Consider the following 72,089-nt stretch of genomic DNA (forward strand, 5'->3'; position numbering starts at 1 on the left):
GAATACCATCAACAATGGCATAAGGGATTGACTACAATCTGAATTGTCTTCTTTTAGCCTTATCTAGTCCCTAAGGATATCCATTGCCTAACAAGAAGGATATCATGTCATTCATCTAACTCCTTGGATTTTCATTTCCTTCTTCTTGTTGTTCAGTCAATACCAAGGCAACTTCTTCCTTAGACTTTTGAGATGAGACCATCTACTTGCATAATCCTTTCCCTCTTACCAACTTGGTAATCTGGATGTCCACATTATATTCCATCACCTTGGTGATCCAACCTACTCTCTTCTCACTAATATCTTTACTCAAAAGGAAGTCTTTAATACTTGCATGAGACACTAGAAAATGGATCTTCTTATGAGACAAAAGATGTTTGAATTTCTTCAAAGATCTTATGAGTGCAAGGTCTTGCTTCTCCACATAACTATACTTGTCTTCATACTCTTTAAGCCCTTCACCGAATAAGGAAATGGATTGCTCTTCATTGTTGTCATTTGATTGAGTCAAGATAGCAGAAATGCTTGACTTGCCTCCTAAAGTATAATGAAATCCTTCTCAAAATTTGGATTGATAAGAGTAGAAAATGAGGCTATGGTCGCTTTGATCTCTTCAAAATTTGTGTTCCCTTCCTTGGTCCATGAAAAGAGCATATTCTTTTTTAGCATAGTTGTAAGAGGTTTCACCATGGTAGCTAAATTAGGAATGAATCTACTTAAAAAATTTATTCTACCAAGAAAACTTTGTAGCCCTTTCTTGTGATTAGGAAGAGAGAGAGAAAGTACTACTTTTATTTTTTCTAGATCAATGGTTAGACCACCCTTTGATACCATGTGTCCTAACAATTATCCTTGATTAGTAGAAAATACAAACTTGGATTTAGAGACACTTCATACTCTCTACATATTATAAACACCTTTATGAGATGGCCAAAATGATCTACTACAATTTTTTTAATACATTGTGATATCATCAAGGTAGACCAGCACAAACCTTTCAATCATGTTCTTGAAGGCCATCTCCATTGCCTTTTGAAATGTGACGCCTTCATTTGTTAGCCCAAAATACATCTTACTATAGGTATAGATGCCCCACTTTGTTGTGAATGTTGTCTTGTATCTGTTAGCCTCTTTGACCAACACTTGGTTATAACCTAAGAATCCATCCAAGAAAGGGAATCTCTCTAAACCACTAACCTTAGACAGTATTTCTTCCATGGAAGGGAGGGGGCGGTGATCCTTAAGGAAATCTTGGTTGAGGTTCCTAAAGTCTACACACAATCTGATTTCTCCACTCTTCTTCCTAATAGGGACAGGGTTAGCTACCCACAATGGGTGTTTGATATGAAAAATGATATTAGCCTCTATTAACTTGGCTAACTCCTTTCTCATTCATGGCTCAATCCTAGGATTAGTTGGCTTCTACTTTTGCCTAACTAGTTTGATATTATCAACTAAATCTATGGTATGTTGAAACAAACTTGGGTCAAAACCCTTTAAATCATCATATGTTCAAGAAAAAATATCATTAAATTCTTGACATAGATGGACAAAATTTTCTTGCTCAGTTTCAGAACATACCTTCCCCATGTTTAGAGTCTTTCCATCAACAACCACAACTGGTATATGATCATCTTTGCTTGCAACAAGATTCATGCATCTATCTCTTGCTTGGTCATCTGGATTGAAGACACTCTCTAAGATAATGATACCCTTAGAAACTCTTTGGAACTAAGATTAATGATTTGATCCCCATACTGGTCATGCAACCTTGACTGATTTCTATCTAAGAATTCTACTTCATTCTGCATGAAGCCCACAATCTATGCATCCAACTCAAAAAATTTCCAATTGATATTATTATCAAGAATAGCAGGCCTAACCACCACTCTAATCCTCTACTTCTTCTCATCTTCAAGGCTCCTTGGAACATCATAAGATGCACCCACTACTGCAAGTCTATCAGCATGTCTATTCTCTTTCCTAGGGATGCTTTGAATATTAAATTCATCGAAACTTCCAAGAAAATCCCATACTTTATGTTATAAGACTTAAGAAAACCATTCTTAGTGACATTCTAATTCCTCACCTAATCAAAAATCAACTTACTATCTCCATATGTACTCAAGGCTTGAATTCCTCTTTTTTGAGCAAGTAGGAGACCTTGAATTGATGCCTCATATTCTACTATGTTACTAGTACAATTGAATTGAAGCCTAAATGAGAAGTAGTACTTTTCTAATGCAGGAGAAACCAACATCACACTAGCCCTTGATCCATTCTTGTTTCTTGATCCATCAAAAAACATACTCCATACCCCAACTTCTATCCTCTTTGGTGTTCATAAGGTTGGAGACAAGAGTATCCTTTTATGATATACAATAAGTACCAAGGCCTATCTCCAAGGTTTCTAATATAGAATCAAATTGGTATGCATTAGGCCACTCATCCAAAAGAAAATTAGGAACCTCTACCAATGAAGTAGTAGGATCCCTTGCTACGTCTTTATCCTCTATTTCATGGATGGTTCAATTCATATTTATGGGACTTGGTGTGTAGGGCTCAATATGGTGGAGGGCTAGAGGCTCTACTATGATTGAATATTTAGTTCCATATCTTGTCCTAAACAATATATATGACCAATCAGAGGATATGTAACCACCTATTTGTGTAGTGAAATCTCTTGAGAGACAGATGGAAGAGTGTGGCTTGACCTCAGGAACTGATATGTCTTCAGTTACAATACAACCTAGGCATGCATGTAGGGCTATTTAAACATTCTTAAGGATTCCTATAGTCTTGAAAATACTACCATCCAACTACAATACATCCCTAATAATGGGCTCATATTTTATTTCTAAGACATTAGCTACACAGTTGGGCATCACTAAACTACTAGCCCCTAAATCAATCATGCAGTTGTGGACTAGCTTATCCCCTATGATTAGAGAAACATAAAATGGAGGAGGTATAACCATTTTACTTATTTCTACCTCCCTTGATGGTTGCGCTAGACTTGTGGAACTCTCCATGCTTGAAGGTTGATTCTTTAATTTAATGCCCTCAAATTCTTGCTATGACAACTTTTTCTACATGGGTATAGTAGCAACAACATCCCACATAGAAATATTCACATTTATCTTCTTCATCTACTCTACCACACTAAATGAGGAATTAGGTGTTTTTGTAGAGACCTTGGGAGCTGCATGTGTAGGAGGTTGAGATGGAATAACTCTAGGATCATTCACATCCCTTCTACAGCTATTTTTCCTTTGCTACTAGGGAGAATTGGATTGATCATTTTCTACTTGTACATGGTGTTCCATTTGATGGTGAAGCTTGATTAGGAGGAGGAGGAGTGGCATCTTCAATAGCTCTTCTTTTTCTCCTAGTGTTGTGAGCAATGGAATCCTGGTTTATATTACAATGTTAGTCCACTTGGTGATTCATGAGGAGCAATCACCTTGTCATTGAAAATGTGAGGCATCTTTAGAATGGATCTCCTTGTAAGATTTCCCTAATGTAGGCTCTTGAGTGGTCAAAGAAAAATATGATTCAGCCTTTTGACACATACAATATGCATAAGAGTAATTGCAGGAGGGACAAAAATCTTGATCTTGAGCCATATTATTTTGAGATACCAAGGCCCTAGTTTGATTTTCATTTGAGGTAGAAGTATGAGTACCCTGCCTATTCTAATTAAAAGGAACATGCCCTTGATTATGATGTGTAGGCCTACCATTGTTTGGAGTTTGATATTTCAGTTGAGGAACCTTATTACTCTGATTTTGCTACCTCTCCAAAGTCACCACTTTGTTTCTCACTTTCTGCATTACAGAGAAGCTATCTTCCAACTTCTTCTCTTGACCCTACAATCTCTTAACTATGTTCAACATCATAGATTAAATCTTCTCCTTAATTTCATCCTTTCCATTTGAAGATGTGGAAGCTTGAGGGACTATAGCAAGGGGTTGTGATGTAGAAGGTGTGGGAATAGGGGCTATTGTTGGTTGATGATTTGGGATGTCAAGGATGAAAGGCATAGGAGGCCTTGAACCTAACCTACCTCCTTATACCAAAATGTTCTCTACCTTTATTGCTACTTCATAAGCATCAGGTAATGTATATCCTCCCATAGTTTGCATTGGTGTGGCAATATCACTATTGAATGCTCTGAGGTAATGCAAGAAGGCATTACTAGGGGTAGGCTTCACTGAATTGGGTATTTTGTCCCATGTCTTTTGAAATCTATAATTTAAATCAGTCATGTATTCATGGGGGGTTCTTTTTATGGTAGTCAACTACTCTAAAAGTGACAAATGATCACTTTTATCCTCAAAATGTTTGCATAGGGCCACTCCTAACCCATCCCAATTTTTTATAGAGTTATGAGGCAACCCTCTATACCATTGTAATGCTTTTCCTTTCAAGGATGAGGCTAGAAGCTTGACTGCTACATCATCTTCATATATTCCATGTATATTACAAACATTTGCAACTTCTTGGATATTGGTATGTCATGTCTTTTGGCTAGAAGGAGAGGACTTCCACCATTAAAGGTGGCAAAAGCATGAGCTCTAGCCATATAAGCAAGTGATCTATTGATATGGGCTAACAATATTCTAGGTTGAGATCTAACAATAGGAGGAGTGGATATAGATCTTGTAGGGGTATGAGTTACTATTGCACTCCTAACTGGTGATAAAAATACTTGTTGTCACAAAATCTTGCACCCTTGTCCAAATTTTTTACCTAAGGAAAACCTTGTGAAACATGAAAACAACCTCCAAGTTGTGGGACTTGAACTATGAGGTTGACTCTCCAGAGAAGGTTGGCTTCCTTTATTATTAGGATGCACCTAACTACTCTTGAGAGGAAAAGGGGAAAGATGTGATGCACCAAAATAAAGTGTTCAAACCAATCTCTGCCCATATATGCACAACAAAACTACCATGACAATCCAAGAGAATATAGATTCAACCTTGTTTTAACCAAACAACCACATGTAGATTAGAAAACCAAAATGAGTGACACAAGGAAAAAGAGAGGTTCACTTATATGTCATTCATAGGTCAAAGAGATATAATTATGCAAGTTACAGATATTTACAAAACATTGAAGAGAGGAAAATAGATTTTGCATAGTACATCAATGGCTGAAAGAGATACAACAGAGTATCATACAGTTCAGAGGTAGGGGAGATTTACAGTGAACTTGCAGAGTAATGCCAAAGAAATAGAAAGGGTCTGATCATAAAAAATATTACAACTTTGCCTTTATAGTTCAAGCATAACTGAGATAGCTTTGACTAGAAGTTACTGCACAACCACTATCACCCAACAATTACTACAAATCTAGAAGAGATCCAATCATGGAGCAATCCTAGATGCAACATAATCATTAAAACCCTAGCTAGAAGGATGTTAAAATGAAAGCAATGATTCCATTAATGCATTCTAACCAAATAGATGGATAACCAAGCGGCCACAAGGAAGTTCTTTCTATAACTGTGCATGGGGGGACCCATAGAGTGGTTGAGATTGATCAACAATTAGATCGCATGAAAAAAACTAGTTTAAAATCCCATTTGGCACACCAAACCCACAAGAGTTAGCAAATTGACAAGGAAGCCACCATGTGGCACAATAGCTTTGTTTCTTTTTGCTACCTTGCAAAGTCTTATGCATTTTACTTTCTGACTGGCTGTGGCCCCGCAACCTTTCCTTTATTAAACTTCCACATTCATTATGGTCAAAAAACCAACATTTTGTCACCCCCACCAACCTTTTTCATTTGTGGCTAAGTTCCTTGCATTTCATTGGTCCCTTAATGATGCAGAGCCACACCTTGGAAAACTCAAGAGGAATCAGTCACTCAACTGAGTTGCTTCAAGGGGCATCTACAACCTTCAGGAACACACACTAAAATCATATTCAATAAACAAAACCTTGAAAATAAAATCCCCCAAAATATCTTCTTGCTGCCTTCGGATAGACCCGCACTCAGACATGAATAACTTTTGAACCAGAAAATATTTACTCAATCTAACCGTTGATATTTGGCGTAACTAGGTTTCAAACAACATATAAAATTTTTAGAGAAATCCAACGGTTCAAACCCGAGATATTGACCCCACATCAGAGTACATTTTTCTGCAATTTTTATTCCCTAAACTGATTGCCATGAGAAATATATGAAGCATAACAGTAGAACCATAATCTTGAAAAAAAAACACAGGAGACCAAAAGAGACATAAAACTTCACATTCCTCCCCAAGTTTGAATCATTTTTTTTACATAAAAGATTCACTTTTTAATAACCAAAGTCTAACTGGCCTTGCTGTCCAGTAGTAATAAAAACGTTTTCTTTTCCATCTAAGAATAGGAATCTGAAAGATGCTTTACCATCAATACCATGCAGCAATCATGGGTATTCTTGTAACTGCCTATTATCTATCACCAGCATTTGATGGAATTCTCTTTAATTATTTAGCACAACTACGAATTAAAACAACTATTCTAATTTTAAAATCCACACACCTGGTCCTAGGTGGCTATATCTGGAGAGCTCATCGAATTGCTACTCCAGGTATGCCACCACATGTAGGACATTATTGAAAACATTTAAATTTAAAACACACACAAAATGTAAAACATTACTTATCATATTTTCCGCTCTGCTACTGCAGCATACTCCCCTGTAGAAAGAATCTCAAGTCCACTTGAGATGAGATCTTGAACGGATGAACCATACTTGTTAATTTGTTTCTCATCCATCCAGATAGCCTCTGTCACTGGTTTGTTCTTCCATTTGACTAAATACTTAGTGTATTGTCATCTACGAGTCTTCTTTATTTTTGTATCTAGGATTTTCTCCAATTGAGGTGGTGCTGGTTTAGGTACTTGTTGCAGATCTTCTGTTACTGAATCTTCATGTACGGCTTGTGTTTCAAAACCTTTGTATCGTGTGAGATCACAAACATTGAATATGGGTGAAATACCAATGTCTGTAGGTAACTGAATTTTGTATGCATTATGTCCATATTTTTCCAAAATTTGACAAGGACCAACCTTCTTAGGTAGTAACTTTGTATTCTTCATTTGGGGTAACCTTTCTTTCTTCAGATATGCCCATACTAAATCACCAACTTCGAATTGCACTTCTCTTCTTTTCTGATCAGCAACTTCTTTGTACTTCTGATTTGAATTTTGTAGCTGCAACTTGACTTGATCTTGGACCTCTTTAATAGCTTCAGCAAATTCTTCAATTTTTCTTCCCATTTCTTCATTTTGTTGTGGTGTTAGCTTATATGCCGCCTTGTTGGGTAATGTTGATCCTGGTATGAGATCAATACAATGACTGATTTCTCGCACTGGTGGGAGACTTCTTGGTATTCCATCAGCTATAATTTCTTTGTACTTGTCTAGAATTGGTTCCACTTCTTCAGGCACCTTTTCCTTCTTCTTTTCTGTCACTTCCACCTTCAAGTTTGAAGACTCCATCTCTGAATTTTCTTCCTCAGTCTAATTTTCAGCATCATTCTATAATTTATTTTTGAGTACAGGAACCAGTGCAAAGAGTGGACACTTCTTTCCTTTCACCTCTTTCAAAAATTCTTTCTTACTCATCACCATAACTTTGGCTTTTGCGGCTTTTGATTCTTCTTGACTTGGCTCAACTAAAGGTATCAATTCAATGACCTTTCCATTTTTTGTAATGGTATACGTATTCTTCACTCCATCGTGATGTGCCTTGAGATCATATTGCCATGGTCTGCCAAAAAGTAAATGGCATGCATCCATATTAACAATATCAAACAATAATCTATCTTTATAGGCTCCAATCTGAAATTCCACCCAAGCTTGCTCTTCTACTATAGTCTGTTGTCCTTTATTTAACCAAGATACTTTGTAAGGATATGGGTGTTGTATTCTTGGTAGCTTTAACTTTTCTACCATTTCAAGAGACACAAAATTTTCTGTAGAACTAGAGTCTACCAGTACCTTACAAACTTTTCCTCCAGATTTATAGGTAGTTCTGAAAATGGACTTCCTTTGTGGTGGTTCTTCTTTGATAGGCATTTTCAACAGTGTTCTTCTCATCATAAGTGCTTCCCCCTTTTTTGGATAACCATAACTTTCTAAATCTTCTTGTAAATTCGCTTCTTGTGCCAGGTGTATTCTCTTTTCGCCATGAGTACTAGAGCTTGCTTTTGCTAGACATTTGTGTGCCATATGACCTTCCTGATTACAGTTGTAGCATCTTATTGGTCCATTCGTCCTTCCTGGTGATCTTTCTCTGAAATTTGGCCTTCTACCTCTGAAACTTCCTCTGAAATTATCAAACTTGTTAACTTCATTATGAAGCTCTGTTTGTGGTTGAAAATTTGGACTTCTTCCTCTAAATGTACCTCTTCCTCTGAATGGTTGCCTTCCTCTGCTTCTGTTGTTATTTTCTTGTCTCCTTTTGATTTTCTCTTCCACCTTCAAAGCTAGCTGATAGCACTTAGCTACGGTGTTAGGACTCAGCAACTGCAACTCTTCTTGTATGTTCATCCTCAAACCATTTAGGTATCTTTCTACCTTGATACTCTCAAGTTCTGCAAATTTTGACCTTAGACTTAACTTCTAAAATTCTTCTGTATAAGTACAAACATCCATATCCCTTTGTCTGAGATTCTGCCTCTTCTGATGCAACTGTACCTCATAGTCTTCAGGGAGATACGTCTCTCTTATCATTGACACCATCTTCTTCCATGAACAAATCTTCCTTTTATCCTCTTTTACCCTTTCTTCTTGCACAAAATTCCACCATGTAAGGGCTGCTCCCTTCATTCTAGATTTAGCTAATTTAACTTGTTGTGATTCTGAAACTTTCTCACATTCAAAATGATTCTCTAGAGCTTCAATCCATTCCAACACTAATTCAGCGTCCATCTTTCCTGTAAACATAGGTAACTCAATAGGTTTTCCTCCCAAAGCCTTTAAAGCTTTAAAAAATGGCTTCTCATTCTCAGATATTTCATCTTCCTCATCCTTGGGTATGTCTTCCTCTTCTTCCATTTCTTCTTTCATTTCTTTCTTCTCAATGACAGTCTTCATGTGTTCCAACTTACTGGCTAATTCTGCCAATATCCCCTTCAGTTCACTATTCTCTTTCTGGTAAAGTTCTTCTCGCTCCTCAACCTTCTTCGCTAACTCTGCATTGGTCACCATCTTGTTTGACCCTATTGAAGAATCTTGATCAAGGGCGTTCAACATATAACTTCACAACCTGCAACTCTCAAGCTCTTATACCAAAAATGATGCAAAGCCACACCTTGGAAAACTCAGGAGGAATCAGTCACTCAACTGAGTTGCTTCAAGGGGCATCTACAACCTTCAGGAACACACACTAAAATCAGATTCAATAAACAAAACCTTGAAAATAAAATCCCCCAAAATATCTTCTTGCTGCCTTCGGATAGACCCGCACTCAGACATGAATAACTTTTGAACCAGAAAAGATTTACTCAATCCAACCGTTGATATTTGGCATAATTAGGTTTCAAACAACATATAAAAATTTGAGAGAAATCCAACAGTTCAAACCCGAGATATTGACCCCGCATCAGAGTACATTTTTCTCCAATTGTTATTCCCTAAACTAATTGCCATGAGAAATATATGAAGCATAACAGTAGAACCATAATCTTGAAAAAAAAACACAAGAGACCAAAAGAGACATAAAACTTCACATTCCTCCCCAAGTTCGAATCATTTTTTTTACATAAAAGATTCGCTTTTTAATAGCCAAAGTCTGACTGGCCTTGCTGTCCAGTAGTAATAAAAACATTTTCTTTTCCATCTAAGAATAGGAATCTGAAAGATGCTTTACCATCAATACCATGCAGCAATCATGGGTATTCTTGTAACTGCCTATTATCTGTCACCAGTATTTGATGGAATTCTCTTTAATTATTTAGCACAACTACGAATTAAAACAACTATTCTAATTTTAAAATCCACACACCTGGTCCTAGGTGGCTATATCTGGAGAGCTCATCGAATTGCTACTCCAGGTATGCCACCACATGTAGGACATTATTGAAAGCATTTAAATTTAAAACACACACAAAATGTAAAACATTACTTATCATATTTTATGCTCTGCTTTTGCAGCACTTAACACATGTCATCCTATCGCATCCCCACATTGTTTAACCTCCTTGCAACTTCATAAAGCGGGCATACACTAGTCGTTGATCTAACTGCATTCGAAAACAAGATGAAATACATATGTTGTAACTAAAATAGGCATGCCCATGTCCATGTGTCCTTGTTGTGCTTCCCTACATTTTCAAAAACTCTGACCAAAATACAGAAGTGGGAAAGCATCGACTAATAGAATTTCACCCAATTCCAACTCAACCTATGACCCACATGTATAATCTTGGTCTCACGATGCCATGTGTCATAATTTCACTTTCTCATTTTGTCAGAAACTTTGATAAAATGCGGAATGTGGGGAAGCAAAAACCAATTAGAATCAAACCGTATGCGACACACTTCTGCCACATCAACCAAGCCACAATGTGACCAACATAGGAAATTTGGATCCACCTTGCAACATTTCAAACCATCGCTTCCCCACATTGTTAGAAAACTTTGACAAAATATGGAAGTTGGGAAGTGATATCTAATAAAATCTGACCCGTAATCCATCTCAATTTGCCAACACAGCCCAGTCACAACATGGTCCAAACAAGAAATTTGGACCCACCTTAGACACATGTTCAAAAGGCACTTCCCCTCTTAGTACAATTTTCTAACATTTCTTAGAAATTGGGCATGCGACAATCGTTGATCTACCATTGATCAACAGATGGAAATATGCAGGCCCAATAAAACATTAAAACGCACAATCGTAGTATAACATAAGGTTTCATTAAAAATATATTTCATGCCCTATTATTGAATAACTCAAAATTTGTCAACGTTTAGCATTTGAATTCAAATATGGCAATTCTGGTAGGAGGCAAAAATGGCCAACAATACTCTAGTTTTTCTTCTTCTAGGATTTGAAAATGAAAGCTCTTAGTATTAAAACTTACCTCTAGAAGATGCCCTTGTTTCAGCTTTGAGCATGAATCACAACAACTATGGTCTGAAACTAGATGTGGAATGGAGTAAAGTCACCAAGTGCTTGGATATGAGCCTCTTGAAGGCTTGAAATATTGAGAACATCATTGTTTCCTCAATATCAATCTTGAAATCCTTCTTTTTTGACACTAGTGAACTTGAAATCTTTTGATATGATTGTCCCACTAGGAATTCCAAAAATTATTGTCACAAAAGTTTGCATCCTTGTCCAAAGTTTTTACCTAAGATAACCTTGTGAAACATGGAAACAACCTCCAAGTTGTGGGACTTGAACAATGAGGTTGAACCTTTAGAGAAGGTCAACTTCCGTTGCTCTCAGGATGCACCTAGCTACTCTTGAAGAGGAAAATGGAAGAAGGCATGCATAGAACCATTAACCAAAATATAGTGTTTAGACCAATCTATGTCCATGCATGCACAACAAAACTATCATGACCATCCAAAGATATACAGATTTAGACTTGTTTTAATCCAATAACCACATGTAGATCAGATAACCAAATGAATAACACAAGGAAAACAACTTCACTATATATCATTCAGAGGTCAAAAAGAGATATAGTCATGCAAATTCCAAACATTCACAATATATTAATGAGAGGCGAATGAGTCTTGCATAGTACGTTAATGGCTAAAAGGGATAAGATAGAGTGTCATATAGTTTAGAGGCAAAGGGAATTTATAGTAGTATGCCAGAGCAATACCAAAGAAATAGAGAGGGTCTGACCATAAAAAAAGATTACCACTTTGCCTTTATAGCTTAGGCATAAGTGAGATATTTCTATCTGAAATTTACTCCACCACTACCATTAAGTCTTCATAGAACAATCAAGGTGACCCAAACAAAAGATCGGATCTGGTACACTTGCAGAGACATGAAAATCATGAAACCCTAGCTTGAAGGACTTTGAGAATGATAGAAATGGCACCAATCAATGCATTACTAGGAAAATGGATAACTAGATAATTAGACGGTGAACCCTTTTCATTTACTGCACCTAACAAGAATCGTGAAGTGGTTGAGATCGATCCAAAGATCGGATCAAACAAGTTAAATCAGTTTCAAACCTCATTATGACTACCAAAACCTTGAGAGTTAGCACAACAATGGAGAAATCACCATCTATCCTAATAGTTTTATTTATAGAAATAGCACCAATCAATGCATTACCAAGAAAATGGATAACTAGATAATCAGACGATGAGCCCTTTTCATTTACTGCACCTAGGAAGAACCATGAAGTGGTTGAGATCAATCCAAAGATCGGATCGAGCAAGTTAAATCAATTTCAAACCTCATTATAACTACCAAAACCTTGAGAGTTAGCACAGCAATAGAGAAATCACCATATGGCCCGATAGTTTTATTTCCTTTTTCCACCTTCTACATTTTTGACCCTATTTGACCACTCAATCACTTAACTATGCTACCCTTGAAGACTTAACCAAAATTGTCTCATAAACTTGTAACTTAACCACAAAGTGACTACAATTATTACCTTTCAAACTTGGCCCATCGTATATATGTTTCAACCCATCGCTTTGTTGCATGAAATAACTCCCTTGCATCTTCCCAAAGTGACAAAGCGATGACCATGGATCTCATCCCATCTGACGGTCCCAAAAATTTATTACTCCTGTAAGCATATGAACCAATAGAAGACATGGCCCCACACTAGCTCATCGGACACGTTGTCCACTTCACCCATGGCCCACAAAAGGAAAAGGACCCACCTACCACATTTCATGTTGTCGCTATCTCGCATGAAATAAATATCGAGCACTTCCGCAAAGCAAGATAGTGACAACCGTTGAGCTTGCAAGATATAATGGTGAATAGGAAACACTAAAGCAATACTAGCCCACAAAGAAAAAGCGAATGAAAACCTTCCAACTGGACTCATGTCAGAAGACTTACTAGGCACAAGAAAGAAGGCCCACCCTAGACACATGTTTACTTGCCACTTTTTTGCATAGAATATCATTCGTGCACTTTTGGAAAGCGACAAAGCGAGGGTCGTTGATCCTTTTGCATCTAACAGTGGATAAAACATGGGCCTACAAATATATTAAATCACATAGTTTATTTAGGAAAAGATATAACCTAAGGTTTAAAAGATTTATCTTTGTGTGTCCTAGTTTGAATATTCAAATACATGTGACCGTTATATTGTTTTAATTCAAATCATTCCATTTGGCGAGAGGGAAAAATTAGCTAACAGGTCCTTGACTCTTTTGAAACGGGCATAAATGTGATTCCAAAACATCTTTGACATACAATCATCTTCTATGCCGATGTTTTCTCAAGCTGCATAGGAGATGCTCTCTCTATGTTGGTAAAAAAACTCATGAAGCACCTTGTCATTTGTGGCCTGAAGTTCTTCAAGAGTAGGAATGAGATTCAACCTTGCTTGCTTTGACCTCAACTCCTCTCTTTGCATGTCTTTTAGCTTGTAGAATTTGGAGCACACACATTTCCACAGGGATGCAGAAAAATGATCATCTTCAATACTAATATTATTTTGGATATCATGGGAGATGCTTTCTTCATATAGAAGTACAAGCTCTTGCAACATCTTATCAAGAATCTCATTGAGTTCTTGGAGAGTGGGTTTAGGCCTTGACCTTCTCCGAGTCTTTGAATTTGGCATGGCCATTGAGTTACACTGGACCTTCCTAGACCAAAGAAAGTAGGTCCTTCATACAGAGTCACCAATCTTCACCTTAGGGAAGACACCTTTAGATTTCTAAGAATGAGAAACCAAGCACTAGACTTTGATTCCAATCCCCAGTAGAGTTGCCAAAAACCATTGATTAAAAGTTTGTCCCTCTTTCTAAATTGGCTTTACCTTGACTCTAAATGCCCAAAATGTGAGCAAACAAAAGGATGTTACCAAAAAATGGGTTAGTGTATGTGTTATATCACCACCCTCTAAATAATAAGGCACAACTATCTTATATGCAATATATGCAATGAATTTTGTTTTTAATAGATCATTGGGATAGGGGGTATGCTCTTAACCTGAGAGCAGAAGAGGATAAACCAGGATGCTCATAAATACAAACATCCCAAATAGAAATATATTTGGGCAACCTATAACAGCCAGTTGAATGGATACCACAAGCTACCTTGAAGTTCTTCCAACATCTTCTCCTACTTCTAAGTGTAAATGAGACTTAATGAAATGTGATCTAGGGAAAGAGCAGATATACATATGAAAAATGAAATGGAATCCACCTTGACTGATAACTCTCCACTAAAATGGAATCTAGTAAGATATATCACTAGCTTCAAATACATTTGTCTTACAATCCCATAGAAACTATTATAAGATGCAAAGTTAGCTTGACTGAACAAGTCAATGAAAGAAACCTAGGCATGCTATTCCTAAATGGAATCAAAACAATCACATTACCCAACTGCAAACATCATACAAATCCTTCATTCCATATAACTCTTTGATTCTCACTCAACATTTGGAAATGGAGGGGGAAAAGTTGGACAGAACTGTTGATCCCTTATATTAACTTAGAAAATTACATATATAGGCCCCCTCTTAGGGTTCTTGGCCAGATACAAATTCATCAGTTACATTAACAAAGTGCTTGAAATGCTTGGAAATCCAACAGTCAAAAGTTACAATTCAATACATCAAGAAAATACAGTAGAAATAATTAGAATTCCTTGAAATAGTTCACATTCTCCCCTAATCTGTACCAATCATATTGGCACCAAATCCATATAATTCATATTTCAATGGTCACTGCAGTTTTGAATTGTGACCATCGATCTTAAACCAATGACCACGATTAAAACATAACAAACTTACTTATTTTCCCTTTGTAATCTCCTTTGTGGGTCCCTCCATGTACACATGTCGAATCATCATTATGTCACTATAATTAATATTCAGACAACTTTTTATAGCAACATGGTGATGAGCGTTGATCTCTTTTTGATTTGATGGTGGCAATAAAAGATATTAACTCTCTATTTTGCTCTGCACTACGAGTCCATCAATTCCACATTTCAAATCATTATTATGTCTCTTTAGTTAGTCTTCATGCAACTTTTTATAATGATATATTGACAACCATTGATTGATCAAGAGATCAATGGTGAAAAGAAATTCTTAAGAACCTAGCTCTATTTTGTATAAAACCAATGAAATAAAGACATTGTTGTTTTGTCTAACAATTGTACTAGCCGCAAAAGGAAATGGCCCATAGGGACATGTTTCAATCTGTCATTATGTCACTGTGGCTATCAATCGTGCAACTTCTGAAAGTGACATAATGACGACTATGGATCTTTGTGATTTTTTATAGCTGAGGAGATGCATCATTGAATATTTATAATTTCATCTTAAAATGTCATTTGTTGATCTGATCTTCATCTAACAATCTATATTTAATCCCTGTGCCATTTGACTTGTCAACTTTGCAACATAGACAGTCGGATTAAATATGAGTCATCGATTGGATTTCAAAGAAAATCACACCACCTTTGACTGGATTCTTTCATCATTTCAGAGGATTTATCTACTTCTCCTATAGTTGATTCAACTTCTCTAGTTTTCATGATGTTCCTATGATCTGCACCTTGGTCTTGAGTTTTGATCCAAAGGCTTTTAGTCACCATCCATTATGAATGCAATGTGATCTCCTCCTTCAGATGTATCATGCTTTCAATAAAATACTTGACCATAGAGTTAGGGTTTCTAAACAACTTCCCTCTCGTCTGGGAAATGCATAAACTTACCCTCCCTTTCCTAATTTCCTCATATGAACAAATGCATTATATTTCTTTTGAATGCCCACCTAAGTACACACAAAGGGATAGATAAGAGGAGAAGTTCCTTAAGGGTAATCTAGACATAGACATGGCATTGACCCAACCCTAATCCTAGAAGTTTGAAAAATATAGGGGACATAAACCATGGAAACATTCCTAAACGAGGTGATCTTAGTAGATAAATACAATTATATATTGCAGAAATTTATAAAATTACTTTTAATTGTGGTTCCTTTCTAGGTAGGACATGGCTATATCTAGAATATTTTCCCAAAGAGAGAGGTAGTAGATATATATAATTTCATATGGTAGGAATTCTCATGTATGTCTTGGTTTATACAAGCCAAATATTTTACAAGCAAGATCCCTAAGTAGGTTTATGGAAAATACTAGACATTATTTAGATGGTTCAAAATTATTTATGTGGAATTTCTAACCATTGAATTTTCTATAATTGGGTTGGTCATCTATGAAGATGGTTGATTTGTTGGAATATACTAATGCTAACTAGGTGAATGATCTAGATTGTCATAGCTCCATGAGTATTATATCTTTACTTTATTTAGAGGAGAGGTTGGTTAAACTAATGAAAAACTATGGTCATGTTATCCACTATAGAAGCAATGCACATAGATGTGGGATATGCTTGCACTTGAAGGTATTGTGATTATAAATATTATTGTCTAGTAATTTATTTTAGTGTAACAAGGTAGGATTGGATGTGTTAATAAGTGTATCATTTATTTAGTTCAAGACCTAATGTATCATGCCCATGTGAAGTGTATTGATGTTCAATATCACTTTTTTAATAAAATGATTGAAGGTGTTAGAGTCATAAAAAGTGAACGCCTAAGAGAATGTTGTAGTCTTTCACTAAGATAGTGAACATTAGTAAGTTTAATTAATGTAGGGAGCCCATGTGACTCATATAATCTAAAGGGGATTTGATACTGCTATTGGATTTTATTGTTGTTCTCTTACTAGGTTTTCAACAAGTAAGAGACTTTTAGGATTAATTTCTCAACCTTGTACGCTTAATATTCATATTTCATATTTTTTGTTTAGTTTTTTTCCTCTCTTACTAGGTGTTTGATGAGTAGGAGACTATTAGAACATATTGTCTCAAGCTTAAGATCCTAATTTATTGTCTTTAGATGGTATTGATTTTATCTTTTAGCAAGTCTTTTCCTCACACAATGGTTTAGACATCCCACTTTTGTCTTAGTGTATTTAATAGTATTTTGGTGCTTTAGAAGGCATGTAAGAGCCATCATAATTAGAGTTCATAGGAGTTACATATAATATTTTATTATGACATGTCGGAGCATTTGAGAGGAAAGTTATATTGGGATATTGAATTGTATCATGATAGTGTCAAAAGTTGTTGTGAGATATCCTAGGTATGGTTATGACAATGTGACAACATGTAAATAGCACGCTAATACTAACTAGGGCCATCTTGATGTTTGAACTATCTTAAAATTGCATGAAGGTGATTGTGGTCAATGTTTGCATATATCTATACAAAGTTATTCTACTCTTAGTCTTCATTAATGTTTGATGCATCATGAAATGCATTGATGTTGAACTGATGTCTAGGAGTAAAGATTGCATGAGATTGTGCTTAATTTACAAATGTGGAAAATACTTAGAAAATCTAATTTAATGTCAAACTGCATGGACATAATTGTGATTGATGTTTTCATACATCTATACAAAGTCATTCTTCTATTGATCTTCATTAATCTATAATAGATCGTGAAATGTGTTGATATTCAAAGGATGCCTAAACGTAAGAATTTCTTGAAATAGGTCTATGCATTCTACTATTTATTTATTTTTATTGAAGAAAATTGTATTACTAGAATAAAAAATTAATACATTGCTTTACAATTCATCTAGCACTTGTTGTATGTTCTAACATCAAGATTGTATAGCCCAGATATGCTTAACAAAACCTAATAACAATTGGGATTAGGTATCTTAAAATACCTGCCATACACGACTAATAATATAAATAAGAAAACAAACGTGGCCAAAGGTACTAGCGAGACCTACTGACTAGTAGGTGAAGACGTCAAATTATTCGAAGAAAACCTATAGACATAACAATTGCTACTGGAGGAAAATGTCTGATCAACTTCTAGAGTAAGCATTACAAACTTGAGTCTCAGATGTCGAATAACATCTTGCTTAATGGCAAGCTTCATGCCTCGATTTAGCCCCTATATACATTTGGAGGTTGGTGTAATACTTGGGAAAGATCCCTGTTTAAAAAATTCTTACTGCAAGTGTGAGTGACTAGTATTTTATACTTTTCTATCAAGTTGAAGTTGCAAATCTCGAATAATCTTTCTAAGCCCAACATTAACTTGAAGAGCACCTCCAAGAATAAGGATCTGAGAGCGAAAATCTATAGAGATGATCAATGACTCAACCTGAAGGAAGTGGAATGTGCATGAAAAGGCAACAATACATCTGAATTTCTAAAATGATCTTTAAGATTATGTGTCTAAGAGATTAAGTAATGATATTGTGTGCTGAAGAGAGGCCAAGTAAGGTGGTTTTCCAACACCGAACTCAGTGAAACAATGCAAGAAAAGAAGAGAATAGCCACCTCCAAAGATGCTGAACTCGGGAACAAAATCACTAGGCATGCTGGATAGTCCCCGTTTTAGAGCACAAGGGACATGATGGAGTGGGAGTGATAAATGAAAGCTTGTCACCAATGAGAATTTTCACATGGAGATTTTTTCACGTTGCCAATTGAGCTTGAGCATCACTTGTTCCATTTTGTTCTACTAAACTTGTAATGCCAGTTGAAATTGAGGCCGTAGGATAAGAGCATGGAAGGAAGGAGTTGTTTGTACACATATCCGATGGGAAGCTTTGAAAACTTCGATTGTTTGGCCATTTCCAGTCCCCGAAGAAGTTATCATGACATGGCGTGGACAATAGACACAGTAATACAGTAATATTTAATGCATCATAAAATTTTATGTTTAAGATGCCTAGGAGTAAGAATTGCATGAAATTGTGTTTGAATCATGGAGGTGTAAAATTCTCCCGATTCGTGCACGCCCACGAGATGAGAGAGCAACTTAATTTGTCTGCTCTCAAATGGAATTGCTGCAAGGTATTGATGTCATTGCTTTCGACTGAATAACTCTGCACATTTTCCATTCAGACAATGCCATTGACATCCATTACTCGTCTCAATCTCTCAGCTTTATGTAGATTCAGTACACAGAAGCCACCTGAAGACTCCTTTACACATCTTCAACTATGGCAGATCAGCAGTCTCAAGAACGCACCTTCAGAAGGGGGAAAAGTCCCCTTTTTCATCGCTCACAGGGCTTTTGCGTTTGCTGCACGCACAACTTTTCATAGTAAGCTTACTTGCATGTATGTCCAGAGCGGGAGTTTGGCTGACGCTCGTAAAGTTTTTGACATGGTGAAAGAACCAGACATCGTCTCGTGGAATACGATGATTGCAGCGTACAGAAGAAATGGGTATCCTCACGAGGCAGTCAAAATGTTTCACCAAATGCAACGAACAGGTTTCAAACCGGATCAATTCATATTTGCCAGCGTACTCCCTGCCTGTGCCAAAATGGGAGCTTTGGAACAGGGTATGAATATCCATCAGAGAATAACAGAAGGAGGGTTTTTGTCAGATATTACAGTTGGGAATGCTCTGTTAGACATGTATGCGAAATGTGGAAGCATCTACAAAGCACGCGAACTGTTTGACAGAATGCCTCAAAGAGATGTCATCTCATGGAATGCAATGATTGCTGGATACGCACAAAATGGATTTGTTGAAAAGGCGTCAAGGCTTTTTGAAGAAATGCCTCACAGAAATGTTTTATCTTGGACTGCAATGATTGCAGGATATGCACAAAATGGATTTGTTGAAAAGGCTCTAGGAACTTTCAAGCAAATGGCATTGGCAGGAGTAAAACCAAATTCCACAACCTTTGTCAGCATTCTACCAGCGTGTGCCAAAACGGCGAACCTAAAACAGGGTATGGATATCCATCAAATTATAAAGGATAGTGGAATTTCCTCGAATGTTGTAGTTGCAACTGCTCTGATAGACATGTATGCAAAATGTGGAAATATGGATCTGGCGTTTGAATTGTTTGAAAGAATGCCTCAAAGAAATGTGGTATCCTGGACTACAATGATTGTAGGATATGCACAAAACGGATTTGTTCACAAGGCTTTAGAAACTTTCAAGCAAATGCAATTGGCAGGTGTAAAGCCAGATTCCACAACCTTTGCCAGTGTCCTCCCTGCATGTGCGAAAAAGGGAGCTTTGAAACAGGGTATGGAAGTCCATCAAAGCATAATGGAAGGAGGATTTTTGTCAGATATTCTAGTTGGAAATGCTTTACTAGACATGTATGCAAAATGTGGAAGAATAGGTATGGCATCTGAACTGTTTGACAGAGTGCTTCAAAAAGATGTCGTCTCATGGAATGCAATGATTGTTGGATATACACAAAACGGATTGTTTGAAATGGCTTTAGAAACTTTCAAGCAAATGCAATTGGCAGGTGTAAAACCAGATTCCACTACCTTTGCTAGCGTCCTTCCTGCCTGTGCCAAAATGGGAGCTTTGGAACAGGGAATGGACATCCACCGAAGTATAATGGAAGGTTTTTTTGATTCGGAAATCAGAGTTGGAAATGCTCTGATAGACATGTACGCAAAGTGTGGAAGCATAGCCAAGGCGCGTGAACTGTTTGACAGAATGCCTCGAAGAGATGTCGTCTCATGGAATGTAATGATTGCAGGATGTGCACAAAATGGGTTTTGTGAGGATGCTCTCAATATCTTTGAATTAATGAAACATTCCGGAACATATCCCGACTCCGCAAGCTTTGCTTGTGTTCTATGCGCATGTAGTCATGCAGGCTTGGTTGATGAGGGATGCTCATACTTCAAATACATGGGTAACCCTTATTGTATTACACCTTCAATTGATCATTATGTGTGCATGGTTGACCTTGTTGCCCGTGCTGGCTATCTTGAGGACACGCTAAACTTTATCATTAAGATGCCAGTTAAACCTGTGGCTGTTGTGTGGCTGTGTTTTCTTAGTGCCTGTAGATCACATATGAATATAGGATTAGGCATATCTACAGCAACGCTGCTTTTTTATTTGGATCCTGAAAATACTGCTACGTATGTTCTTCTCTCAAATATCTATGGAGAATTGGGCAGGTGGGGAGAGGCTCACATGGTAAGGAGATTAATGAAAGATAGAGGAATTAGAAAGATCCCTGGATATAGCTGGATTGAAAACCGTAAAATGGTACATGCTTTTTATGTGGGAGACGCATTACATCAACAGAAACGGGGATTCATGGCAACAGGTTAGTTTCTAGAGTCTAAGACATTTACTCGATGACGTGGAAGAGAAGGGAAAAAAAATCTTGCCATCAAAGTGAAAAGTTAGCTCTGACATTAAAGTTTTGTAGTTCAATTGGTTGGACACAATTGGTGATGATGATGGTGTGAGATACAAAAACCATCCACCGAAGTTTAAACCTTCGGAGGCTCATTCAAACCAGATTCAATCCCTAGGCGAATTTGAGGGGTTAGATCCCCTGCATGCAGCTTCTAGATGAAGGAGTCTTGTGGTTTAGATGTATGCTTATTCATATCATTGTAATCTGCTATGTAATGCACATTACCACATTTCCTTGAAAACAAAAATTGGCAATTACATTTGATTTTTTACAGTCCCTAGGAACAAATTAATAGAGTTGTGAAGAACCTTTGAAGGTATACTGATTGTGTTGGATGTGAAGTCTAACTGTCATGTCTGTTCAATTTATATTCTTCTTATTTATCTCTTTGTCTTCTCTTGAAGACTAACGTATAAATGTGAGAGCAAAGTTCTGTGTATTCAAGCTACAAACTGCAATGACTGAGTAAGATATTTGCTTTGCTCTTCAATATAGACATAGCCACATTTATAGTGAACCAGGATAAATTGTGCACTTGTTTTTATCAACTGTTTTTGCTTTGATTTAATTTCTCTACAATTGGTATCAGAGCGATGTAGGGGAGTGAGAGAAGCATTTCACGATTGTTTTGTTCGAAGTGGATTTTATAGATAAGGAAAAAGGGCAGCGTGTGGATCGCTGCCGAGAGGGTTCAAAGATCGTGTACGGATCGCTATTCTCTCAGTGAAACAAACAAAGCAGAAGAAAAATCAAAATGAATTGTGTTCTTTTTTGAATGAATTGAGGGCAACGAGAGTTTAAAAAAAGAAAAATCCATGCTGATTCAAATTACCGTGGAACAAGAGGCAAGGAAGTGCTATGCGGTAGAAATCCTCCATAAATAGCAAATATAAATGAATAAAAATTTCTTAGGAGAAAAAATTGGTAGACTACCTTCTTTGCAAGAGAAAGGAATTTGAAGATTTAATTCGTAGGGTAAGATGAAACACGAATGTGTGAGTGAAGAGGAAACCAAATTCTGCAGTTCAATTTGGAATTGAACAACCCCAGTATAAGTAGAGATCACAGAGGAATATGGAGAAAGTCTCTGTGGCGGAACATGGTTGGCTACCCCTTGCCATTCCGCATGGATTGCTTTGTAGTAAGGTCAATGGCAAACAATTTGCTTAAAAAAATTTACTTTCGTGGTGGTGTAATTGGCCATCGCTTTAGTGCTTACGAATACCCAGTCATTAAGATGTGAGCTTAGCAACCAGAGAGGCCAATCCTGAAGGAGAAGCGCTTGCAAAGCCGAAATTAATGAAGAAAAAGAGATCCTATAATGTGTTCTCGGTCTGTTCTTCTATTGCTCAAGTGCCTTCTGCTATGTTATCTGCAGCAAATGAGTGCTTGGGATGGTTGACTGTTCGGTTCCTCTAAGCTTTAGGGAAGATGAGAAGTGGACGAGGAGGAAGACTTTTCTTAAAGCATCTTATGGAAAACGTGCTGGAGATTAAAAGAAGAGATCCATTCAAATGGAGTTGTTAGAAACAATTATGCAACCCCTTGATAGACAGTTTAAGCAGCCTAAGCGCAAATCCATATTCTTGTTGGAAATGCTCTGATAGACATGTATGCAAAATGTGGAAGAATAGATATGGCATTTAAACTGTTTTGACAGCGTGCTTCCAAAATATGTCATCTCATGGAATCCAATGATTGTTGGATATGCGCAAAATGGATTGTTTGAAAAGGCTTTAGAAACTTTCAAGCAAATGCAATTGGCAGATGAAAAACCAGAATCCACCACCTTTGCAAAAATGGGGGCTTGGGAACAGGCAATGAACATCCACCAAAGTATAATGGAAGGTTTTTTAAATTTGGATATTAGAGTTGGAAATTCTCTGATAGACGTGCATGCAAAGTGTGGAAGTGTAGCCAAGGGACGTGAACTGTTTGACAGAATGCCTTACACAGATGTCATCTCATGGAGTGTAATGATTGCAGTATGCCCAAAAAACGGGCTTTGCAAGGATGCTCTCAATATCCTTAACTTATTGAAACATTTTGGAACATATCCCGACTCTTGACTCTGCGAGCTTTTCTTGTGTTTTATGTGCATGTAGCCATGCAGGCTTAGTGGATGAGGGATGTACATACTTCAATCACATGGGTAACCCTCATCGTGTGCATGGTTGACCTTGTTGCCCATGTTGGCTATCTCAAGGATACTCTAAACTTTATCATTAAGATGTCAATTAAAACTGTGGCTGTTGTGTGGCTGTGTTTTCTTGGTGTCTGTAGATCACATCTGAATACAATTAGACGTATTTAAAGCAATGCTGCTTTTTTATTTGGACGCTAAATATATGCCACTTATGTTCTTCTCTCAAATATCCATGGAGAATTGGGCAGGTGGGTGAGCCTCACATATAATATTAGTCTTTTATTTATGTGTTTGTATATGGGTATAGTAATCTTGGACTATACCGTACATCTTGTAGGAGATACCTAGATGTGCTACAAACAAGGTGTGAGTACCATAGAGCACAAGTGATCTACTAGCATTATAATAATTGCATTATCAATGATTCTTCTAATTATATCAATTTCACTATCGTTTACAAACAACCCCCTTTTTTGTATGGCTCTTTTGTTTATATCAATTGTATTATCTTTTGCCCATGCCAAATCAATTAAATTACTACTTGGTTTTTGGATCTCACTATGTAAGCTTTTTTTTGGATCAATGTTTTGAAACACATTTCAAGATCCATCATTACGATGAGGGAGATGTAGGAGTTAATTTTCTAAGTAACTTTGATAAAATAATGTTATGATTTCTCTAATCGAATAGATCTGAAAAGCATGTTTCTTCTTTGTAAAATTGTTTTGTTTGCAATTGCTCCCTTTTAGTCAAATTGGCGATCTCTAAATAGATGACTAAATGCATCTTGTAACCTAACAAATGTGGTTAGCTTTACTAACTATTAGTTTTCTCTTGGGCACCTATTTGAATTAAAAGGTTGCATTTACAAACAGGGTCAACCTAGGCAAGGGAGTTTGCTTGTGAAAGGACAAATCCCTTGGGTCTATTGTAATGGGAAGGTAAGGTTGTGGATAGAAAACACACAAAACAATCTCAAGTCTACTCCTAGGAATCCGCCCTTAGCAATTTCTTGCAGAGATATATAACAATTTATAGATTTAATTCAAACCTTCCTAGATCGATCATATTGAGTTCAAAATATCTGAAGATTAGTTGCTACATAAGGAAAGTACTTTATCAGCATTATTATTATCAGAATTTGTAGAAACTTTACATGGTATCAGAGCTCTGGTAGTCAAACCTTGGCTTTGCAAATTGATAATCAGATTTAAAACATATCTAGCAACATTCTTCTACCTACAGTGGCCAATACAATCAAACCCAAAGATAAGTTTGATGGAAAAGACCACTTCATTGCATGAAGATTCATAATTATGATGACTCTTGAAGAAAATGATGTAACACAGTTTGTTGATAAGGAATCCAAGCAACTTGATGCTGATCATTGTAAAACTAAATGGATCAAAGGAAACAGATAAGCCATGAAGATCATATTACATGGAGTTAAAAATGAAATAGTACCTATGCTAATGAAACATTAGACAACATTCAATATGATGAGTGCATTAATAAATGTATATGAGGTTAATAATGCAACTAGAACCTTTTTACTAAAAAGACAACTAAATCATATAAAAATAAGGAAGGGAGAATCTATAAATTCATAGTTCCTAAGGGTGGCTAGTCTAAGAGATGAACTTACAAGCATCGGGTACATAATTGATGATAAAGAACTAACATTAATGGCAATAGATGGATTACTAAACTCATAAGAAATATTCTCACAAGGAGCAAGTGCTAGAGACACTTCAAGACTTCAATAGACTTAAAGGAGATTGCCTTCAAGAAGAATCTAGGCAACTCAAGAAAGGAAGGAAGTTGAAAACTAAAGATGAAGAACTTCATGTTCTCAACAAAAGTTCCTATAAAGGAAAGAAGGCTCATCAAAGAAATGTCAAAGCTAAGAGAGATTTATCCAAAGTCAAATGCTTTAAATGTGAGAAACTTGGACACTATAAAGAAAATTGCCCAAATAATACAAGCAACAAGCAAATTATACAAACATTACTAAGAAAGAGGATAATTATTGTAAGAATTTGGTATAGCTCTGATACCATGTAAGAATTTTCCTAAGGCAAGAATGAAATGTCAAAATCTAGAAGCTCAAGAGATAGCACAGGAGAGACAAGCAATGATCAAAGGAAAATGTATTGATTAGATAATTGGTTTAATCAGATAATTGGATGAATACATCATAGAAGTGCCTTGTATATAAAGGCAACTGATATGACTAGGAGTCAGCAAAGAGATAAGCATATCAACTAAGCACATGTCCACCAAGAGTGGATTATCCTCCATTGTGCATGAATGTATGTGCAACAATGAGAGGATAAGAATACAAAGGTGCATCTCATAAAGAGATGTAGTAGACAACATGTGCTCAATTGGACTGCAAACTACTGTGTTGTCAACATGACAACTCATATGAATATGCAAACTCCTAGGTGTCTACATGAAAACTAATAGGAATATGCATTAACCTAAGTAAACTTCAGTAAAGTGTAAATAGAAAATACTTATTTACACCACCACCCCCATTAAGTGTAACTTCGGGAAATGTATTTAAGCTCACAAAACTTAGATAATAATGCAAGATGTGTCCCAGCTACTAGGCCATGTTAGGTACCCATATACAATATGCAAGTGCAAAAGATATGCAATGCAATCTCTCATTAAGCGAAGGAAGAGGGAAAACCATATGGGAAAAATCCCCCTCCAAAAAGAGAGAATATAAGTACAATAAAAGAAAATGAGAGAGAAGAAGACCTCATGCGAGGAAGAGATCCCCTGCATAAAAGAGAAGAAGAACCCTCCTTCAATGTAGAATGTACACCTATGGTAGATGCTCTAGTCTCGATGTAGAAATTGCTCCATGAGTGTAGAAAAACATTCCTCCCCTTAGGAAGAAACATAACCAAAGGTGTAGCAATGAAGCCTCCCCCATCTGTAGGAAGAAACCTCAAAATATATGGAATCTTTGTAACCTACTCAAGTGTCCCCATGGAAATACTAAAAGGTGTCTCCTTCAAATCATGTGTACTATGTCACTCTGTTGAAAAAGACAAATCAGGATCAACTAAGGATGAATGTAGAATATGTATCAAAGACTCAAATATCTCCTCTAAAAATAAAGTGACCTCCTCCAACTTCGGTATCAAAGGATCTACCATCATGTCAACCTCGAAAGATTGATCAAGTAGAGAATGAAGATGAGGGTCAGCATGCTCCCTCGCAACAACTGAAGAAGGATCATCTTCACCAAAGGGAAGATGAATGTCATCAATAGTGTCTCCCAAATCTACAATGTAGGACTCCACAAACAAACTAGAAATGTCTATCAAGTAGTCATCCCATGGAACTGAGTCCGGAAGACAATGAATATCCTACTGCACTGAATTACTTGAATCCATCGCTATGTGAATACAACTATCATCAAGAACAACAGTAAATGCCATATCAATAGGAGAATTAGTAGCTGCAACTAGAGTCTTTGGATCATCATGACTCTCAATATCAACAAAAGTTCGAATCTTCCATAAGTTATGCTCATCATAGGGAATGTTATCGACATCATCAAGTGGAAGGAGACAATTTGCAACTAGATCTTCTGGTAATGGAGGAACATGAGGATCTCCAAAGTGTTCCCAAATAATAATTCAACGTGTGTGTAGGCACTTAATACCTTCTAGCTTGCTATCAACTTCAAAGAAGAAAGATGGACCAAGGCTATAAGAAATTAATCCCTTTATACGCATATTCCTATCACACCAAGCTAAATTTTTGAACTTTGACTTGGGCTTAGGAATAAGTCAATAAAGATTAGGCAAGAATTTTCTCCATTTACAATATGTAATGATTCCTTTTGCCCATGATGCATAATTATCCCCAATAAAAAATACAAATGTAGGATGATTTCTCAATTCCATGACTTTACCCATGATGTACTTATCTTATGAAAAACAAATCAATGCGCTCTCCAAAATGTGAAGAGAGAACTCCCCCAAAATAGATGCTTTGGCACTTTATACTTAGTGCATGTACAATTGCCACTTGTCAAAATGAATAAAAGTGGACTTCTGATTTTGATTGTTACAAAAACAAATATGAAGCTATGTATGACTCAACAAGATAAGACACAAGACCTCTCAAGGTTCTACTTAAATTACAAGTGCCAAAATAGGCCAAAAAATGACCAAATGTTGAAAGTATTATGTCTACTCAAAATTACTCCAAATTGATACCAGATCTGGAAAGTAGACAAAAAATTATGCACTTTCAAAAAAATAGCACCTGAAAATGTGTCCATATGAGCCCAAATGAAGCCTCTGAAGTTGTCAAATTGAGATTTTCTATTTGCAGAAAACTTCAAGAACAGATATTACAAACAACCTGTAGCAATGTGTAGATCACAAAATTCTACCAAAAAAAAAAAATTGCTTGAAAAAAGGAGTCCGTATGAGGGAGATATCATTGTTTGAAAATCACCTCTATAATTATTTTTCCTGAATCATCGTCGTCACACCTCCAAAAATCAAATGACTCTAGATTTTGACTTAGATGTCCGATTTTGATGAAATAAAAGTCAATTTGGGGGTTTTTTGACCTTTTGAATGTGATGCCAACATTTGATTTGCACCAACAAGCTCCAATCTTGACCTGTGAACAAAAAAAAATCTCCAATGGCTATGCAATGAAACTCATATGGCTCTAATACCATGTAAGAATTTGATATAGCTCTGATACCATGTAAGAATTTGCCCAAGGCAAGAATGAAATGCCAAGATCTAGAAGCTCAAGAGATAGCACAAGAGAGAAAAGTTATGATCAAAGGAAAATGGATTGATCAAATAATTGAATTAATTAGATAATTAGATGAATACATCATAGAAGTGTCTTGTATATAAAGACAACTGATATGAATAGGAGTCAGCGAAGAGATAAGCATACCAACTAAGCACATGTCCACCAAGAGTGGATTATTCTGCAATGTGCATGAATGTATGTGCAACAATGAGAGGATTAGAATACAAAGGTGTATCTCATAAAGAGATGTAGTAGACAACATGTGCTCAATTGGAGTGCAAACTACTATGTTGTCAACATGACAAATCATATGAATATAAAAACTCCTAGGTGTCTACATGACAACTAATATGAATATGCATTAACCTAAGTAAACTTAAGTGTAAATAGTAAATACATACTAGACTCAACATGAGAAGAAGTTAATGACGAAGTTACCATAGGTGATAATTCCACTCATCTTGTCAAAGGGATTGGGAACTGCAGCTTGAAACTAAAGTCAAGTATTTCTCTTCATCTCAAAAGACTACTCTATGTACTCGGAATCTAATTTCTATTATAGCACTTGAACATGATGGACATAAGATTGCATTCATGGACGGTAAAGTAATGACCTAGTCTAAGAACTCTTCATTTAAGAAATCAAAGTTGATTGGTCAAAGAAATGGATACTTGTATGAATTAAATATAGAACCTATTCAAGTCTTAATCCATGAAGCTGCTGATATAAACGAAGTGTGGCATTGGAGTTTAGGGCATCTAAACTTCAAAGCCTTATCGACTATGGAGAAGATGGTTATTGGTGTACCTAAGTTAAATAAAGATCATTCACACATATGCAAAGGATGTGCACTAGGTAAGAACACCAAAAGTCCATTTCAAAATAGCACTAGAAAATCTAATAGTGCTTTAGAATTAGTCCACTCATATTTATATGGACCTATGTTTGTTCCTTCTTTTGGAGGATTCTTGTACTATATACTTTTTATAGATGATTTCTCACAGAAAACGTGGATTTACTTCTTAAAATGTAAGAATCAAAAGAAATCCTTAAGAGATTTAAGAAATTCAAATCCCTAACTAAAAACCTATTAGGACACAAAATTAAAACTTTGAGGTCTGATAATGAAGGGGAATATACATTAGATTTGTTTAAAGATTTTTGTAAAGAAGAAGAAATTAAGAGGGAGTATATTGTTCCTTATAATCCACATCAAAATGGGGTAGTAGAAAGAAAGAATAAGACAATTGTAGAAGCGGCAAGAGCTATGCTACTTGATCAAAACTTGGGATATTATCTTTGGGTAGAAGCCTCATGTACTATTGTCCATATTCAAAACAAAAGTCCTCACTCCCACCTTAGAGATAAAACTCCTAAAGAAGTATTTTCTAAGGTTAAACCAAATATAAGTCATCTTATGATATTTGGGTGCCTTGTATTGTAACAAAAATATTTTCATAACAAAATAAAGACGTTCTAGAAAGAGTTTTCCTTAACATATTACTGAACATATATTATGCAAAAAAAGGATTTTCATAACAAAATAAAGGCATTCTAGAAAGAGTTTTCCTCAACAAATTACTGAACAAATATACTAAATTCCTTTTCATGGGACATTAACTAATTTTAACTACCAACGATTAACTAAAATAACAAAGTTCAACTAAAATAACTATATCAATCATCAATTGAAACAATGATCAACTACAATAACTATAATAATGATAACTAAAATAACTATAACAGTGATCAAATGTAATAAGTGAAATAATGACTTACTATTTTTCCATACATGTAAGAAAAGTAAATTCTTAACATGAAAAAGAAGAACATACAAGAAATGTCTAGGGAGTCTTTAGTTGGTTGTGCAAGCCTCAGTTTTCGGTAAGAGGAGAAGCGTTGACTTAGGCTTAACCTCCCAACCTCAGACCATATTTATCCCCCCACAATCTATTGAATAGAAAGACCCTCCCTACATTGGGATCAGGCTTGGGATACCCTTAGTCCAGATACCTAAGCATTCCAGTGTTTAGAATGTTCGCATAGTTATGGACAGACATGTCTGAATAACTGGCTCCACTAACATCAAGTGATCATAGATGGAAAACATGCCTTAAACAACCCTGGCCAAGGTTTTCTGATGGGTTCAATGACCTGATTTCCACCACTCAACTTGACAATAGGGAAACAATAAAATGAACGAGCATGAGCTATTAAATAAAATTATTTTATATTTATTATATCACATTTGACTTTTATTTTTGTCAATGCAGATTCCATCTTCACCTCTTCACCTTTTCCATGGCTATACAACCAGTGAGTCCTAGGTGCTCAGATCTCAGAGAAATTGGGGATATTTTCAACTTATCGCAATTTGTGATTTGAAAAAAAAAAGTGTTCTTCAAGACTTGTAGAAAATATCTGTAAGAATTTGTCTTAGGAAAAAATTCACCCAAGAACTAAGAACTCAAACACAAGCACAAGTGTAGACCAAAAAGAGAGAGTATGATCAGAATGATGATATATTCATTCAATATACATTAAGAGTACACTAGGAGTGCCTATATAGAAAGGCCTCTGAGATGCATCTAGAATGCCTCAGAATCAACATCATGATAAGTCATACAACCAAGGACATGTCCACCAGATATGGGTTATCCTCCATTAAGCACAAAAGTAAGTGTGATGATGAGAGGATAAGCCTACAAGGGTGTAACACGCAAATCAGTGTTGTAGACAACATGTGCTAAAATAGAGTTGTGTACTTCTATGTTGTCAACATGACAACCCAAAAAGGTGCACAAACTCCTAAGTGTCTCACAAAATAAAATAATAAAATAATACAAAATAATAAAATAATGCATTAACCTAAGTAAACTTAAGTAAGTGTAAATAGTAAATACGTATTTACACCAACACCCTCCCTTAAGTGCAACTTAGGGGAATGCCCTTAAGCTTATGAAAACTAGGATGAAGATGCATAATGGGTCCTAGCTACTAGGCCATGTTAGGTACCCATGTACATAATGAAATGCAATCTCTCATAAAGCAGAGAAAGAGGGAAAACCTCATGAGAAAAACCCTCCCCCAACAAGAGAGATAAAGGGGATGCATGGATTGATGGAGTAATCAAGACCCCCCCATTATGACATACATCTAGTATATACAAAAGTGAAGAATGAGAAGAACTAGACCTCATAAGAGGAAAAAGTTCCCCCCATAAGAAAGAAGAGGAAGAGAGACAAGGTAGTCCCCCCCACAAATGAAGAATGTTGACCAGTGATCGCTGCTCCAAGGAAGAAGCTGGTCCAAGAGTGCAGAATGACATTCCTCCCCTTTGGTAGAAACAAGGGAAAAGTTACAATCCTGAAGATGTATGGTGGCCCTAAAACCTACTCAAGTATCCTTGTGTTGATGTTGATGTCCCCCCTTCCAACTGTGTTGAAAAGAATGAATGCATATCTAGCAAGGATGTCTATTGAACTTGTTCCAATGAACCATCTATCTCCTCAATTGATAAAGAGACCTCTGACAACTGTTGTTCATAAGGATCCACAATCACACCAACCTGTGAAGATTGATCATGTAGAGAATGGATATGAGGGTCAGAGTGAGCCCTTGCAACAACTATAGAAGGATCATCTTCATCAAAGAGAAAATGTAAGTCCTTAAGGCTATCTCCCAGATCTGCAGTGTGTGACTCCATGAACAAACCTGCAATGTTTGCCATGTAGTCATCAACTGAAGCTAGAGCTAGAAAACAACATGTACCTTGTTGTGCTGGACCTTTCACTATGGCAATATAAGTATGTGGACTAAACTGATAATGTGATCTCTTGCTGCAACTGTCGATAGAACCCTACGTGTCTGAATCTGTTGAAGCACTATCATTGGTGTCATTATCAGTTTCCACTATGTATGAAGTGTGGAGAGGAGTAAAGGATAAGTTGGGTGAACTTTCCTTAAAGTGAACATCCTTCTCCACAAAGATCTCGTGAATCTCTAGATCCATAAGTCTGTAAGCTTTAGCATTGTCCTCATACCCAATGAAAGTACAAGGCCTAGGTGCTAGTGCCTTGCATCCCCTGGAAGATAGGTTAGCCCATGCTAGACAACCAAAGACTTTAAAGTGACTCGCAACTGGTTTTTTGCTGCACCATGCCTCAAAAGGAGTCTTCCCGTCTAAAGCATTATGAGGAGACCTATTAAGTATGTGAGTAGCACTGCTAATGGCTTCAACTTCAAGTGCAGGATTGAGAGACTTGGCTTTTATCATGCAACTTTCCATAGATTTGAGAGTCCTAATCCTTAGTGCTGCAACATCTGTCTTATGAAAACTAAATGTTGGTGGATTCTGAAGATCAATTCCCTCATGCTTGCAAAAGTATCTAAGTCTTCTGTCCGCATATCTATTCTCATTGTCCACCCATAACACCTTGATGGCTTTCCTTAATTTGTGTTCAACGTGAATCTTGAAGGCTTGAAGTTTATGAACCACTTCACTCTTGTGATGAAGGAAGTAGACCCATGTGAATTTTGAAAAGTCATCAACAAAAGTAAGGATGTAGCGGCCTTGGCTGACTGAAGTCACTACAAATGGACCTACTAATACCATGTGAACCAACTAAAGAAAAAATTATGCTCTTGAAGACTTCCCTTTATCATACTTCTCCTCAAGATGCATATCCACTGAACATGATGAACACTCACCCATATAAAAGTTGATTATAGGTAGACCTTTGACCATGTGTTTGAAGCAAAGTTGCTAAAGAGAGCGGAAGTCAAGATGACGAAAACACTCATGCCATAAATTGGTTTGTGAATTAGAGTGATTCAACAAGGCTTGAGAAGGATACTTAAGCACAAAGTGGGAGAAGGAATAAAACCTCTTTTCATCATTGAATTTCCGCACTACAACCAATGAATCATCTCTAAGATTGTGTACCATCACTAAATCTAGAAGGAACTCAACTTTGTGACCATCTCCAAGGTGAGTGATTTGGTAAACTAAGAGGAGATTGGAGCTAAGGTTTGGAATATAGAGAACATCTTAGAATTCCCCATTGTCCATTTCCACATGTCATTTACCTTCAACTTCCATTTTAGTATCATCTCCCACGAAGATGTGTGGTACATTTGACTGCTTCAATAAAGAAAAGTCTCCCTTTGAAGAACCCATATGGTAGGAGGCACCTGAGTCAAGTATCCATTCCGAAGAAGAACTTGAATTTTCCATAAGTGCTTGCCCTTTTCCATTTGAAGAGGTTGGAGTTGAATCCTTGGAAGTACCTGGCACTTAAATCTTGTTCTTCTTGAGTAGGTTTTCTAACTCATTGATTCTTTTAGTCTTGCAATGATGCTCATCATGGTTTGGCTTTTTGTAGTATGCACAAAAGAATTTGTCATTTTCATTACTTCCCTTCTTGTTGGAAGAAGAATTGTCATGCTTTGAGGAGGATTTTTGTGTCTCAGATTGTGATTTATGCTTCCATTGCTTCTTCCTATTGTTGCTAGAACTTTTCCCTCCTTGACTTGATTGGTGCTCATCACTAGCCACCAAGGCTTTGGTCTTTAATGTCATGAGAAGTCCTAAATCCATCAAGTGAGATTGTTCAACAATCAACATATCTGCAAATGCATCAAATGTAGACTTCCAGTAAGTCGTTCCCATGGTCAACCTATGAATATTAAAACTCGAAACAAACAAAGCATACTATGAAGGTAGCCTCTTCAGGATGTGGTGAATCAACATGTCATCCTTCATGGGATTTCCATAATCTTTAAGTAGTGCCCTATACTCATTGGTTTTGTTGATGTAATCCTGAATTGTGTCAAAGTTCTTTGGATCCAAGAGAAGTAGATCATCCTCAATCTTAAATCCCTTTTCTTCATCCACCTTACTATAAAATGATTCAAGTTTGTCCCAAGTTGATTTGGATTATGTACAATTGGCAATGTGAAAGAAGAGATCTCTATGTACACAACTCCTAATAATTTCTAAAGTCTTTTGGTCTTGTTTTTTCCATTTAATGATTTATTTAGCATTAGTAGGTTTGGTAATTGTACCGTCAATATAAAGACTATAACCTTTTTTGATTAATCTACTCCCTGCAATATCTTTCCATGTAGAATAATTGTGTGAAGTTAGAGGTGGACATTTAAATGAACCCATGATGTAGAAAATGAAAAGAGCACAAAAGAGAGACATAAGAACATAGTACACCCCCCCCCCCCCCCCCCCCTTTTCACTCAATCAAAAGATCCCCCCAAAAAAGATGCTTTTGGCACCTTATAAGTAGTGTATGTACAATGGGCCACTTGTCAAAATGAACAAAGTGGAATTTTTGATTTTTCTTTTATAACTGCCTTTTGAGGCCCAAATCTATCACTAAGCACTATAGCTCAAATGTACAACAATTCTGAAAAGTAATCAAAGTATTATAATGTAGGAAAAGGCCTAATTCTGAAAATGATATTTTTTCCACACAACCCTAGAATTTGACTATAGATCTAGAAAGTAGACAAAAAATAACACACTTTAAAAAAATAATGGAACCTGAAAAGGTGATCAGATGAGCGCGTACAGAGTGTTTGAAGTTGCAAAATGTAGGATTAAGTAGGTACAGTCACCAAAAAATGTAATTTATAAAAATCCTTGCAGTAAAACTAAAAAAGAATACCACCATTGGAAAGTTCAGGAAATTATGCCCAATTTAAAAAACAATCGCACTTGAATTGGAGTTTGGATGTCCAAGTTATGGCCTCGCAAAGTCAGGCTACCAAATCAAAAAACAATCTAGAGAGGGGTTTGGAAAAAAAATTGTGTGCTTAAATTTGACGATCAAACGACCATCGTAGTAGTTGAAAAATGATTAGGAATGATGGTTAGTCGACCGTCAAATTTAAACTAGTGCAATGATGATGTCAACAAAAATTATAGCCCCTAGTGACGTGGCAGTATGGACTGCTAATGTCACTCATACAGATGTGACACGTGGCATCGTATGGATTGTCTGGAAGTGTGCTAACATGGTTGTGTTTCAAGAGGACATGTGGCAAAAGGAGAGGGGTCTACAGAGCTAGATGGTGACTTATGTAAGCACTGTGTGACATTGGTAGATTCCACATGTCATGTGGAGGACATGTCCATGTGGCCTTTGCTATCAAATGGAGGATAGGCTTAAACTGTGCTGCATGGCAGGGTCATTTTGTGTGGCCAAAGCTAAACACGGCCACGTGTATAGTGAGCAGATGTTGTAATCGGTCGAAAAAGTGTTTGCAAGGTTAGAAAAACCAAAAACATGGCCAGAGAATGTTATAAGGCACTACCAAAACCATTGCTGAAATTCCAAGTGTAGGCCAGAGTTTAAAAATTGGTCATCAGCTTTGTTGGGATTGATCCCACATTGTCGTGGCGAGGGTTTGTTTAGTGTTTAAAAAAAAAGACTCCCACTCACATAAACAAATGTGAAGCTTATCAGTGGGGGATGTTGAGGAGGCCTAATGCCGGTTGGCTTGCTATTCTAGAATTTGATTCAGCTAATGAATGTGGTATGGCCTTCGATTGTGATGCACCAGTACTTTAATAAATATTCCAAATGGAATATTCCTCTGCATAGGGTCAGGAACTGACAGCCCAGAACCTGCAAAAATATTTCTCAGCTACCTGCTTGGAGGGCAATAATTTTTTTCAAAAATAGAAATTTGGAATAATATAGTCGAAAAATGCAAAGAAATAAACTATAGATCTAAAAAATTAATCAATGAGATCTGCGAATGGCCATACCCGAATTGCAAATCGGGGCCTCTAGGTGCTAATTTGCACAAAAAATTTGCCTCATGGTCAACTTTGGCCTAGGGTAACTGAGTTTATAGTCAATCTTCACCGAATCAGCATTTCAAACATAATAGCGAGGTCAGATATGGCTCTAGATACTCCCAATTTCTACAGTACTTTGGATTCGGGTTAAGGTGCTGAAGCAACAATGGTCTCAAATGGCTATGTGATGAGAAAATCTTCAAGCTCTGATACCATGTAAGAATTTTCCTTAGGAAAAAATTCACTCAAGAACTAAGAACTCAAACAAGCACAACTATAGACTAGAAAGAGAGAGTATAATCAAAATGATGATATATTCATTCAATATGCGTTAAGAGTACACTACGAGTGCCTATATATAAAGACCTTTGAGATGCATCTAGAATGCCTCATAATCAACATCATGATAAGCCATACAACTAGGAAAATGTCCACTAGATATGGATTATCCTCCATTATGCACAAAAGTAAGTGCAATGATGAGAGGATAAGCTTACAAGGGTGTAACATGCAAATCAGTGTTGTAGATGACATGTGCTAAAATAGAGTTGCATACTTCTATGTTGTTAACATGACAACTCAAAAAGGTGCACAAACTCCTAAGTGTCTCACAAAATAAAATAATGCATTAACCTAAGTAAACTTAAGTAAGTGTAAATAGTAATACGTATTTACACCAACAATTTCATTTGATTCTGATTCGAGTGGCATAAATAAATCATGATTTCATAACATGGTTTCTTGGGTTTTATTTTCCATAAACATACTAACTTAGAGAAGGTCAATTCTATGATGTTAAGTAAAATAATTTGCATCATGTTTTAAACTGTAGCTTACTGTTGTATGATTAGAATACAATAACAACTAATAAAGAAAACATATTGCAATACTTGGGTTTCAGTTAACCACATAACTTGATATAATATGAAAGGAAAGATGATGTCTTGTTGGACGCTAAATCAATCCACCTCACTCTTCTTGCAGGAGAGGTCTTTGAACACAAAAACTAATATGAAGATTTTTTTGCGATTTAAAACAGAACATCAGTATAAACTAAGAAATCATGGAAGGAACAATGCAATGGTTACTAATGGTATCTGCAGAGATATCGGTGCTATGATAAACATGGTCAGAATTTTGGAAGAAGATAGGTGATAAACATGGGAGTTGGGTGCTTAAAAAATGAATGTCTTTTGCCTCTCTCAACTTCATAATATAAAGAGATAATAAGTCTCTTTGGCTTCCAAGAAGTCATAACATAAAATAAATGTCTTGGCTCTTAGATGCCAAATAAATGTGCCAGGTGTTCAATCAGTTTCAAGCAAGAAAAAGAATAAAAAGATAGAAGAAGATTTGAAGGTTATAAATAAAAAACAATTATGGTTTATATCTATCTACATGTACGTAGATATATTGTGAGGTGGCATCATTTTATTATAAATAAAATAATATTATGGTGTCACTTTATTTTATATCTATGTGTATGTACATAGGTATATATTATAATAATATGGTGAAAGATCAATCATAACCTTTGAGCTATTCATCATATTTTAATTAAGTTGATTTAAATTTTAAATTATTTATTTAATAGCTCATGTAGGTCCTTCAATTGTATCCTGAAGTTCAAGTCGCTAGGTCCTTACCAAGGCAATTTAAGGACATACCTGTCAACTTGATGACTGGACTAAGCTAATATCCCATTTTGTTGATCTTGTTTAACAATGCTTCCCCTCTTCATCTTCTCTTGCAATCACCCGTGCAATATTTCCACGATAACAAGTTCCATAATCATTTTTATATAAACATTTAAAAGAATTTAATTATTAACCATAATTTTCAAATCAAGCAACTACTAAATATCACATGAAAAATACTAAATAACAACCATCTTCATTAAATAGTTAATACAATGCATATAAATAACTACCTACTTCACATGATTATGAAAGAAAAATCCATTCAGTCTAACAACTATGAATAAATTTAAAATTAGCTCAAAACTTGGGATGTAACATGTATACATACATGTTCCAAAAGAAAAGAGAACTATGTTAGAACCCTCTGGAAGGAAAGGCATTTTTGTCACAAAAAGTGAAACCTCTAAAGCATATAGAATTTACATACCTAGTCAAAAGAACATTGAACATAGTAGAGATGTTATCTTTGAATAAGAGTTTGCATTCAATAGATCCCTAAGTTCTGAGGACCCCTCGCATAAACTTAGTTTTGAAGAAAATCACAATCCTAAGTTTTAGAGGGAGATCATTAAAGAAATTGAAGGTGAGATTCAAAACATTAATCTTGAGGAAACTCAAAATCCTAAGAAAAGACCACTTTGAGCTATTAAGACTATGAAGGAAGCACAAGACTTCGTTGCACCTTCAAGAACCTTCAAAGCGAGCAAAAGACTCAAAAGATTCTCTAGCTATGCAACAAACATGATTGACTTATCTAAATCAAGACCAACAAATATTTTAGATGCTATCAAACATACAGCTTGGAAGGATGCCATGATAGAAGAATACCAATTTATTATTAAGAATGATGTTTGAGAAATTGTTCCAAGGCCAGAGGAAAATTTTTTTGTTTCTTCTAAGTGGATATTTAAGATCAAGCATGCTGCTGACGCTAGCATTGAAAAATATAAGGCTGGATTCGTAGCTAGAGGATTCTCTTAGAAGGAGGGAATTGATTATGAAGAAGCCTTTGCTCTAGTTGCTAGATACAACTTTGTAAGAGCATTCCTAGCTATTATGGTATCAAAGGGATAGAAAGTACATTAGATGGATGTGAAAACAAAAATTTTGAATGGAAAGATTATAGAAGATGTATATTTGAAACAACTTGAAGGATTTGAAACTCATAATCTTAAAATCTTTATTTGTAGACTTAAGGAAGCTCTTTATGGGCTTAAATAGGCTCCAAAGACATGGTATGAAATAATCAATAAGTATCTCACTAGTTTAGGATTCTCTACGAATGTAGTTGATGCAAATCTCTATTATAAAAGGGATAAAGATTATATTATAATTTTGATACTATATGTTAATGATTTACTAACAAGTGATGATCATCTTATAGATCAATGCAAGAAAGATCTAATCAGAGAATTTGAAATGAAATATTTAGGACTTCTTCATTACTTCCTAAGGCTGAAAGTATGGAAAAACTCTGACAACATCATACTTAATCAAGGAAAGTATACATTAGACATCTTAAAGAGATTTAAAATGTGGAACTATAGACCTATGTCTTCACCAATGGAGACTAATCTACACAAACTTAAGGAAGTAGCTACAGAATCACTCACCATAGATTCTATTCTTTATAGATAGATGATTGGGTCTCCCATGTACTTGGTAAATACAAGACCTAATATTTTCTATGTTGTTAATGTCTTAAGTCATTTTATGTGTGAGGCAAAGGAGTTCACCTAGTTGCAGTCAAACACATTATGAGATATTTACAAGAAACTCTTAACCTTGGGCTTAAGTATAAGAAAGTTGACTTGGTCTTACATGGATTCATAGACTCAAATTGGGCTGGAATTGTTATTAATAGGAAAAGCACTTTAGGATGTTGTTTTAGTTTAGGCTTAGTAATGATATCATGGATATGTAGAAAGCAGTCATCAATAGCATAGAGGTCTGCAGAAGCTGAATACATTGTAGCTACAATAGCTTCTAGGGAAGCAGTTTAGCTTAGAAAGTTACTTGTGGGATTATTTGATCAACTTATGAATCTCATTATCATTCATTGTCATAATTAGAGTTGCATCAAGCTTTCTATGAATCTAATTTTTCATGACAAATCCAAGCATATCGAAATTCCTTACCATTATGTAAGAGATATGGTAGATAGGAAAACTGTCAAGTTAGAATACATTTGCACTACAGATTAGACAATAGATATTTTTATCAAACCTCTCTCTCGAGTGAAGATAGATCACTTCAAAAAAGGACTTGGCATGGTTGAACTATAATTCATTTGTATTCTTTAATTATTAATAAAATAATTTTTTGTTAAAACTATTATTATTAGGCTATTGACTGTTATGGGCTTTACCATTTGTATTAATTATCTAAGAGGTGAGAATCTCTAAAATAATGGACACTTGTGTAAAAGACATTATGAGAGATGATGATCTCTGAGATAATGTTCTAAACAGTAGAGAGCTATTGGCAGATCTGGATGAGTTCAAGATCGCGTTATGATATGGACATTTTAATGCTTATGAGTCACAACTTAGATAAAGGAAGAATTTAATAATTCTCCAAGTTGTATCATGTGTACTAGAAGATCTTAACTCAGGATCATATTGTGATGTATGCTTGTCAGTGCTTATGAGTCATAACTTGGATAAAGGAAGAATTTAATAATTCTTTGGATTTTATTATGTGTATTGTTGGTCTTAAAATAGTTTTGACATTTGAGTGTCAATACACTTAACCACTTTCTACATTGAAGCTGAGTACACTATGAATGCCGAGCCACAGTGTGTGTTGAGTAAGATTTTCAAAAGGTGTTGAGTGACTTCAGGTGTCGAGCAGTATATAAGTGCCGAGTGATATATAGGTGTCGAGTCACAGTTGATGTCGAGCAAGTTAGAATGCTTCATATGCCAAGTGAGTTAGAATTATATATGTGTCGAGCGAGATAGAGTGTAATATGTGCTAAGCGAGCCAAGATAGTATATGTGTCGAGCACCAGTAGTCTAGTATGTGTCGAGTAACACAGAATCAACATATGAGTTTTTGCCTTCACAAACTTAGATGTAAACCATTTTTGGAGCTGACATAGAAGGATTTTGAAGGAGAAAAAGGATAAGGACAAATCTTTTACATTCCTATACGATCTGCATGCAGCCAATCAGAAAAATGGAGAAGGCATGCAACCAATGATAAAAATGCAAGGAATGAGCAGGAACTTATGATTCAATATGGATCATAGATCCACACCTAACCCTAAGTCTTCACAATCTTTGAAAGAAGGTCAAAAACCCCATTGCATGTGTGGATGAGAACAATGTATGGGAAGATTATAGTGAAATTCAGTGTGAAGTGAGTAAGACTTAGAGGAACCGAGTAGCAATTATACATCCAGTTGATCAAAACAACACAAGGCATAAGAACAAAGATTAGATCAAGCAAGGGTCACATCAGGGAGAGTAGATCAAGTGCCTGAATCCAACAATTAAAGATTGCATATTGTCAAGTTCATTGTTCTAATACTTTCTTGCCTTGTATTAGAAGTTGGAAATCCTATATTGATAGGTTAGCTTAATAGCTAGGTAGGAGAACCTTTAGAGAAGGTGATTGAAAATCCTATTGTATTAGGTGAGTTTAACAACCTATTGTAAATCATTTAACAGGGTTATTGCATGTGTTTATTTTATGGTTATGTAATATATTTACATGCATGCAATTTACTTTCCAGTTATATGTTTTAAAGGATTGAAAAAGGTTAAAAGTGTGATACTTCTGATTCACCACCCCCCCCCCCCGCTCTCAAAAGTACTCTTCCCATTTTGGGCATTCCAACAATTGGTATTAGAGCATGGTTCTTACAAGGAGAAGCCTAATAGCTTAGAGAAAAGGTCTAAAGATGGAAGTCTTCAAACTTGGGAAGATCATAGACAATCAGGTGATTGATGTGCACCTAGCTCTACACAAAGTGGAAGAAGCTAGAGAAGAATTGAGAAAGTCCTTAAAAAGAAGGAAGGAGATTGGTACCACACAAGTATTTTCTAATGGAGATTCCAAGGAATTTGATGCAGCAATAGCATAACCGAGGGAGAAAAATAGAGCATAAGTTGAAAAAATTAGATTACTCAATCTTGAACAAGAATCATAAGCCATAATACTTTGTGAAGTGACTAAACAAAAGAAGAGAGCCATTGAAGACAAAGTCATGATAGAAGATGACAAGAGAAATCTTACCAATAGATTGGAAGAGAAGACAATTGAGTTTGAAAGGATCTCAAACATGCAACTAAACATCTTAAGCCAGATGATGAATGATCATCATGAGCTAAACATGAAGGACATTCAGATCTCCACCTTGAGAATGTAGAATGAATTGAAGAGAGAAAATGAGATAGCAGAAAGCTACAACAAACCCAATGAGGCTATCAAGTACTTTGAGCAACTACTGAAATCACCAAGGGCTAGTAATGATACTTAAAGACTTGGTTACACGAACACTAAACAAGGAGAATTATCCAAGACTACAAAAGAAAGGAGTAACAAAGGTAAGAATACTAAACTTACTTGTCATTTATGTGGTAAAAAGGGACATACCTCTAATGTGTGTAGGAGCGAGAACAATCATCAGCATGGTAAGCCTACAAATACAAACTTTTGTCACAAGTGCGAAAAGCAAGGACATCAAGCACATGAATGTAGAACCAAGACTATGATGACACCAAGATTTGAAGGTCACTGCTACAACTGCAAAAAATATGGACATAGAGCATTTGAGTGCAGATCAAAGCCTATGTGGACACCTAATCAACCTACAAGAGGAAACAACCATGGTCATCACTACAATTGGGATTATAATACTAGGTAGAGCTATCACTATTGTCAGGAGTATGAACACATTCCTAAAAATTCCATAAGGACACATTTTAGAGGGAATTATAGCAGATGGTTGAGCCAAACCACATGTTTTAGTTGCTTGAAAACTAGTCATATCAGCAAGAATTGTCCAACAAAGTCAAAATCACCCAAGGTAGAAGTCAACAAAGGAAAAGAGAAGGTTGATGTTGAAAAAATAAGAGGACAAGTGAATAAGACTTGGAAGAAGAAAGATGAGTGCATCACATCAAATGGAGAGATCACTTCACCTAAGAGGTCAAGTGATCACACTTCATCCAACTAAGCAAAAGAAGAGTGTATGGGACTGATATACAAAGTTATATCATACATCAGTCCTAAAGAACAAAGGAGTATTGCAGAGAAGAAATCAACATGAGAAAAGATGCCAAGCAAAATTCTAAAGAAGCTGCCAAGTTTCTAATAGCGACCAAGCTAATAGTTGAAGCTAAGTGAAGTAGTAGCCTAGTGGAGGCCGAGTAAATGAAATATAATGGGAGCCAAGTCATGGTGAAACATTCAAGTGCTGAGTTTATAGTTGTATGCACAAAGCATTTAATGCTAGGTTTTGACAGTTATAAGGTTGAATTTCGCTCATTTTCACACCATATGAACATAGAGAAAAGATGAGAAGAGCGCAGAAGCAATCAAGTAGCAACCTAACAGTCATTCACATGGATTCCAATAGTAATTCAACACGAACTCATTGATTTAAAGGTATTTATCAAGTATCAAGCTACGTAGAAGTTAAAGTTTTAATATGTTTTAAACCCTAGTTCGGTAAAATGGCCTCTAGTTCAAGAAACCCCAAAGCAAAGGAAGGTCATGAGATTTAGTTAATTAGTAATGAAGTAAAGCAACCCGAATTTAGGCCAATCTCTGAAGTTGCCTACAGAAATGACCCAGTTGGTGCATTATCCATTGTTCCACCTAAAGTAGTCATAGTGCAAGATGTGAGAAAATGTTACAACTGCAAAATTGGTGCCATAGGTGATTTTGAAATATTCCAAGCTTATGAAAAACTATGTGAGAGCAAGATTCTAAAAAAGGAATTCGAGATAGTTGAGAAAAAGGGTTTGACCAATGCCCTAGTCTATCCTATAGGATTCAAAACTGAATGGATACGAATTGTTTTGAGTAGAATTCATGATGGTTGTCTATGGCTAGAAATAGGACCTATTAAGATTACAAAGAGGATAGTTCATAGGGTTACAGGATTCCCAATCCTAGATCGGCCAAAGACATTGAGAAGCGATAGAAAGGAGGTCATTGAGAAAAATACATAAGCCAAATGAAACAATAGGGGAATGACCATTAATATTATAACTGATCCTCTTCTAGATTTTTCTATGAGAATAATACCTCGCAAATTCTATCAATCCAGTAGATTAAACAGTGTGCCATGTTTAGCAGTTGATGTAGCCTACAAACTGGTGAAGAAACATCACACATATGATCTGTCAGAACTCATGTTGTAGCAAATTAATGAAAACCTAGGAGTAATAAGGAGATCAAAGGGTGCACAATGCAAATTTGGCTCAGTTCTTATGTGTATATTCTTTTATGTTATGGAAGAATTTCCTTCTATAGGAAAGGTAAATTAGAACCCCAACAAAACTGTTATTACAAAAATCAATGAGTTCATTGATCAAATGGGTGACAATTTTGAGGCACAAATGGCAAGTTATTTTGAAGACTGTAAGAAATTCATGAAGCAAAGAATGAGAATACCAATTTTATTGGTAGAGAAACATGTCAATGACATATGCTTCTTAGTTGACATTGACTACATCTACATCCAGGTAGCAATACCAAGAGTAAGATGGCTAACACCATTATGATATGAGCTTGATATAGATGAAGCCTCAGCAACAATCATAGCATTGCTTGCAGAAGAAATAGATAAGGTAGCTCCTCACTTTGGAACATATGATGTTGTCAAGTCCAAATTTGAGAGTAAATTAAAGACAACCATTGTTATCAAGAAAAAAGACAAGTTAGTGAAGAAAATAAAGAAGCAATTTGGAGCAAGCATTGGAGGTGAAATAGGTGAAGAAGAAGAAGTATAAGGAGATAGTGAAGAAGAAGAAGAGCAAGGGCAAGGCCTAGTAGAGCTGACACAAGGCTTAGGAGAAGACAAAGAGGAAGGTGTCGAGGGAGAAGAAGTCGAGGAAGCACCTACACCTATCGAGCAAAAGAAGAGAAAGGCAAAAACATAGCCTACAACTCAACCCAAGCCTAAGAAGCTCACTAAGCCAGCACAAGCCAAGCCAACTCTAGCAACAAGGGCCACTACAAGGGCATCCACTCAAAAGGCTAAAGAGACATCAAAAGAGAAGAAGAAAGCCACTAAATAGCCTACTGAAGAGTCCAAGAAGAGAAGAAGGTATGTGGCACAACTAGATGCATATGATAAGGAGAGAACAGAGTTAGAGGACCTCAACCAATTCAGAGTGGTAAGCAATCCTCCTAAATCTACTATTGATAAACTTTGTGAAAATATTAGAAATGCAGATTTAAATGATTTAAAGTATCTTAATTTCAATAAGCTTAGTAGGGAAGAGAAAAATAAAGTAGAGGAATATGTTTATGCCCTGATGGTAGAATTTAAAAATACACCTCTAGAACTTGACAATACCATGCCTAAGGAACTGTATGAAATAATTGAGAATAAATGGTATTATTGTCTAAAAATGGAAAGGGAGATCAAAGAATCTACCCTAGCTCAAGTAAGGCCTGACATGACAAAAGGCTCAAATAAAAAAGGCAAACAAGAAACATGGTGGCAAGTTTGCACCTAAGTATAGAGCCTTCAACATCCTTCAAAACAAGATAGAGGATGTTGTGAATAAATTCACACAATTGTGGAAAACAATTTATAAGATAACTGATGATAAGGTAGAGGAAACAAATAAGGCAGAAGCCAGTGCCAAAGAGAAGGTAGAGGAAAATAAAGCAGAAGAGTAGAAAGGAGAGGTAGAAGCAAATGAAATAGAGAAGAAGGATGAAGAAAAGAAAGAGGAGGAAAAGAAAGGTGAGGAAGAAAGAGGAGAAGAAGAGAATAAGGAGAAAGAAGAAGAGGAATTAGCTAAGGGAGAAGAAATGGCAGTAGCTGAACAACAACAACAAGAGGAACAGAGTGTGTAAGACACAAAAATGCCACCTCCTAGCCCTCCTCATACAACCATCACACCTACAAACACAATAATCATTAAGGATGTTCCTGACAAGTTAGCTCAGAACATCAATCCACTAACTGCAGAGGATCTCTCCAAGATCCTTCACCAATCCACTCGATAGGCACAGTTATGTGCAAGCTCTATATTGGTGAGTGTTGATGAGTTACAAAAGGCAGTAGCAACACCACTAAAGGAAAAGGTGGAACCAAAGGAACCACCTTTCACATATACAACTACTTGCACTAAGATTTTGATGCTTCCACCACCACCTCCACCAAGTGCAACAAGTGATACTTTTCAAATGTCAAGTGCAGAAGAAAGGAAATCAGATGAGAAGGAGGATACCTCAAAAGGAAAGGAGCAAGCCGCTATACAAACATTGGTAGAACTACCAAAGTATGGCACTCTTACAATGACCATTCAAAAGTCGAGCACTGAAACCATTCCCTTACAATTCTCAGCTCTAGGCTTGAGTTCAACTAGAGTGGCAAGGGTACTTCACTATGGAGACCCTAAATTAGATGAAGATATTGTTATACCCTCCTATGATTCCAAGACCATCACAATGACATAGATGACTGAAATGCAAACTGCATTAGACAGAAGAATGAGGCAGGAAATACTAAGGAAAGAGTGCAAACATAAGAAAGCACTTCATGAGATTAAGGACATCTTTATAGATGCCTTTAGCTTGCAATCACCAGATGAAGCAAAGCCAATCATAGAGCAACTATTAGACATAGTTGACCAGGTGACAAATGAAGACCAGGATACCAATGTTAAACTCATGGAATGGTCAGAGAGAAAGTTTCAAGGAAAAGTAAATGAAAAGATATCAAGTGGCATAGCACTTGAATAGGTAGAGTTAGCCAAGAAAATAGGTAAGGTCAAAGTTGTCCTTGAAAACATTTTTCATTGTACAGGAAGTTGTGTAATTTTTCCAATTTCACACAAGAAATGAGCCAAAGAATAATGAGCTTGGAAAGAAACTTGAAAATTTCTAGCATGCAACTGCCAAAAGATCCAGCTCAAAGTGAGAAGCATTTTGCACAATTGCTTCACACTCAAAGGGAGTTAGTTGTACTTATAGTAGAGGAAGCCAATATCAAGGCTAAATTGATGCAGATTCAATCCTCTATAACCCCACATTTAGAAGTCCTCCACAAGGAGCAAGTGTATGTTGAAATAGTTTTAAAGAAAGATCCAAATCTTTCTACACTTGATGGACTTGTACGCCTTGTTGCAGAGACTGCTATCCAACACAAGTCACTTGACATTGCTTTGGAGAATTGGGATGCAACTCTGAAAACAATAATGGAGATAAATAGTAATTTTTTGACTAAGTATGGTATTACTCCTTAGAACCCTTTGACATTAGTGTCAAAAAGGGGGAGATATATGTTTTAGGGGAGATATAAGGAAGATATAGTATTTTGATGAAGATATAAAAAAGGGGGAGAATACTATAAATTTTGATTACATTCTTTCATTAGGGGAGATATGAATAAAACAACATACAGGTACAAATTACAGATATAGGGCAAAGACAAAGTGTATCAGGCACATTTAGCACAGAATTTTGGTTGCAAGAATGTCAAGGCACAATCAGCTCAGGGGGAGTTAAGGTATTTTGAATTTTTTTTGAAATTTTGTGGATAAGGTACTCATAAGGAAAGATTAGTAATGATTAGTTAAGTGGTTTTGACACTCATGTCAAAGGGGGAGATTGTTGTTCTTAAATAGTTTTGACATTTGAGTGTCAATACACTTAACCACTTTCTACATTAAAGCCGAGTACACTATGAATGTTGAGCCATAGTGTGTGCCAAGTTAGATTTTCAATAGGTTTCGAGTGACTTCAGGTGCCAAGCAGTATATAAGTGCCGAGTGATATATAGGTGTCGAGTCACAGTTGATGCTGAGCAAGTAAGAATGCTTCATATTCCAAGTGAGTTAGAATCATATATGTGTCGAGCAAGACAGAGTGTAATAGGTGCCGAGCAAGCCAGGATAGTATATGTGCCAAGCACCAGTAGTCTAGTATGTGTCGAGTAACATAGAATCAACATATGAGTTTGTGCCTTCACAAAATTAGATGTAAACCATTTTTGGAGCCGACATAGAAGGATTTCGAAGGAGAAAAAGGATAAGGATGAATCTTTTACATTCCCTATATGATCTACATGTAGCCAATCAAAAAAATGGAGGAGGCATGCAACCAATGATAAAAATGCAAGGAATAAGCATGAACTTAAGATTCAATATGGATCGTAGATCCATACCTAACCCTAAGTCTTCACAATCTTTAAAAGAAGGTCGAAACCCCATTGCATGTGTGGATGAGAATAGTGTATGGGGAGATTATAGTGAAATTCAACGTGAAGTGAGTAAGACTTAGAGGAACAGAGAAACAATTATACATCCAGTTGATTAGAACAACACAAGGGATAAGAATAGAGATCAGATCAAGCAAGGGTCACATTAGAGAGAGCAGATCAAGTGCCTAAATCTAACAATTAAAGATTGCATACTATCAGCTTCATTGTTCTAATACTTTCTTGCCATTGTATTAGAAGTTGAAAATCCTATATTGATTGGTTAGCTTAACAGCTATGTAGGAGAACCTTTGGAGAAGGTGATTGAAAATCCTATTGTATTGGGTGGGTTTAATAGCCTATTGTAAATCCTTTAACAAGGTGACACTTCATGTAAAGTGTTTGTAAATCCTCTAATCAGGTCACTATTGACATAGTGTAAAGCCTTTAACAAGGCAGACCATCAGAAGTGGTCAAACATTTATTGCTGCAGTGATTTTTGTGGGTATAATCCCCACCCCAGTTTTACCTTCTTATTCCTAGAGGGTTTCTAGGTTACCAAATCTAGTGTTATGTGTTCTTGCACGTGTTTATTTTATGGTTATGTAATGTATTTACATGCATGTAATTTACTTTTTAGTTATATTTTTTAAAGGATTGAAAAAGGTTAAAAGTGTGATATTTCTGATTCACCACCCCCCCCCCCCCCCCCCCAAAAGTACTCTTCTCATTTTGGACATTCCAACAGTGTATTGCATTCCATGTGATATTGTTATCACAAGTATAAGTGATAAGTCATATTATAGGTATAGTAATATGACAAAGTATCATGTGTATAATGATACAACATGCTTAGAAGATTCAGATAGATATAGAGTACAAATCTATGCTTAGTCATCGTAATCGATGTTGCTAGATATGTTATCTCTCATTATTATTGTCAAGTTAAGGGGGAGTGTTAATTCTCTAAATAGCTGTGATAAAATAATATTCTGATTTCTCTGATCGAACATATCTGAAAAGCATGTTTCTTCTTTATAAAATTGTTTTGTTTGCAATTGTTCCCTTTTAATCAAATCAGCGATCTCTAAATAGATGACTAAATGCATCTTGTAGCCTAACTAATTTGGTTAGTTTTACTAACCATTAATTTTCTCTTGGGCACCGATTTGAATTAATAGGTTGCATTTGCAAACAGGGCCAACCTAGGCCAGGGGGTTTGTTTGTGAAAGGATGAGTCCCTTGGGTCTATTATAAAGGGGGGCAGGGGGTAAGATTGTGGATAGAAAACACACAATACAATTGCAAGTTTGCTACTATCAATCTGCCCTTAGTGAATTCTTGCAGATATATATATAACAATTTACAGATTTAATTCAAACCTTCCTAGATCGATCATATTGAGTTCATAATATATGAAGATTAGTTACTACATAAGGAAAGTACTTTATCAACATTATTATTATCAAAATTTGCAGAACTTTACAGTAGGTATGTAAGTCAATTGAATGCTTGTAAATTGTCTCATTTTGTATATATATATATATATATATATATATATATATATATATATAAGTTTCTTAACATCCTTTAGCTATGTGAGGTGGTTAATAGAAATAGGAATTCACACATTTTTAAAAATCTAATTTGATTTCAATTAGTTTTATTTTAATTAGAAATAATTTATTGTAGTTTATATGTGATGTAAAAAAAGTTACAATTGTGGTTATATTATAATTGATAGATATGCATGACAATTGAAAAACTCATATAGGGAGGTTCATAGATCGATATTAGAGTGAAGAGGTTAACATTTGTATATGTAAAAAAACATTTGTAATTTATATTAGAGTATAAATGCACATTCATGTTGGCACAAAATAAGTATGATGAGATTTATAAATTGATGAAACAAGTGTCTAAAGATGGTTGGAGAAATTCTAATAAGCAATTGAAGTGAGAATAGGTATAAAATAAGAAATTAAAAAATACATGCTATAAAAATGTCAAAGAAACACAAGAGGAGGCATGCATAGCATTATAAATACTATTACAATTTTATTCTTAATACGAACAAATTAATGATTTTATCATGTGTGAAAAACACAACAAATGACAATAAAGATCAAATTTAATTTTGTAACTTTAGAATTGAATGTTTTGGCATTAGTTGTATTCTTAGAAAATGATAGTAAAACAAGATTCCCACATCTACATCTATGGTTTGTTTATAATCCTTTGTCATAACTATATTTAGAATTTCATTTTTCTCACTTGCCTTGTCTTAAAATTCTATCATAGGCCATTCAAATAATATTGTTCAAAGATTCACGAGTCATGTGAGTAATACTATTTACTTGTAAGTACAAGTTATTTTCCACAAGAAGTCAAATTATGATATTACTATTGAGATTCAATTGTATAGTTTTTAAGTCCAAATCATTGATGTGGGTTTCATAAGTAGAGGTTCACAAGAGCACATCACACATGAGAATAAATAAAGCACTTAACACTCATTAAATCTATGTGATGTTCACAAAGGTGAAGCATTGGGCCTTCCTGAGAGGTCACCCAGCTCGATACTACTCCAACTCAAGAATGCTTAACCATGATGTTTCTTCCAAGGATAATCCTATTTATGATGGATGAGTATCCAACAATGTAAGGGCAATCCTACATGATCCAAAAATATTTCTTTGTTGTTGGTTTCCTTTCAATGTTTTTGCATTTTTGGATACCCATTTAGAGAAAATACAAATTCCAACTCTGAGAAGTCATATATGTTCACTTTCAAAATCAATTAACAAAAATCAAATGTCTTTTTCTTTCATGTTGGTAGAAGTAGGCTTAGTTTATCTTGCCCTTAACTATGCATAAATGATGAATAGAAAAAATAGAGTTAATACTAGGTAAATTCATCTATGTTCTAGTGAAGTTTGGCTAAATGTCATCTTCCAAGTACAACATTTGTTTAAGTCTTGCAAAAAAATTTCAACATTGCAACGGTCTACCCAGCTAGGTCTTGCAAAGCATGAAGAGTAGAAGAGTTTCTTGCTCCTATGAGTGAATCTTGTCAATCGACCATTGATCTAAGACACTTGTTGATGGGAGGGAGTAAAGCTATAACTTTTTCTTAAGCATCAGCTAGGCAAGATGCACTGAATAAAATGGGGACTCTTATGGGGAAGAAGGTTCATGTTTCATAATATAACATAGGGCTTCTAGGCTACAATTTTATGGTTATCCTTCTTTCCCATTGTTTTCGGCTTTGATACGATACAAAATGACTCTTCCAAGAAATGATCTCACCCTTGTACTACTGCCTACATGTAGTGCCTCTCATGTTTGCAGTCTATACCTTGTTGTTTTTTTATTCGAGAGATACTTGTGTTGATGTTATTATTTGTATTCTAAGATGACCTGAGGGTCATATGTTATATTTCATATCATAGATGTTAGTTCTTTATGTTGCTTAGTTGATCATATTTGCATGTTGATGTCATTTTGAGATGATAGTATGTTTTATGATGATATGTGCTTATCCAGTATTTGGACATATTTCAGATTATGTTATATGTTGGATTTATTGCTATGGTGATTTACTTCATTCTTGTTTTATTATGCTTTATGCAAATATGAGTGATGTAAATGGATTATTTTAGTATAATCAAATAAATGGTTAAATTGGGTATTTAATGCATTTATTGCTTCAGATATGTTATTATATGCAATTGCACTTGATCATGTCTTTTAGTGTGCAAGATTTATATATTTGGCAGTGGCACTTGGAGATAGTGATTAGCTATTCATTTTACCAATGTCGTCCCTTTAAGGTCGACGTATCCTTATGTATTATTTAAATTAAAACTAATGGTGATTTGATTAAATCAGGAACCATTTTCATTACATGACTAGACCTGTGAGCATGTTTGTGTGTTTAGTGGTTCACATTGTCACGAAGTTTGTAAGGAAATTTCTATGATTTTGGGTTTTTGGGCGTAAGTTTTTCTTGGATTTAATTTTTGGCAACTTTGCCTTAGGTGAATTCTTATTTCTAAAAATACGTGGTTTTCGTTTGGGTTGATTTGGAGTCTAACTAATTTAACTAGTTATTTACCCTAATCAATTATTCACTTGAAAAGTGAATAAGTATTGAAAGAGGAGTTTATTTCCTCACTTCTCACTTTTGCAATTTGGAAAATTGGGAGCTTTTTCTAAAATGATTTTCTGAAGAATTGGTTTTTTGTTCGTTGTGAGAGCTACAAACATGGGATCTTCATGAGGATGGACTTGTTGAATCTAGCTAAGGGAGACCTTGCTTTGCCATCGTTTTCGATAGTTTCTATGGGATATTTATTTTATCCATTTGTTTTAAGTTTCTATCCTTTTTGTTGTTAGGTAGGGCTCTCCCATTTTCTTGTTTCAGCTCAGTTTTTGTATATGTTTCTGATAGAAGGTTGTTAGGAGGTTGAGAACTAGTGTTCCCCTCCATGTTTGTTTGTTGGTTTTGCCCCGTTGGTCGGGTATGAATATTTTCTTTGTTTTTGGGATGGGGGTTTAGGATTTTGAGTTGTTATGCTAGTCATTTTTGCATATGGTGTCCAAACTCAAATCTTATTTGATTTTTGTGGCTTTTGTGCCCTAAGACCGAATGGGTTTTAATTTTGAAGTTTTTGAGTTTTGGGGTTTTTACCTCATTTTGTGTGTTGCCCTATTTTCTTGAGTTTTCTTGGCATGTTATTGATCGTGGACTGCGATCATCCATAGGATGTTATTCAAATCATTGTTGCACCTTATATTGCATTGGGATGCATGCCACATCCGTCCTCCAAGCTATTACTTGGTTGAGTGTTTTATTTATGCTTGAGTTCTCATCAAGTCCTTGTGTTATGATCTTCATGATGGTGGTGCACACACATGAGCACATATGCGTGCATTTGTTAGTTGACTTGTGAGGCTTGATCTTCCATGGACTTGTCGGAAGTTATGATCATTTGGAGTTGGGTTGGGAATATGTGTGCCTACGGGCACTCATTGTTGGATGAGCATGGTTAGGGTAGGGTAGCATATGGAAAGGGTCTCTACCTTCGCAGTTTGGTGACTATTTCCTGAGGGTTCGTGCGCAGAGACTTTAAGTAAGTGAAAACTAAATAAAATATCGGGTGATAATAAAATTTAAGATAATAAAATGTGTAAGCACCCAATTAAATTCAAGGACACAGTGCGCAAGTCTTCCGTTGAGGAGCTAAATCCGCACGATCCAAGCTTGGGCTTTTAATGCCAAGCAACTCTCCGTGATGTCAGCCCCTACATGGTAACCCATAGAATGTCTAACCATGACTTGTATTATTTGCATTGTCTTATGTTCTTGGTTTCAGTCATCATTACTCTTTGGCGTAAGTGATAGCCATGGATGTTTCCTTGAGTGTTTGTGGTTGGATCATTATCTCCATCTGCACTGAAAGAGTGGACCAATGGATTCCACGTGGTTGGGAGGCATAGCTAACTACACCATTGCTACAGACTAGTGTATAGTGACAGTCTTTTATCGCAGTGCGATCGTTGTTTGTTGTGTCACTTAGTACTTTGAGTTTCGAAGTATGTATCTTGCGATTTATGCTTTTATTGGAATGCTTGGATATCATGTTAGATGATGTAGATTATTTCATGTATTATGATGTTAGACATATGATTAGATGATGAGTTTGATTTATGGGATTATCCTATGCTTTACTATTAGCATGTTAGATTTCCTTATTCTTATGTTACATACATTTTAGTAGTGACGTCCTCATAAGGTAGCTTAGATGATTTGGTCAGTAGTTTGGTATGTTACGCGTAGGGGATGGTTAGGACCTTTGAGGTCTCATGATGCTATTATGTTTGGGAGGAACTGCGCATGAGTTTGGTTATTCTTGTACATTGCGGTGTTATTTCTATATATTGCGGTGTTTCTTCAGTACACTCTTTTACTACTTTGTTTCAAATGATAGGATGTAGTTCCTTCATGTAGTTATGATATTCGAGTGCCCTTGCCCTGATTTGTGGATTTGGTACTCCTTGGTGTGGGGAAATTCATTTCCTAGATTTTGCCTTAGAGTTTTTCTGGCTTGTTGTTTTGAATCCTAGCACAAAAATGTACTTTCTTGCGCAAGAACTCAAAAGCTTGTGTGGTGTGCTTGATTTTCTCACGCGGCTCAGGGAGAATCCTCATGCAAAACCCCACACTAGTTTAGGGGTGTTTTGGTTGTTGGCCCAGGCAAGTTCTCGCGCAAAGGAGAGAATCTTCATGTGGCTCATTGTACATCCTTGCATGGAGAAGTACATTCTCGCATGGGAATCTGTCAGTTGCATTTCCTCGCATAAAAAATAGGGGGTATCTCCGCTAGTTTTCGGGAAACACAATTTGGTGTTTTAAATACCCTTTGGGTTCACTTAATTTACCATGCCTTGATAGATCTGAGATTCTTGGTTTTGCTATCATCTTTGGTTTTTGTTTTCTCTGTTTGAGTGTGTCAGTTTGGTAGTGGCATTTGGAGATTCATTGGTTGTTAGGATTGTGTTTGAATTTTCTGTTACGATCTTTGTGATCCTTGTATGTTGAGTGTCGTGTACATCCATATTTGTTTTAAATTTTTTTTTAATCTTGGCTTGTTTTGAATCCTTGTTCCAAGGATCTCTAGGCAAGACATTACACTACATTGAATTGGCTAGAGAACACCCATGAAGATATTATTCATTAGTTAGGTTCAATAATATGGAAGACTATGACCAATTATGTTGAGTATAGAAGAGAAGTTGAGATGCTAATGACAATTTACAAAGGTTCATTGTTTTGACCACATCATTCAAATTTGATGTTTGTTTGATAAATATTGTTTTCAAGCATGCTAGATAGAGATAACGATTTTATGAGTGTTGTCCCTAAAACCATTGGTATTATTTCACAAAATTACCCAAATTTGTAGTCAATAAAGTATGTAGCAAGAGACCTAATTCAGATTTTAAATGTTTTAGCTTGAAAAAGGTTTTGTTGTAGCATAACTGAGGAGTATTTGAATTAATGGCTCTGCTGCAAAAAATCTAGAATGAATTAAAGATTGGAATTGTTCCCAAATATTTGATTTTTTTCCTCTATAAAGGAGTTGACAACTCTTTATTAAAAGAACATGAATGTATGAAGCAAAAAGTTGCAAACCCTTAAATTGTCATGCAATAAGAAAGTGGACCATTGTTGCAATTTCTTTCTAGGTATTCCACAAACCTTGGTAAAACAACAAAGTTCTTTAGTGTAATGAATTAGTACCAAAATAGGGAAAGAGTAGTATCATCTGATATAATTTTCATGTATGAAATTGTCCTAAATGCTTAAGAAAAAGCATATATGCATTTCAGAAATTTTATATTCATTGCAAGAAATCTAGGTATTTAGTATTATAGGTCATATATCTTGTAATCTTGAAACTTGCGATTCAAACATTTGTTTAGAGCTTTGGTTTAATATGTTTAAGAAGTTTGTGTATTCCAATATGATTTTTAGTGCAATCATATTATGTAATCATCCTTCATTGCATAACCTGAAAAGAAATTTCACAACTTAAAGGTAAAAGGCCATAGATTTTGATAGCATCGATGGTTTTCCAAATGCAATACAATCTAGAATCATATATAGGCTTCCAGGATTCAATGGTAATAGAGATGAATTGGCAAATAAACATCTTCAACAGGTTAAATGACCTAATTCAGGATTATGAAGTTGATTGTGAGGATGTGGTTATGAGACCATCTATGCAATGTTTGAAGGATGAGACCAGAGGTTGGTTCTCTAATTTGATATCATGATCAATCAACAAAGGGGATGATCTTTAGTCATTCTTTATGGAGCAACTTGGTGAGAGAGTTTTTAAGTGCAATTATAAAAGAGTTTATGGATATTCATGTCAAAAGTGGAGAGTCAATTCCTTAATTTAACCTTAAATATATGAAGTCATTGAAGAGGATTCCTGAAAGTTGTATACCTCATTATGTACATTGATTGTTTTTAGGTTCCTTTGACAAGAAAGTGAGTTACAAATTTAGGAAATTGAGATTTAATAGGTTTACACGAGGCTCTCGAAATTGGAAAAAACATATTTGAAAAGGTATCCAAGTATGGAATTGTTAGAAATTGCAAAACCAAGAAGAAAATTCCAAATGAAGATCATTTTTTTTTCTCTTAATGATGTACAATTCGCTATGCACCCAAATTGAGTAAAAAAAAAACATTTATCAACACTGTCTAATTTTTGTCAAATCCATAACACATTTAAAAGTATTAATTGACATTGAAAGAAGGATTGTTAAAAGAATATGTTACACTAATCGAGGTTAATTTGGAACCTTGAGAAGATTCTAATCTTAATGAAGAACACAAAGATGTTAATGCTATGAAAATGGTCCATTCCTTTTCAAATACTCAAGATGTTTACTATTCTAGTGTTGAGGGTAGGGTATAGAATTTTGATGTAGACTCTCTCTCTCTCTTGTATGCTTTGAATATGAGGGTGATATCGAAAATATAGTCGACGGGGTGAATGGAGTAAAATCATCTTTTATGGAAATGTTAAATGGAAGGATGGATTTTGGCATAGATGAAGACATTTTTTATGGTCCAAAGAGAAATTTTCTAGTTAAGTGTAATTTCGAGGAATTCTCTAATCCATTGTAGTATGAAGAAACACTAGATAAGGACCAATTAACAGAATATAATGGTGCTTTTGAAAGAGATTTTTTTATGTTATTGTAAATCCCTTGTATGATGATGATGAAGTATCTTATGATGATAAGATCTTAATGTCTTGTAGGTAGGTAGTCACTTATTTAACCATTAGAGGCAGGCCAAGGTAGGTAGTTAATAGTTGAACAATCTTTGAATCCCAATATTGCTATGATTTTCTATTTGAAACACCTAAGTGGTGCTGAAAATGAAAATATGGATCTCCTCAAAGTTATACATTAGCTCATAGAAGCAACACAATGTTCCAAAAACTCTTTCCAACTTCACGCTTTCAAGGCAAAAGCATAACCAAAAAATGTCATTTATAAAGTGTTGGATAATAAAAAGGTAATTAAGGTTCCAACTTTGATACATTTAAGAGCTCAAGATCTGCTCGTACTTGTTATATTCCTCTCCTTGACTTCTAACATCAAAATGAACTAGTGGGGGGATAAGGTGTCTTCTTGCATGAGACCCACAACAATTTTGAAAAACCACAAGAAATGCCACTAACCAACATAAATTTTTTGGCAATGATAATACACTCAAGAATTAGTCCATGGTAATACACTCAAGAATTAGTATAGTAATATTATTCTGTAAAACCAAATTTTTAAGATCCATAAATAGAAAGTTCCAAGATACCCTATTAGAGGCTTTGAAAAGTCGAACTTTGAAAGCCATGCCTTGAAATTTACTCGTGGAACAATGTTTTTTAGGTTGCATATAAAAAGATTTATATGCAGATTCATGATAGACAAAGTCTAAAGGCCATTTCCTCATTATTGAGGAAAAAATCACATTCAAGTGCCTAGAAATCTTGGATCATTTCCTTATTGTACAGAGGAAAAACAAACATTTTGGGTGACTTGAAACTTACAGGGGTTTAATTTGGGTTCCTAGCAAGTTTCAGTTAGTCACTGTAAGAAGAAAAGAAGCTCAGAGGAAAGCGCTTTGTTTGATTTCTAGCAAATCTCAAATCATTGTCATTATTTAGAGGAAGACTTCACCCTTGAACAGCAAAAAGCTCAGTTGTGCTATGTAGGATTCTTAGCTAATCTGATCCATTGAAAATTGAACAGTTCAGTGCAAAGAAGCTTAGTGGAAGATGCAAAGTTTGATTCCTACAAGTCTGAAAACAATTTAATCATTGCTAGAGGTGCTATATTTGATTCTGGGCTAACCTGGTTCATGGAAAATTGAATAATCAAGTGAAAAGAAGCTTAATAGAAGATGCAATAATTGATTCCTAGCAAGTCTCAGATCATTTAGTAACTTTGGGGTAGGAGATTTGTTCAATTCCTAGCTAACCTTGCCCATAGATAATTTCCAGAGCAAAAATGCGATATCATTGCAGTACAGGCATTCCACAGCATTTGCAGAGTAAATCTAATTAGTCCGCATTCTAAGTTGCAGAATCTGAGACAGAAATGCATGATGCAGATCCATTTCTAAATGCTTGTAAGGAACTTGCAGCTTCAGAGGAATAGATAGCTGAGAAAGTAATGCTGTTAACTATATTAATTTTGATTGTTCCTACTGCTAAATATACTTCTGTGCTCTATCCCACTTTATTAGTTTTCTGCATTGCTAATGTTAATACAAGAGAAGAGATGCTACATATCGGTATCTTATGTGACCTTCCCCTGCTGCTAAAGTGCTTAAAAAAATAGTTAAATAAACATACAATCCTGCATGATATCCTCTGTTCTGCACTTGTTCCTTCATAACCAATGTGAGAAGAAGAAACTGAAAAGAAACAATGGTTATAAGAATTTAAACTGAACAAAACTACCAAGCACAATGTGTTTTGTTGACTGTAAATCCAATGTTGTTCACTGTTTTCTAGTTGGCTCTCTTTACTGTTGCTGATTTACTCATAATTTTCTGCAATCCTTCTTATAACAATAAAAAATGATTTCACCAATACAGAATGCATGTTGGACTGTAATAAAACATTTGATATACTGACCAATTGTCTCTTGCTTCAAGCATAGAATTTCAAAAGCATGCACACTATAGTAGTAGTTGGAAGGTTTTAAGATCAGTTTGTTGTGTTATAAGATGGATATAAGCAGCACAATGCGGTCAAGTACCATTTGTTGAAACCCAGTCTTTATAAATCTCTCTCAACTCTTTCCCACAAAAGAAATCCATGACTTTCAATGTCATGGTCTCCTGTTTGGCACTGGTGAAGGAAACCCTCAAAAGGGGTGATCTGAAATTTGCAAACAGAATCGCCCTAGTTGTGACCAGATATCTTGCATATTTGACCACTCTAATATTCAATTCAACCCATGCAATGTAAATCTCAACTCTTTCTATTTCCTCATTGGCACTACAAAAGACAATCTATTCCACAATTTTAAAATACAATCCCTCTCCTGGGTTCTAAACAGACAATTTCCAATGAATATATCATCCAAAAAAAAGAGGTATGAAATAAGCAAGGGAAATGAGGAAATCCCTGCACACGATGTAAACAGTGGTGGACAGGAATATCACTTAACATTCCAAAGCAAAAGAGGACTGGACATGACCTATCATTTGTGATTAATTCCAGTTTGGTCACATTTCTTGCGTTCTTTAGCTGCAATAAAGTAAAAGGACATATTCTAAGCAAGAAGTACAAAATGAAAATAAAGAAATGTAAGCTTACAAAGAGCTTCATTAATTGTTGTTTCAAGCATTTATTTTTATCATATGATATAATCAAGAAGTGGATAAACGAGGAAATTGTTAACAAGTGGAAATCAATAAAGTTAAAGTAGTATATTGCATCTATGATAAGGATGTCTTTGAGCATTTGATTTGAAAATCACCCGATTCAACTGTTAAACTATCAGCAACAATTTTGCACTTTATCCATATCAAAAAGCATTAAATATTTGTTCTTAATTTAATGACTAAAAATAAGCTTGTCCACTAAACATAATGAAGTTTAAGAATAGCCATCTCTAAATGTCCTTTTGCAGTCTGCTTGTAAGTGCCATTGACACCTTTTGCCGCTAATCCTTAGTGAACACAATGTTCATGACAGCCTTGATGTTTATTAATAAGAAAGATTGATTTTAATTTATGAATAAGGAGAGGATTCAAGAGATATTGGGATATTGGGAATAAATGTTTAGTGGGTATTTTGGTCTGAAATATATGCAATATTTCTAGTATTACTGAAGGATGAAAAATTATGATATATGGTTCATAAACAGAATATGTTTGGCACGCAAGTCAACAAAACAATCACAGATAAATGTAGAGAAGTTTTCAAGATCATGAAGTGTAAGTAAGACTATTGATAAGAGCTGAGCATTGCTGATCAAAGCAGAAGCATCCTGCCCCCACCCTGAAAAAGCACTTTACCGAGAAACCTGGAAGCCATCAAGATATTGGATGGAAAAGAGTTCAAAAGTCAAAACGTATTTCAGGACTGATCTCCAATAACACCACTGTTGGGAATGAGCTCTTCTTTGTACAATTAGCATGGACTTCTATATAGTGCATTTAAAATCTTATTATATTGAATTAAACTTGGATACATGAATACATATCGATATCCTCTGTTAAATCTCTGCAGGGTTTTAATAGAAGATAAAACTACAGTTTTTATCTTCTTTGTTGCATCAACTCGAGTTGAAGAAGTAAATAGAAGATAAATATGAACGTTGAGATCTCTAAGTTACTGATACAGTTTCTGGGTTATTTATGAGAGCACCCTCTTGATGCCTCATATTTAAAACATTAGAAAAACAAGGACCTGAAAATGAGACACCCTTGCACCTATCTCTATACAATGAAATTTGTTATGCTAAGCCAACAATACCATTTATAAAGAGAATGATTCGACATGTTTCATATTTTTTATCATACAATTATTAAATTGTTAGGCTACAAAAAGTTTCATGTTCGATAATAAGATGGAAACATACAATTATGCTTCATCATAAACTATCATATATGATTTGCATTTTTGAAACTAGAAAGTGATATAACTAAAATTATCTAAGAACTTATCATTTCTATCACAAAAGTATGGCTCTATACATGTGTAAGCTTAAAAGTTAAAATGAGTGCATAAATATCAACTTCTAGCTGGGAAAATAACATTCAACGTTTTGATTTACCAGCACTTAGCAGGGCATGAGACTTATGTTTCCTTAGAAATTATAAAAGAATCGTCATTTAGAAAATTGGTTAACTTTTTCATTTTACCAACAGCAACCCAGCTAAGTATTCTGACAGTTGAACCGCTTGGTGCACAACTTCCTTTTTTCATTTGATCCATCTACCAAAAAGTTTTTCCATGCTCCCCTCTCCGACGGAATGCATCTAATAACATATTGTATGTGATAACATTTGGAGCCAAACCCTTTCTTCTCATTTCATTCACCACTGACACAACTATATCAAGTTTGTTTTCCTTGGAAAAATAATCAATCCATTTATTATAGGTTATAGCAGTTGGAGAAATACCAGCCACCTTCATGTTTGAAAAATACTTCAAGGCCTTATCTATTTCACCAATTTTGCAATGGGCATCAATCATATATGATGCAAAGGTAAAACACAATGGAAGCAAACACAACAAGAACTAGCACCAATAAGAGATAGATTATAAAATTCTTCTATTTAATTTATCAAATGAATAGTACATTAGCTCTCCTGTAGATTTCTTCTCTCTGTATCCTCGTATCCAAAAACTTTGTTCTCCAAAAACTTAACCTAAAACTCTATTTATACTTGCTAAGACGCTCTACGGAAAAATTCTAGATTATTGCAAAATAGGAAAATTAGTCTATAGAATACTCTAGATTGATATAGAATGGTGAAGAATGACCCCACAATGGTCTGAACAAATCCCAAGAAAATATCTTATCGTAATGACAAAATCGAGATAATTTTCTCAAGTCGGTTCGTACATAAATTATGTCCAAAATTCTTTATGTGGGTGCTCCTGCACCATACTCCTAGGGACAATAGAATCCAAGTCCCTTGGATTGGCCTTCCTCTTTCGTGCCTTCCAATTCTTTGGTATTTGTGGTTTGTACTCTTGACCAGTATCCAAATCAACTATCATATGTGCGTAAACCTTTTCCATATTCAGATGGAACTCCTGTAAACCTACCATGAATGGATTAGGTGGAACCTCATTGAATATGACTTCACCAATTTGGGTTACTGTAGCAATTGCTGTGTCCTTTGATGTGATGTCTTTATGCTGCAATATCTTCATGCTTGGAGACAAATTCATCACTATTGGAGACTCCTCTATCCTCTTAGCTTCATCACAAGTCTTCTTCCTTGCTACTAGTATCCTTTTGATAGGCCAGAACACCTACTTTCTTAACTTCAAATGCCATTTCTTTGTTGCATTAAGGACCATCACATCCAACTCTTTATGAACCGTTTCATCACAATGCTCATTGAGCATTTCAACCTCTTTTCTATCGTTAAGAATTTCTATATCAGAAATTTCATCAAAAACATGTTGTTACTCACCTTGTATATCTGCTTCTCTATGTTCATTTGGTATGTCAGCATCGATCTGTCCATCTGGTATATCAGCATCAATGTGATCAGGTTGTTCTTTCAATGAACAACTCTTCTCTTCCAATGTCTCAGTACAGGCTTCTGTAATCTGAATTGGTTGATGCTCTACATCTTTATTTTCTTTTTCCATATTTTGCTGCAATTCCTCTTTTAGTTGCATTAAATTTTCTTCGTGCTTTCTCAATTCCTGCATTAGGAAATCCATTCATTCTTTTATCTCTTGATCTATTCTGGCTTCCTCTTCTCTTTTCTTCCTTTTCTCTTCTGCTCTTTTCCTTACTTCTTCCTTCTTATTCTGAAAATCCCAATATGAAACCCATGCATCGAATAGTATCTTTTGATCACGAGATAAATCTCCTCTTGTGACCATTGTCTCTTATCTAGGTTCTCTCCACTCAACCTAGTATTGTGGCCACTCTACAAGTTCTCTTCCCAACACTTGTCACAACAAACACAAACTCACAATTCACCTTTGCGCAGACCTTTTGCTGAGCTCTGATACCAAAAATGATGCATAGGTAAAACACAATGGAAGCAAACACAACAGGAACCAGCACCAGCAAGAGATAGATTATAAAATTCTTCTATTTAATTTATCAAATGAATAGTACATTAGCTCTCCTATAGATTTCTTCTCTCTATATCCTCGTATCCAAAAACTTTGTTCTCCAAATACTTAACATTAACCTAAACCTAAAACTCTATTTATACTTGCTAAGACGGTCTACGAAAAAATTCTAGATTACTGCAAAATAGGAAAAACAGTCTATAGAATACTCTAGATTGATATAGAATGGGAAAGAATGACCCCATAATGGTCTAAACAAATCCCAAGAAAATATCTTATCGTAATGACAAAATCGAGATAATTTCCTCAAGTCGGTTCGTGCATAAATTATGTCCAAAATTCTTTATGTGGGTGCTCCTGCACCAATATAGCTATAAGTGACTTCATCAGGAGTCAAGTCTTCCTCTCGCATCTTATTCACGAGTGAATGAGCTCTAGAAAGATGTCCTGCCTTGCACATACCATAAATGACTGTATTGTATGTCACTTCATCAGGTTTCAAATCCCTGGTTTCCATCTCACCTAACAACTTCCCTACCATGTCCAAGTTATTATATGTAATCACATTGGGAAGATGTCCTCCATCTTCCATCTCAAAGAGAAGTGTAAATGCTTCATTTTGCCTGTCACTCTGACATAAACCACGAATTAGAATGGAGTAGGTAAAAATATTTGGAGAACAACCTCTCCTTAGCATCTCTTTGAACAACTTATGAGCCTTCTCCACTTCTTGTAATTCATATAGGCCGCATATCAAAGAACTATAAGTAATTGCACCTGGCTGTAAACCGTTTTTGAACATGAGATGAAAGCAATCCCAAGCCTTGTCCATCCTACCATCTTTGCATAATCTATCAATAACTATAGTAAATGTCACTTTGTCGGGCAAAGGACCAAAGTTTGTCATTTGTACAAAGAGATTGTAGGATTTGCCTATTTTTCTAGCCTTGCAAAAACCATCTATTAGGTCAGCATAAATATAGATGTTAGGAAAATAGCCGTCTTGTAACAATTTTGCTACTAACCCTAGAGCTTCATCTACTCTTTCTACCTTGCAAAGACCGTCAGAGTGTTATAGGTAACAATATCTGGAGAGAAGTAACCATGTCTCATTCCAGCAAGTAACCTGAGAGCTCCATCTTCCATACCTACTTTACAGAGACCATTTAGAAGGGTATTGTATGTAACATTATCAGGAGACAGTCCATCCTGTATCATTTCAGCTACTAAAACAAAAGCTTCATTTATTCCACCAATCTTGCAAAGACCATCCATCGGAGTGTTATATGTAACAATATCAGGAAAACATTGAGCATGCCTCATTCCAGCAAGTAATCTGAGAGCTTCATCTTCCATACCTACTTTACAGAGACCATTTAGATGGGTATTGTATGTAACATCATTAGGAGATGGTCCATCCTGTATCATTTCAGCTACTACAACAAGACTTTCATTTATTCTACCAATCTTGCAAAGAGCATCTATCAGAATGTTATATGTAACAATGTCAGGAAAATAGCTGTCTTGACACATTTTTGCAACTAACCCTAGAGCTTCATCTACTCTTTCTACCTTGCAAAGACCATCTATCAGAGTGTTATATGTAACAATATCAGGAGAACATTGAGCATGCCTCATTCTGTGCAAGAGCTCATGCGCTTCCTCTATTTAATTTCATTTACGCAGAGCACTTATGAGGGTGTTAAAAGTGATAACATTTGGATGTACTCCTCTCTCTTTCATTTCAGCGAGAAGGAAGTTGATTCTGCAGGTATCGCCGCTATTTGCAAGACCAGCCAAAAGGGCATTGAAAGATACGACATTGAGAGGGTAGCGTTTAGTGAGGAACGAGTGGAAGTGGTCCCAGGCCTTGTTTGTGATTCCCGATTTATAGAGGAAATCAATGGACTGGGTGAAATGCACAACATTGAATTCGTGCGTGGTGTGAGGAGGGGGTTTGTGATGTTTGTGCGTGTGTCGAGATGAAGAGGTTTTGTAGTGTCGTTTTGAAGAATGAGAAAGAGGAGGAGAGATTACCTATTTACAGAGAGGGAGAATCCATTTAAAGTTGTGCATCATTGCCATCTTCATCTCCGTCTCAGAGATCAGAACAGAGCCCTAAGATCTCTCCTCCATTGTCTCTTCGTAGACTAATAAAATAAGTAGAGATAATTCATCAATTGCAAATTAATTTAATCCAAGAACTTTTTTAGTCTGGATTGGCTCAAATAAAATAATAATAATAAAATGTAACTGTAAAAAAAAGTCAAAACAATCTTCACTAATATTTAACTAGCAATCACACCTTTGGGTTTCATAGGTACCCCTAAGAAATATTAATGGTGATTAGCAAGAAAATTTGATATATATATGTGTGTGTGGGTGCACGCACAACTAATAAGATTGTTTGACAAACTATTTAGTCAATGATATTTATGCAAGATAGATCTCAGTACACGTTAGTAATAGGTAATATGATCATAAACCTTAACCTTATGCAAAACATTAAATTATAATTATTACCATAATCTTAATCCTCAACAAGATCATAACTCAAACTATAAACATAATTGTAATCCTAAACATCATAAATCTAAACCACTATTCTAATCCTAAACCTACCAAAAAAACCTAAATTCAACCATAAAACTAACTATATTCCTAAATCTAACCTCAGACCTAACCCTAACCACAATAATAACCATGATGAAAACCCCTTAACCTAATCATAATTGTAATACTAAACCCTATTCACAACCCCAACCACAACCCTAAATGTAACCCTAACCCTAACCCAAGCATCAAGCCCTATTCCTAAGCAAGATCATAACCAAAATAGTAAACCCAATTATAACCCTAACCATAGTATAAATCCTAACCTTTTATTGTTACCCTAACGATCGAATTACAATGATGAGATAAACCTTCAACCTAACCATTGTCAAAATCATACACCCTAATCATTGTCTTAAAGATAACAATGATGATGTAAACCTTAAGCCTAAGCATGATCTGAATTATAATCATAATCTTAAAATATTAAACATAATCCTAATTATAACTCTAACCCTAACTAAAACCATAATTCTAGCCATGATACTAAGCATCATGTAAGTTTGAACCATTATGTATTGTTTGTGTAAGAATTTGGCTTAGGCCAGAATTCACCCAAGAACTAAAGAACTCAACACAAGTACACAGTAGACCAATAAAGAGAGAGTATGATCAGAATGACGATATTCATTCAATATGTTAGCATGAGAGTACACTAGGAGTGCCTGTATATAAAGGCCTCGAGAGAGCTTCTAGAATGCATAGAAGTTAGCAACAAGACAAGTCATACAACCAGGCACATGTCCACCAGATACGGGTTATCCTCCATTAAGCACGAAATTAAGTGTGATGATGTGAGGATAAGTCTTCAATGGTGTAGCATGCAAATCAGCGGTGTAAACAACATGTGCTAAATTAGGAGTGCAAATAACGGTGTTGTCAACATGACAACTTAGTGAATGATGCAAACTCTTGTGTTGTAGACACTATGTGCATAATTAGAGTTGTATAACTTATGAGAGTACACAAACTTCTAAGTGTCTCACCTAAAATAAATAATAAAATAATGCAAAATAATTAAATAATGAATTAACCTAAGTAAACTTAAGTAAGTGAATAAGTAAATACTTATTTACACCAACTCCCCCCCTTAAGTGCAACTTAAGGGAATGCCCTTAAGCTTATGAAATCTAGGATGATATGCAAGATGGGTCTCGGCTACTAGGCCATGTTAGGCACCCATGTATATAATGATATGCAATCTCTCATAAAGCGTAAAAAGAGGGAAAACCTCATAGGAAAAACCATCCCCCAAAAAGAGAGATAAATAGGGATGCATGGATGGATGGAGTAATCAAGACCCCCCCCCCCCCATTACGACATACATTTAGTATATACATAAGAGAATGATGAGAAAAGGAAGAGAGACAGGATAGGCTCCCCCCTCAAAGAAGAATGCCAAACAGTGACTGCTCCGATGAAGAAGCTAATCCAAGATTGCAGAATGGTGTTCCTCCCCTTAGGAAGAAACAATGCCAAGGTTACAAATGAGACACTTCCACTATGTGTGGAAAGAATCCCATGAAGAAGTGATGTCTCTGAAACTTGCTCAACTGACTGAAGAACCTGTCTCAAAGAATTGTCTATCTCTGCAACTAATGAAGAAACCTGCTACAACTGTTGATCATAAGTATCCACAATCACTTCAACCTATGACAATTGATCATGTAGAGAATGAACAAGAGAGTTAGATGAAGCCCTCGTGACAACTGAAGAAGGTACTTCTGTATCAAGAAGAAGAGGTCAATCATCAATACTATCCCCCAAATCTGTCAATGAACCTATATCTGGAAGACTGAAAGTACCCTGTTGTGTTGGACCTATCCCTATGGCTATGTATGCATGCAGACTAAACTGATAAAGTGACCTCTCACTATAATTGTCGATAGAACCCCATGTGTCTAAATCTGTTGAAGCACTATTGTCGGTGTCACTATCAGTTTCCACACTGTATGATGTGCGAAGAGGAGTAGAGGACAAGCTGGGTGAACTTTTCTCAAAGTGTACATTCTTCTCCACAAAAATCTGATATGTCTCTAGATCTAGAAGTTTGTATGCCTTCACACTGTCTTCATAACCAATGAAAGTACAAGGCTAAGATGTTTGTGCCTTGCATCCCTGGAAGATATCTTTGCCCATGTAGGACAACCAAAGACTTTGAAGTGTCTCACAATAGGTTTTCTATCGCACCATGCCTCAAAAGGAGTTCTTCCATCTAAGGCTGGATGAGGAGAGTGATTAAGAACATGAGTAGCGCTTGAGATTGCTTTGACTTCTAATGATGGATCGAGAGACTTGGCATGTATCAAGCAACTTTCCATAGACTTAACAGTTTGGATCCTCGATGTTGCAACATTTGTCTTATGTGGATTGAATGTTGACAAAGTCTGAAGATCAATGCCCTCGAGTCTACAAAAGTCCATAAGTCTTCTACTCACATACATGCTTCCATTGTCCATTCAGAGTACTTTGATGGCTTTCCTAGATTTCCGTTCTACATGAGTCTTGAAGGCTAGAAACTTGTCCAACACTTCATTCTTGTTATGAAGAAAGTAGACCCAAGTGTACCTTGAAAAGTCATCAACCAAGGTCAGTATGTAGCGACCCTAGCTGAATGCAAAAGGACCTGCTAATACCATGTGAACCATTTGTAGAACACTTGATGCTCTTGAAGACTTCCCTCTCTGTAACTTTCCCTCTGGTTGCATATCCACTAAATCTGTTGAACATTCACCCTTAGAAAAGTTGATTTGAGGTAGACCTTTGACCATTTTGTATGTGCAAAGCTACTGAAGGTAGTAGAAGTCAAGATGACCATATTGCTCGTGCCATAATTGCATGTTTGAATTTGATTGAGATAACAAGGCCTTTGAAGGAGACTTGGGCACAAAATGGGAGAAAGAGTACAACCATTTGTTATGATTCACTTTCCCCACTACAACCAAGGAATCATCTTTAAGACTGTGCACCTTTACTGAGTTTGGAAGGAACTCAACTCTATGCCCATCTCTAAGGTGAGTGATTTGGTAGATTGATAGGAGATTTGAACTTAGGTTTGGAACATAGAGAACATTTTGAAACTCTCCATTTTCCATTTCCTTTCCCTTCAACTTCCATTTTGCTATCATTTCCAATGAAGATGTGTGGTCCCTTGGATTGCTTCATTGAAGAGAAATCCTCTTTGAAGAAACCATGTGATATGAGGCACATGAGTCAAATATCCATTCCTTTGAAGAGTTGGAATTAGCCATGAGTGCTTCCCCTTTGCCCTTGAAATCTGAAGAAGACTCTTTATCCTTATAAGCATTAGGCAATGAAACATTGTGTTTCTTCATGATGTTGGTCAACTCATCAATCTTTTTAAGATAACACTCATGGTCTTCATGACCCAATTTCTTGCAATAAGCACACTTTTTCTTTTCTTTATTGTTGTCCCCCTTCTTGTTGGAATTCGAGGACTTGCCTTGTTGATTCGATTGTGGTGTTTTCTTTTTTGCATCCTCAGATTTGCTCTTCCATTTCTTCTTACCCTTTCCTTTATTTGAAGACTGTCTAGTCGAATGTTGAGAACTCTCATTGTTGGCCACCAATACTTTAGACTAAGGTGTTTTGAGAATCCCCATTGATTTCAACTTCTTTTCTTCAGTATCCAATAGATCAACATATTCATCAAAAGTGACTTTATTATGGGCAGATCCTAAGGTAGTCTTTGAGGTGTTAAAAGAAGATACAAATGTGGAATACTCTGATGGCAACTTGTTATGTATGAGATAGATCAGTCTATCATCTTTGATAGAACTCCCACAATCAATAAGCTTTTTCCTTAGTTCATTCACCTTGATGATGAAATCATGTATTGAATCATATGACTTAGGATCTAAGGAGACAAGCTCATCTTCAATTTTGAATACATCCTCTTCAAACACTTTACCATAAAGGTTTTTGAGGGTATCCCAAGCTTCCTTGGATGTAGAACACTTCTTGATTTGATACTTGATCTTATCATCTACCCCCCAAACATATATCACCTAGGGCTTTCCTATCCATTGCTACCCAAGCTGAAATATCACTTGCTGATACATTATCACGTACTAGTTTAGGAAGAGTACCATCTACATATTGTGAAACTCTATTATGCATTAAGTGATACCACATTTTTATGGACCATGTAGCAAAGTTATGAGGATTTAATTTAGGAAACTTAAAGTTGCCCATAATGCAGAAAATGAAAGAAAAGTGTCAAAAAGAGAGAACACAACACCAAGAACACCCCTCCTTTTCACTAAATGAAGAAACCCCCCCAAAATAAATGCTTTAGGCACTTTATTAGTAGTGTGATTACAATGGGCCACTTGCCAATTTTGGCCTTTGTGGACTTCTAATTTTTCTTGTTACAACCTCTTAATCGATTACAAATCTGAAACTTTACAATATGCTACAATTCTAAAGCAATACAAAGCAAAGAAAGGCCCTATTGCTAAAAGTGATACTTTTGTCCACACAACCCTACAATATGATAACAGATCTTGAAAGTAGATGAAAAATAATGCAGTTTCAAAAAAAAGAAACCTGTTTTTGACTCTAGATGTGCCCATATGGAGAGTTTGAAGTTGAAAAATGCAGGATTATGTAGGTATAGTCACTAAAAAACACAATTTTTGAACAATCCATGCACCAAAATTAGAAAATAGCTGCACAATTGAAAAGCCTAGAAAATTCTACCCAATTTCAAAAAACATTGCACTTGATTTGGAGTCTAGATGTCTGAGTTCTGGCCTCCTGAAGTCGGATTGCAAAAACTAAAATCAATCTGGAGAGGGGTTGCATTAATGAATAAATGGGTTAAATTTGACAGTCCTATGGTTGTTCCAGTAGTTGTAATTCACCCTAGAATGATAGTCAGATGATCGTCAAATTTAGGCTACTGATCGGATGACATCAACAACCTTCTGCCCTATGACGATGTTAGCATGACATGGTTGTATAGATTATGATGTCATCTATACAAAATGTGACATTAGATGTATGGATAGGTGTTTGAAAAAATCACGTGGCTACCTGACTGGATTGCTGACAAAGCACCTACGTGTTACTGATTAGGTGGTAGCTGATTAGGATGCCAACTAGGCATATGAACTAGTTGATGTGGGCTTATTCGGTGTTGATTGGTGCATGACACGTGTTAGGAAAATGGTGATGTGGCTGGACTATCTACGGGTCATGTGGCAAAGTATTACAGGGCCACATGGAGGTGAGTTCTACACTGTAGGCAATGCATGTCCGTAGTGCACTAAATGCTTTGCAGGGACTGAAGAAACTTGTGTTACCAAAAAGGATCAGTTTCTCGGCACCAAGAACGATTGAAAGTGACAAAATATTCCTTTCACCACTGCAGTGTTTCAAATTGCAAGAGCGCCAGAGTCTCTTACAGTCTATGGTGTCGGAGAATTTTGTTGTGGGCCGAAATTGTTGTTTAGACGCCAAAAAAATGCTTTCGGCCGCCAATGTTCTTTTGATTAATCTCACTTGCATGGGATGTGGGCTCTATGTGGAGTGTAAAAGGAACCCTCCGCATTTAATGAACCAAAGCCACTAGGTCTAGATTGTGGGTTGTCGTGGATTGGTGGATTATGCTAGATGTTGGGCAAGGTTTCAATGCTCTGCCAAAATTTGTAGGGTTGGCCGGATTGTTAAGTGTGCCATGGGATTAATAGAGAGTGCTAGATTTCTGTGGTGTATAGCCCAGTTAAGCAGAGTTTTCCATAGACTAAATTATAGACCCTACGAATTAATAAAGTAATCTGCCAAAATACAAAGCTGACCTGGGGTGTCACTACTCGGTTCAACCAAAAATATTTTCTCTACTTGTTCAAATAATCCGAAAAATAATTTCGAAAATAAAATTACAGAGATCAGATCTGAAAACACAATTAATTGTTCAACTAATCCAAAAAATAATTTTGAAAATAAAATTGCAGAGATTAGATCTGAAAACACAATTAATCAGATCAATAAAATGACCATACCTGAACTGTAAATCGGGGCCTTCGGTTTTGATTTGCAAAAAAAATTTGCCTCACGGTCAACTTTCACCACTATAGGCAAATTTATAGTCAATCTTCATTGAATCGACGCTCCAGACATAACGGTGAGGTTAGATCTGGCTCTAGACTCTTCCAATTTTTGCAGATCCTCTGGACTCATGTCGAGGTGCTAAAGCATGAATGGTCTCGAATGGCTATGTAATGAGAATCTCCCTCAGCTTTGATACCATGTAAGAATTTGGCTTACGCCATAATTCACCCAAGAACTAAAGAACTCA

General features: G+C 35.8%; 2 protein-coding genes, 1 long non-coding RNA gene and 1 pseudogene across 3 annotated transcripts; 2 read left to right on the forward strand and 2 right to left on the reverse strand.

Annotated features, from left to right (window-relative positions):
- The first annotated feature begins 18,545 nt into the window (after positions 1 to 18,545).
- LOC149541240 (pentatricopeptide repeat-containing protein At2g13600-like) lies at positions 18,546 to 21,855 on the forward strand. Its single transcript, XM_089802257.1, has 2 exons — positions 18,546 to 19,072; positions 19,164 to 21,855. Exons 1-2 carry the CDS (start codon positions 19,057 to 19,059, stop codon positions 21,323 to 21,325), a joined length of 2,178 nt encoding a protein of 725 aa, XP_089658383.1. The 5' UTR covers positions 18,546 to 19,056; the 3' UTR covers positions 21,326 to 21,855.
- A 660-nt stretch (positions 21,856 to 22,515) lies between these two features.
- Positions 22,516 to 23,485, forward strand: LOC149541241 (pentatricopeptide repeat-containing protein At4g25270, chloroplastic-like). Its single transcript, XM_089802799.1, has 2 exons — positions 22,516 to 22,655; positions 23,077 to 23,485. Exons 1-2 carry the CDS (start codon positions 22,516 to 22,518, stop codon positions 23,483 to 23,485), a joined length of 549 nt encoding a protein of 182 aa, XP_089658925.1.
- A 35,423-nt stretch (positions 23,486 to 58,908) lies between these two features.
- LOC149541242 (uncharacterized) lies at positions 58,909 to 65,341 on the reverse strand. Its single transcript, XR_016356497.1, has 2 exons — positions 65,192 to 65,341; positions 58,909 to 59,626 (listed from the first exon to the last, which is right to left on the reverse strand). It is a non-coding gene; the product is annotated as an uncharacterized LOC149541242 (long non-coding RNA).
- LOC149541243 (uncharacterized) lies at positions 63,354 to 65,198 on the reverse strand (annotated as a pseudogene).
- Positions 65,342 to 72,089: the final 6,748 nt, after the last annotated feature.

This window comes from Cupressus sempervirens, chromosome 9 (assembly GCF_028749045.1).
Source record: "Cupressus sempervirens isolate cs-2001-9-10 chromosome 9, ASM2874904v1, whole genome shotgun sequence".
NCBI classification, from domain to species: Eukaryota; Viridiplantae; Streptophyta; class Pinopsida; order Cupressales; family Cupressaceae; genus Cupressus; species Cupressus sempervirens.

Coding starts and splice junctions, on each gene's coding strand:
- LOC149541241 (XM_089802799.1), top strand. CDS start 22,516: ATGGTTGGCTACCCCTTGCCATTCCGCATGGATTGCTTTGTAGTAAGG. Junction 22,656..23,076: donor GAATACCCAGTCATTAAGAT/GTGAGCTTAGCA, acceptor CTGTTTTGACAG/CGTGCTTCCAAAATATGTCA.